Consider the following 72,089-nt stretch of genomic DNA (forward strand, 5'->3'; position numbering starts at 1 on the left):
AATATCAATAATACTAAATCCTAAGAGGAGTTCCCCACACAAGGTTAGGCAAGCCACTTACCTCGAACTAGCTCAAAATCAACCCGAAACCACGTTCTTGCCATGAGTACTCGACTCCAAATGACCCAAATCTATTCAATTTAATTGCATAATATAAATAACACTTCAAGTAACTTATTCTACAAATAAATTCTAAGCTAATACGCGAAATTAGGTGAAATAACCAAAACGCCCCTCGGGCTTACATCTCAGAATCGAGTAAAATTTAGGTTTTCAGAATCCTCATACTCTCACGAGTCTAACCATACCAAAAGTATCCAAATCCAATGTCAAATTCCCAATCAAAACTAGAAATTTAGGTCTAAGAACTTTCTCCAAATTTTTCCCAATTTCTCGCCCCAAATCCGAAATTAGATGATGAATTCATGTTTAGATTAATGGGTTATAAGCAAAAAGGAGTTAAGAATCATTACCCGCAAACTCCCTCCGAAAATCTTCCCAAAATTCGTCTCCCACCGAGCTCCCCAATTCAATTTTTGTGATATGAACTCAAAACCCTCGATTTTGAAATTTAAGTTCTGCCCAGACGCGTTCTTCTTCGTGAACGCGAGACTACTATCGCGAATGTGATGCACAAAAATCTTACTGGCTAGGGGACTAAGTGTCCCAAAACACTCCGAAACTCAAAACCAAACATCCTGGCAAAATCAAAATAGCAGAACCAAACACGGGGAAAGCAGTTAATAGGGATCGGGTCATAAATTCTTAAAACGACCGACTGGGTCGTTACATTGCCAACCAAGCATTTTCCGTGGCTTTAATTCTCACTTTTCACTCTTTCTATTTCGGTTTCTTGTTAGATGAAAAATCATTATATCGTTGCCAGAAAATATCGAACAAATGAACAGGCATGATCCTCTTTTTAACCATCTCATGTGCATCCCACGTGGTATACTATTAGATTATAAAAGTTCTGTTTGACACTCTATTAGTTGGGCCAAAACTGCCTCAATTTAGCAACAGACAAAGGATGACGATACATCCATAGCATAATACATAAAGGACAATGTTGACCAACCTTTAAAGAGAAGGGACAATTTTGGTTAAAAACTCAATAACAACCATGATCTAATCTAGGGGTGGCAAAAGTGGTGCAAATCCATTTGACCCGTCTAACTCGCCCAAATTTTTATTGGTTCGGTATGAGCTACTTTAATGATGGACTAAGTTTGGGAACAATCCAACTAAACCTATTTATTTTTTAGTATCCCAAATCGCCCATCAGTTGCGGAGGCAAGATTTTCGCAAAGGGGGTTCAAAAAAGAAAAAAAAAAGTTAAAAATAAATTAAAAGAGATTGTAGCTAGTGGGGATTGAACCAATGACCTCAAAAAGGTTTTGAACCCCGTTAATCACTAAGCTATGCTTTTGGACTATGTCAAGGAGATTCAAAACATAATATATAGGGGCAAAAAAAAAGATTTTACCTTATATACATAGTATAATTTTTCGGCGAAGGGGGTTCGGATGAACCCCTTCGGCCCCCTAAATCCGCCCTTGTCGCCCATGATTTCACCCTAAACTAACACATGAATAGTAATTGCCTTTTAAAGCTTATTGAAAAATATTTTCTTGGAAAATGAGTGATTCTATCACTTATATTCTCATGTTTGGTTGGTGAGTGAATTTTTTTTTAGGAAAATATTTTCGAGTATTTGGTTAGTGAGTCGAAAATATTTTTTAGGAAAATAATTTTATATGCTACTTTACTCGATCAACCTCCTCTATCCAAATCCCCATGTTTCATGTGCCCCCTGCCCCTCCCCCCTCCCCCTAAATACCTAACATTTTCGGGACTCTATTTTCTTCAAGAATTTAATAATTCTTTTAAAAATTTATACAAAATCAAAGGAACTAATGTGCTGCTTTACTTTTTACACAAGAACAAAGTTGAAATTTGAGCTTTATAATTGAAAAGAAAATACTTTTTTCTTATTGAAACAAAACAAAAATACTCTTTTTTAGTAACTAACATGATTTTATTAATCACCAATGAAGCAATTACAAATCCATAGCTAAGCCCATAGAGCTATCTATCTAAAAGGAAAACCTTTGGTCAGAACCAAAATCCTACCATCCTATCAGTTCACTCAAAATTTAAAACTATGTAAGAAGGACATGATTCCAGGTGACGCCCCAACACAACAAATATATGCTATCTCCTTTGCAATATTCTACCATTGTCTGCTCCTTTGCTCAAAACTCAATTCAGATGTGGTACACTGTCTCTGCATATATCGGCTTAAAAATCTGTGCTTGTTGAGATTTTTCTCTTGAGTACTTGATAATCCAGTGACTATATTGAGACTAGTTTAAGATTCCTGGACACTATATATGTAGCCATTGCATCAATTTGTTCCATATAGCTCTTGGATACTTCACATTGCACAACTAGATATTCCTTTGTTTCCTCCTGTAGTTGGCATAGTACATACTGTGTGTCCACATTTAGTCCCCACTTGCATATCTTTTCTACAACATAAAAAGAAAGTACTCATTTTATTGAAATGAAAGAAAATATTTTTTCTTCAACATAAAAAGAAAGCAATCTTTTTGTTGAAATAAAAGAGAATACTTTTTGTACAACATGAAAAGAAAGTACTCATTTTGTGGAAAAAGAAAAAGAAAAAACTTTTTCTACCTAATGAAAAGAAATTATTTATTTTGTTGAAATGAAAGAAAATACTTTTTCTACATTATAAAAAATATTTATTTTATTGAAATGAAAGAAAATAGTTTATATTTGGACGTATCCGAGCCGTTTTTAGGGTGGCCATAGCCTTTTATATTTGGGCACCGCCTAATGGTTTGGTGCCCCCGGGATTAGGTAGTCCGGGTCATTCAAATTTTCATCGAGCGACAGTCCCCGAGTAGGGATAGCCCGTGGGTTTGATAGTCCCCGAGTAGGGGTAGCCCGTGGGGTTTAGGATCCATGATTGAAAAAGCAAAACATGCAGTAACAAAGTGCAAGGGAAGTAGAAAATTCTTTCATTGCTTAGTATTGAAGGTACAAGATCGAAGGCGCATGAAAACTTGTGCCATGGCGAGAGTGGACTATGTGGGCACGGTTCATATGACCGTTCAACCCTTACAATGAATCCTAACCACCAAGCCTTAGCTTTTAGCACATACAATTTTCTTTTTCCTTGCTAAAGATCTTAACCCGGGGGTAATGGCCCCCGGTATTAGAGATCGAACTCGTGAGGGCTCGAATACTGTTGATCTGATGCAAACAACCATCAATTCCTGCTTAAATCCAGTCTTCAAATCTAAGGTAGCATGTTTTACTGTTGCCTCATTAAAAATCCTGCTGAAAACCCACTTCGGGACAAAATCGGTTCAAGGGAAAAAGAGTACACTACGTGCTTTTAGACCTAATAGCCACACGTCCTTGGCCGATTACCTGCATACGTTAGTCCAATATATAACATGATTAAAAAGTAATTAAGTTCATACCTTAGTAGTAGTACCACTTTAAGTCTGTCACTTTCTAGTTGTTCAGTAGTTGTACGTCGTTTCCCGCTTCGAGTTTATATGAGCCTTTGCCCGTTACTCCGACAATTCGATATGGCCCTTCCTAGTTCGGGCCCAGTTTTCCTTTGTTCGGGTTCCTAATGTGCAGTGTTACTTTCCTCAACACCAAGTCCCCGACGTGAAAGTGTTGGATGTTGGCTTTTCAGTTGTAATACCTTTCTATTCGCTGCTTCTAGCAGCTAACCGGACTAGGACGACCTCCTGCCTTTCATCCAATAGTTCTAGGCCTATGATCATGGCCTCGCCATTTGGCTCTTCAGTCACGTACTGGAACCTGAGGCTCGGTTCTCCCACCTCAACTAGTATTAAGGATTCGGCTCCGTAGACCAAGGAAAACAAGGTGGCCTTTGTGCTTGATTTCGAAGTCATACGGTAAACTATTTTGAAGTATAGTATTGTTCGTTGATTCTGCCTACCCGTTCCACTGGGGTGATAAGGTGTTGATAGTATCTTCTTGATCTTGTGATCTTTGAAAAACTTACTCACCTTGTTGTCGACGAATTGTTTCCTTTTATCACAAATGGTATCAGCTGGTATCTCAAATCAACATATTATGTGGTCCTAGATGAAGTCAATGACTTCTTTCTTTCGGATCTTTTCGAATTCTTGAGCCTCAACCCATTTGGAAAAATAATCGATCATGAATAGTACGAATTGAGCTTTACCGGGTGCCCAATACAAGGGACCGATGATGTCCATCCCTACTTCATAAATGGCAAGGGGACAAGCGAGTGAAGTATTTCTCCCGGTTGATGGATCATCGGGGTGTGTCTTTGGCTGTCACATTTTTGTATGAAGTCCTTCGCATCATTCTCCATTTTGGTCCAGTAATAACCGACCCTAATTAGTTTTCGAACCAAAGATTCTGGCTCCGAATGGTTCCCACAAGTGCCTTTGTGAACATCTCTCATGGCGTATTTGGTCTCTGCTGGTCCCAAGCATTTGTCTAGCGGGCCGTCGAAGGTCCTCCTGAACAATGCCCCTTCGACCAAGCTAAATCTGGTATCCTTGGTGCGCAGGGCTTTTGATTCTTTAGTATCTGAAGGCAATTTTCCTGTCTTCAAGTAGTCTATGTATTTGTTCCTCCAATCCCAAGTTAAACTCATTGAGTTTACTTCGGCGTGGCTTTTTTCTATCACCGAATTCATTAGCTGCACTACTGCTCCCAAATTGAATTCATCGGAATCGACCGACAACCCCAAGTTAGCCAGTGCATCGACCTCACTGTTCTGATCTCGGGGTACAAGCTGCAGGGTCCATTGCCTGAATTGATGTAGGGTTACCTTTAATTTGTCCAAGTACCTTCTCTTCCATTATTCTTTTTTGTCCCGTTAACTTGATTAACCACGAGGAAGGAGTCACACTTAGTTTCAATCACCTCGGCAACCAATTCTAAACCTTTAATCGTGCCCTCATACTCTACCTCATTGTTAGTCAATTTCACAGTTTTAATAGATTGCCTAATTACATTTTCTGTATGTAGTTTTAATACGATACCAATCCCGAACCCTTCGCATTCGAGGCATCATCCGTGAAATGGTCCAAATTCCTGAAGTGGTCATCGAGGTTAACAGTAATTCCCTTTCGACTTCGGGTATTAAGGTCGGCATAAAGTCGGTCATGAAGTGCCAAAATCTGAGATTTTATGGTAGTTCGAGGTCGATACTCAATATCATACCCGCTAATTTCCATGGCCCATTTGGACAACCGACCCGAGATCTCGGGCTTGTGCATGATGTTCCTTAGTGGGTTAGAGGTCACAACACATATGGGGCAGTATTGAAAGTACGACTTTAGCTTCCTGGAGGTGCTTAGCAAAGCGAGCACCAAATTTTCGAGGTGAGGATACCTTGATTAAGACTCCACTTACCGCCTAGACTAAGACTCCTCTTACCACCACCTCGAAAACCGCCAAGTAGAGGTACAATTGTTCATCTGCCTTCGTAGTGTGCATCAGGGGTGGACTTAATAGGTACCGTTTGAGTTCTTCCAAAGCTTTCTGGCATTCTAAGGTCCAGGAAAAGTTATTCTTCTTGTTCAACAGTGAGAAGAATTGATGGCTTTTGTCCGAGGACCTCGAGATGAACCGGCCCAGGGCGACCATGTGCCTGGTCAGACTTTGAACGACCTTGACGTTGTCTACCATGGGGATGTCCTCTATGGACTTGATTTTGTCGGGGTTGATCTCGATCCCTTGATTGGTTACCATGAACTCGAGGAAATTTCTCGATCCGACCCCTAATGCGCACTTCTCCGGGTTCATCTTCATATTGTATTTCTTCAGTATGTTGAAGGTCTCCTGCAAATGTTTCAAATGGTCCTCTACTCGCAGGGCCTTGACCAACATATCGTTAATATAAACTTCCATTTATTTTCCTATTTGTTCTTCGAACATCCGATTTACTAGGCGTTGATAGGTGGCACTGACGTTCTTTAATCCAAAGAGTATTACATTATAACAGTAGGCGCAAAATTTAGTGATGAAATAAGTCTTTTCTTAATCGTCTAGGTCCATCCGAATTTGGTTGTACCCGGAATAGGCATCGAGAAAGTCAAGTACCTCATGCCCGGCTGCCGTGTTGATCATCCGATCGATGTTAGACAAAGAAAACGAATCCTTAGGGCACGCTTTGTTTAAGTCTATGTACTCTACACACATTCTTAGCTTAATCCCTTTTTAGGCACTACCACTACCTCAGCTAACATGTCCGGGTATTTAACTTTCTGGATGGACCCTATTTTAAGGAGTTTGGATACCTCATCTTCTGCTTAACATGATGAAATTTCGGGTCCAAACTCAGCTTATGAGTGGTTACCTCCGGTGGGATCCCTGTCATGTCAAGATGGGACCAAGTGAAACAATATATGTTAGCTTTAAGAAAATTAATGATTTTTTTCTTGAGCTCAGGGGTTAACCCGTGCCCAGGTATACCTTTCGATCTGGTAGGTGTTCGATTAATATGAACTGCTCTAGTTCTTCGACTGTCGACTTGATGGCGTTGGTGTTATCAGGAGCTATGAACGATCTCGGAACTCTATAATCATCTTCCTCGTCTATTCCTCGTTCATCGGGTTCGGTCGAGACCAACATCAGTGATTGCTATTTAATTTCTTCCTTTCTGATATGCTCAGCGTTCCTTGATGTCGAAATCGGGGGCACGGGGATTACCTCATCGACTGCGAGCATCTCTTTTACGGCCGACTACTCTCCAATAAGGGTGTTCATCAAATCCAAAAACCCGAACCAAACCGAAAACCAAACCAAACCGACCAAAAAAACCGATACTTTTTGATTTGGTTTAGTTTTGGTTTTGAAATTTAAAAACTAATCAAATTTGGTTTGGTTTTGATTTTAATAAACAAAAACGAACCAAACCAAATATAGGAGTAGCTATTTTAAATTTATTATTACACCTATATATATATATATGTATACTTTTATACAAAATTTCAAAACTTTTATAGTAAATGTTAATCGTTTGCACTTTTAGTACAAGTCTTTACCTTTACATTCTAGTTTGATTGGTAGTTTTCTTTTGTTAAGTGCAAGAATCTATTTCATGTTAAAAATAATATATTTTTAATTGAGTCCTTAAATTATTCATCACTATTTGATTCAATTATCGTCAATATATCTTGGTAAATAATAGATTTCTCAAAGGGTAATTGATTTGTTAGTGTTACGTTGAAAATGTGGTCGCCGAAATATGTGTTTGGTAGTGTATGTCTTATATTTAAGAAAAAAACGACAAATAACCGAAAAAACCGAAAAACCGACATAAACCGAATCAAGGAAAAACCGGCTTAATTTGTTTGGTTTGGTTCTAATATTTGAAAAACCGACTTACTTGGTTTAGTTTCTTTTTAAGGAAAAACCGATCCAAACCGAACCATGAACACCCCTACTCCTAGTGTAGGGAATTTCAATGCCTGGTGCAAAGGTCGAGGGTACCACCCTCATGTTGTGAATCCACGACCTTCCGAATAGAGCGTTATACCTTATGTCCCCTTTGATCACATAGAACTTTGTCTCTTGGATCGTCCTGACGGTGTTCATCGGCAAGATATCTCCCCTTTAGTGGTTTCGCATGCCATGTTAAATTCGTTCAACACCCAAACTGCTGGCATTATTTGGTCCTGTAACCCCAATTACTCTACGACCCTTGATCTGATGATGTTGGCCGAGCTACCCGAATCAATCAACATACGTTTAACTAGAGATTTATTTATAAGTACAGTTATCACTAGCGCATCATTGTGAGGATGCACGATTCCCTCAGCATCCTTGTCACTGAACAAAATAGTTCCCTTTGGGACATAATTTTAGGTGCGTTTTTCCCTTGTGATAGACACTATAGTGCGATTTATCATTGGTCCTTGGGGGATATCAACCCCTCCGATGATTATGTGATGATGTGTTGAGGCTCCTCTTGTTTGATCTGTTTGTTGGCATCCCTGTTCCTGAAGTGGTTTTTGGCTCGATCACTCAAAAACTCTCGGAGGCGTCCGTTGTTGAATAACCAGGCAGCTTCTTCTCTTAGCTGTCACCAATCCTCGGTCCTGTGACCATGAGTACCATGATACTTACATAATAAGTTAGGATCTCTTTGGGTAGGGTCGGACTGTAATGGTTGCACTCACTTGGTCTCTTTAATGCGCCTAATAGCTAATACGATGCTGGGAGCATGAACGTTGAAGTTATACTCTAATAATCCTAGTGCTTCCCTCCCCCCGAGCAGCATGTCAAAACCATTTTTGCTCATCAGACCTTGGCTACTAGGACCTCGATCACCTCTTTTTTTGTTCCTTGTAGGGTGACGCTCGGACCCATTTTCCCTTTCGTCCGTACTGTATGGTTGGTACTAATCCTGGACTGGCCTTGGCTCATGATCAATGGCTCTCTTAGACCTGTCACCGACCCTGATGGGATAAATAGACCCAGAAGGAGCTTTGAGTTGGTCGTCCTCAACCCTGATCTTTCGACTAGTATCTGTTGTGGAAATCAGCCCAAGTCACCATCGGGCACTCTACCAAATTTTATTTTAGCTGCTGAGAAGACAAGGAGCTTCAGGGGTTAATCCCCTGAGTGAATGCCTGAATGGCCCAATCATCTGCAACCGGAGGCACATCTATCCATTCCATTTGGAACCTTGACATGAACTCCCTGAGCATCTCGTTGTCTCTTCATTTAACCTTGAAAAGGTCCGACTTTCTAGTCTCAATCTTGATGGCCCCGTCATGGGCCTTCATGAAAGCATGTGCAAGCATAGCAAATGAGTCAATGGAATTTAGGGGTAAGTTATGATACCATATCATTGCTCCTTTAGACAAAATCTCCCCAAACTTCTTCAGTAATACCGACTCGATTTTATCATCTTCCAAGTCGTTCCTTTGATTGCGAATGTATAGGAGATCACATGCTCGTTCGGATCCGTGGTTCTGTTATATTTGGGGATATCGGGAATATGAAACCTCTTTAAGATTGGCTTCGGTGTCGCACTTGGAGGAAAGGGTTTCTGGATAAATTTCTTGGAATTCGGCCCTTTTCAAATTTTGGGGTGCTCCCAGGATTTGATGGACCCTGGAATTGTATGTTTTCACCTTCTTGTCATTGGCCTCAATTTTCTTTTCTCCTGACTCTACCCGCTTTGTTAATGCTTCAAGCATTTTCATTATCTCGGGATTGACCTCGGTCTCGGCTTCACCCGATCTCTTGGTGATTTGTTCGTTTCTTTGGGTGCTTTCCCCAGATTATTCAGGCTCAATCTGCTGGGGGCATGGCTTTGATTGTGTAGCTGCACTATCGCCACCTGTTGAGCCTACAACATTTCAAGATTAACCTTAAGCTTACCCCATCACCTTCACCTTCGAGCGCTTCTCGAGCCGTTGGTCGGGGTCCCCCGTGAACGCTATTTTGGGATCAATTGGCAAATTAACGTCGATGGCCACCTGTGAATTAGCAGTGACCAGATCGGCAACTAGGACACCATTGGGATCAGTAGGAGGCACCTCGTTGCTAGACACCAAATTATTATTTTCATCATGATAGCCAGACTCACGTCAATGTTCTAGTGGGAAGACTGAGAAATTGACATTTTTAAGCTGACCTGAAATTAAGGCTTTAAAGAACAAGCGTAAAATAGGGGTCTTATGGAGATTTGTATCAAATCACCAGTATTATTTTTACCCCTATGGTGGGTGCCAAACTGTTTACCCTAAAATCGGATAACAATTAAATTTGTATGCAATTTTAAGGAAACATGGATTGATTCAACACAAATAATCAAGAATATTAGATAAACAAGTTAAAGACAAAATAAACGATCAAATCAGTTGTTATGTTATGGCCTAACCCGAGCCTAGGTTAAACAGTAATTTTGCCCTCGATTGGACCTTTGGTTCGAGCCTAGTTGTGAATGAAGAACATGATAATTAAATAAGAACTTTTGAAGTATCAAAAGCAGAAATGAATTTGTAGTGCTTTGATTCACATGTTACAATGTATGTTATAAAAGAAAAACTTCCCCTTTATATAGTAGGAGAGTTTCATCCTTAGTACAAGTCTAAAAAAAGTAAAAATCTTCCTTTTTCGTTAATTACTAATCTATAATCGACATCGAGCGAGATCTATGCCATGGTATCCGGTTAGGTACGAATATCACGGTCCTGTATCCGTTGTGTGTAACCGTTTACCATATTTTCTGAGGTTTTAGAACTCGTTCTAGGTCCGGGGAGCGTCGCTTTATTATCCCCGATGATGAAGACATCGTTCACCTTCCATGAGTCTCGATACGAAGGACTCCAAGCCTAGATTTCCATCTCGTGCGTCCATGCCCTTCTTCCGTTTTCTTCACCCGAAAATTGGGGTATACATTACCCCCGATTTTACCCGTATACACAATTGTTTGACCTATAATTAAATTTTAGGTTAAGCAAGTGTAAGAAAGAACAAATTTTTTTAAAAGCTAGTGATCTAAAATAAGTAATAGATATTTGTGTGGTATAAATAATTGTCTCATTAAAGATAAAGACAAATTTAAAATTAAATTATTTCTCAATATAAAAAATATAATTTTTGTATACAAGCTAAAAAGAATAGTACAACACATCATGAATTGGAATAAAAGTAGTATAATTATCATGTGTTTGGATCAGTACACGTAAATAAAGAGTAGTATCTTTAAAATGAAAAGAAAAACTGTACAAAAAAAGGATATGTGTTATGAAATAAAATCAATTTAGTAAAACATGAATAAGAAATAAAGACAATTTAGTAAAATATGAACAAAAAATAGAAATAGACAGAAATGAAGAGATTTTCTTCTTCAATTGTGTGTATTTTCTATCTATTACAAGGCTTTTATATAGGCATGAAAAGTGAAGAAAATATGTCATGGAATATGTCATTGAACATAGAAAATATGTCATTGAATATGTCATTAAGCATTTGACATGAAGATCATGGAGGAAGAGTAGACATCCACCATAATATGATATTTATCATAACACTCCCCTTTGGATGTCCATAAATAATGTGCCTCGTTAAAACCTTATTAGGAAAAAACCCTATGGGAAAAAAATCCTAATGAAGGAAATCAACCATATTAACTCTCCCTAATGAGAGCCTCAGTTCACATCCTTTAGCCTTCGCATCCCAATCTTGTACACCAATTTCTTGAAGGTTGACGTCAGTAGAGATTTGATGAACAAATCAACCATATTATCACTTGAACGAATCTGTTGCACATTGATATCACCATTCTTTTGAAGATCATGTGTGAAAAATAACTTTGGTGAAATGTGCTTTGTCTTATCTCCTTTTATGAATCATCCCTTCAATTGGGCTATGCATGCTGCATTGTGTTCATACAAAATTATGGGTAGTTTGTCACACTTCAAACCACATTTGTCTCAGATAAGATATATTATAAACCTCAACCAAATACATTCTCGACTTGCTTCATGAATAGCAATTATCTCAGCATGATTAGAAGAAGTAGCCACGATTGGTTGCTTAGTCGATCGCCATGATATGACAGTGCCTCCACATATAAACACATAGCATGTTTGAGATCAAGCCTTGTGTGTGTCAGATAAATACTCTATATCGGCAAAACCAACAAGATCGGGATTGCAATCATTGCCATAAAATAAGGCCACATCGGTAGTCTCTTTTAGATAACGCAATATATATTTGATTTCATTCCAATGTCTCCTTGTAGGAGCATAGCTATATCTTACTAAGACATTAACTGAAAAAGTTATGTCACGCCTTGTAGTGTTAGCAAGATACATTTGTACATCAATTGCACTAAGATGTGGTACTTCAGGACCAAGAAGTTCTTCAGTATTTTCATGAGATCTGAATAGATTTTTATTTATATCGAGTGATCTCACAACCATCAGGGTACTTAATGGATGTGCTTTATCCATTTAGAATCACTTTAAAATCTTTTCAGTGTATGCTGATTGATGGACAAAAAATTCATCTTTCATATACTCAATTTGTAGACCAAGACAAAATTTTATTTTTGTCTTTACAAGATCTTTCATTTCAAATTCTTTCTTTAAACAGTCTACTGCTTCAGGAAGCTCCCCGAGAGTTCTAATGATATTTGAATCATCAACATACACGGCGATTATAACAAATTCAAATCCAGATCCTTTTATAAAGAGACAAGGACAAATTGAATTATTCTTGTACCCTTCTTTCAATTAGTACTCTCTTGGGCGATTATACCACATGCGCCCTGATTGTTTCAATCCGTATAAGGATTATTGAAGCTTTATTTAATAAATTTCTTGGAAACCATAATATGCTTCAGAACAATTTAATCCTTCAATAATTTCCATTATACACATATCAAGTTTTTCATATATTGCCAGATTAAAACCTGAAATGCCAGGATATTTACAAATCTTCTTGTGACACAAGTCGTCTTTATTTCTATCGACTTGTCTTTCTTCGCACAAGAATACATTTATACCTCCACTGGCTTTATACTTTCAGGTGTTTGGACTATCCGTCCAATTTCACATTTTTCATGTGAAATCAATCTTGATTGCGTATTTTTTTTTATTTTGGCCAATCATTTATCTGTCCAAATTTCATGACAGATTTGAGCTCAAGATCCTCGTCGATATTAATAATATTGAGCGCTACATTATATTAAAAATATCGTCGATGATCACTTTACGTCGGTTCCATTATTACCTAATAAAGACATAACTTATTGAGATCTCTTTATCTCATTATTTTCAGGTACCTGAGCCTCTCCCATGAGGTCTTATGAAGTGTTATGTCGTGGTGCTCTTCTAGGGCACTTACCTCCTTATTATGACCATTTTAAATATTTGCCCCTCTCATCCTTCAAGGAGTTTTATCTTTGGAACCGATTGGTCTATTACGCTTCATGCGTGCCATAAACTCTGCCCCTCATGGACTTTATTCTATTTGGAGCATTAGCAGCTGAAATATGACATTTAGTTTTAGGTCAGCAAATGCGTCTGGCAATAATTTATAAATGAATTATCATTTGAACTTCAAGTTCATATTTTCTTGTACGAGGATCTATATGTATTCATAATAATTCATTTCACGTATCACTTTCTCAGCCGCCCATTTTCTCCCCCTAATGTTGGGATCACCAATACATTTCCCAAGCTTCTTTGGGAACTCATCTCTATGCATTTTGGTGGCATAATTAAATCATATAGCATATCCATATTTCTATATAGAAATTATTTGGTTCCTGACCCTGAACCGATTGTTATAGGGAGAAAATTTTTATAACTTGGCTAGATGCGTACAAGTGTTGTTATATATTAAATAATACATCTCATACCAAATTTCATTTTTGGGAGTTTTGTTCTCATAACCAATGATTTAGCTATAATTGGAGGCATACAATTTCTGCTAAACCAACTTGGATTTAAACCAGTATTATCAAGATAAATCATCATAATTTATATTCTGGAACTATGCTCTAATAATTTGAGCAAGCAATCTTGCAAAAGTCAAACTGCAAGTTGATAACAAATGCACATGTGACTATAGAATATATGCATTTATTAAAATGGTAAACAGTCCACATGGCAGGTGAATGAGCCCATATATTTGTCACCTTTTATTTGTTTCAGAAATCAAGGGATACAATCCCAACCTTAACTGGTATATCATGAGAATAAGCAGCACAAGAGAATTCTTGAAGAATCTTCTGTTCTTCAATATATGCCAATGTAATTCTCAATTAATTTTTTCGCATCATAATTGAACCGAGATGGTAACCGGTTATGCCAGCTATTATTTGGTTTAATAAACATGTAGTTTACTTGTGGCATATTATTCAAGCATCATGCTTATATTTGTGTAGTACAAATAGAAACAAAATCGGGTAACCTTTCATATTTACCCGGTATGATTATATAGAAGATATTCAATCTTCCTATTATTTAATGTCGCAATATGACAACCACTTTGACTTATACATTTGAAACTCAAAAAGTTTTGAGACTTTATAATATCAATATCATGAATAATTATATTCATCCGGATAGTAACAAATTAGTTTTTTCGGAGCTCTTAACAACTTTTGTACTACAAGATCTTTTAGCATACTATTCATATGGTAAATGTCTCCTTCACTGAGAAAATTATATCATAATAAATTGTCATGGTCAAAATTATCATAAGCAAAATCATTTCTTGCTTTAATTTTGCCTTTAATAATTTTTATAAGGCATGCCAAAATAGTTTGGTGTATCACATGTACGAGACCAATGACATATTCATGTAACCACACAATAATATTTATTCCCTTTATTCCACTCAAACCTCCCTCAAAAGTGAGTTGCGTGCTATTCATCCAATCATGCCTTGCATGTCTTTATTCATTACTTTTATCACATATGTTACAACCCATATCCACATGCGTTAGTTCATGCCATATATTAGTTAACATAAATCTAAGAAGGAATTATCTTTGAGATGATAAGAAGTCAATCCTATTGGTCTTAAGTGATACAAGAGTGTATAAGGGTGATTAACAAGTATTAGAAGTTAAATGAATCAAGGATATTATAACTCGTATTTTAAAGTAATCTAGCGGTGCTTAATACACTCAAGAGTTCATTTATTAAGGTATTTTAATCATATAATATCCGTATCATAAGTCTTGAAGTCAAACGAGTTATGAAACAAAAGTCGACAAAAGTTGTCGCAACTTAGGTTCATAATTTTACTTAAACATTAGGTCAAATGTTTCTAATCTTTTCTGCTAATTTACAAGGAATTACGGGGTGATATACCAACCAAATTTAAGATCTATGAGTCTAGTTTCCAAAGCATTAAACCGTTCATCGATACAATCTTGGAGTAGAGATATATTCGCGTTTTCGCGAGACTGCGCCAAGCACCTCTCTATGGGGCCCACTAAGGCGGTTTAAGATATTTGGACCTATATAGGATGCCTCCAACCCGTTTTAAGTCATTTCTTCTCACTATTTTCAGACCTTAGAACCCTAGGAACATCCTCTCAAGGTTCTCTCAAGATTCAAGACCCAAAAAAGGGGCAAACAACACAAATCAAGTGTCGGGAATTCCGTGGCGCTAGTAAGTCTCTTGTTCTTCTTGTTGTTGCTCATTTTTGTGTCGTTGCAGCTCGTGTGGGAGGTTGTTTTAAAGGGTTTATGTTCTGTAAATACTCCCTCATGTTCTTAATATCAATCCTAGGTGATTTCAAGCCTTCTAAAGTGATTCTAGTGCCGAAAAACACTAATTGATCGCTAGTTTCGCTTTTTTGTTGTTGTGGCAGCATTGGAGGGATATTTCATGGAAATTTAAGGTCAAATTGGAGTTGTTATTTATGTATAAAGGTAAGGAACCTCTTACTCTATATGTATTTAAGATTATTCAAGTTGCGGCTAAGCCATTGAAGCTAGAACTTGTGAAGATATATATCGAAAGGCTTGGTAGTAATGTTATTGTTTTGTGGACTGTTTTGCGTTGTTGTTGGGCTGCGTATTTTACTACTATCTTGTGGAGTTTTGGAGGAGGAAGGGTGTGGAGAAACACCATATATATGTAGGGTTATGGGCTGATAGTTATTCGTAACATTTCCAGGTTGTTTGACACGACTACGGTGGTCGTCGTATGTATGGAGTGATTAGGCTATGTGTGGACTATTTTGGGAGGCTCAATATGTTTATTATTGATGTTGTTTGGGCTGTTTGGTGACTGTTTTGAATGGTGTGAGGTCATATATATAGGGGAGGTGCTGTCCGTTTCATCGTAAAATAGGTTGTGGTCGATACATAATAGTTATGACGCTTAAATGATAACGATAGTATCGTTTCTCTTATTGTAGACTAAGGAGTTTTGACAATTGCATAGCTTGAGATTGGGGCAGTATATACAAGGTATGTGAGGCTATCCCTTTCCTTCTTTTGCACGACTCTGATTGTACATAATGTAATGAACGAGCTTCCAAGATACTCTACTCTTAGAAGCTAGCAGTACTTACATTGTTTTCCCTCTTATGGAACGATTGATGTTAATGTTGCTTCTCTTATTCTTATGTTATCAATGTTGTTCGTACTTCCTAAATCTTATAAGGTTCATAGTGAAGAGTTAGTCCTAATAACGCGTACAGAGGATACCGACCTTACGTCACTCCGAAAGGTTTAGAATGTGATTCCATGAGTCGAGCATGCATTATATATATGTATCTATTTTACTCTACCGAGCCACGCTATAGTTGGCCGGGTACGGCACCTATTGTGCAACCACTGATCAGTTGGGTTTTACCGAGCTCCACGTGGCCGGGTACGATTCTACCGAGCCTATTATGGCCGGGTACGATATGATGATGATGATGCCCACAGAGGCGAATGCTTTAAAGGTTTATGTATTTATACATATGTATCATGCATTTCATGTAAGTAGCCCTCAGAGGTACTAAGATGCTGATAGACAGGCAGGTGCAGCTCCCCCACCACAGTAGGCTATCCAGTTCAGCGGTGATTGGCGAGATCCCTTCTCCGGACTTGCCTTGGTCTTGGTATGCATTTTTGTTATAGATATTATGGGTATGTCGGGGCCCTGTTCCGGCTATGTTGCAGCACTTATGTTCCTTTAGAGGCTCATAGACAGGTGTCGACTCATGTATAGTTTGGTATGCCTTGTCGGCTAGTTTTTGTTGTATAGTCTTTCATAGTAGCGTGGTAGCTCATACCTTATATGTAGTTTCTTGATTGTCTGGTCATCCCCTGCTATGTATGTTCATGCCGTCATATTTTATTGCTGGTTGTCCATGATCCAGGTCTACCATTTATATTGATCTCGTCAGCCCTAAAAGATAATAATGAAGGTTAGATGAAATGTACGTTGGTGCTCGGCAAGTGTGGTCGGGTGCTAGTCATGGCCCTCCAGTTTGGGTCGTGACAAACTTGGTATCAGAGCAAGTCTGTCCTAGGGGTTGTCTATGAGCCGTGTCTAGTAGATTCTTGATTATGGATGTGTAGCGCGCCACATTTATAATCAGGAGGCTACATGACATCTAGGGTTGTTACCTTCTTCCTGAATCTAGATCGTGCGTAGAGTTGAGTCGTAAGTGTTCGTCTCTAATATTCACCTTGTTTTTTCAGTGATGCCTTCGACTAGGAAGCAAACGATTAGCAGACGGCTTGATACAACAGCGAGAGAGGGTACCAGTCAGGTGCCCCAAGTCAGAGCAGGACAAAGTGAGGCTCAGAGTGAGATGCCCTCTCATACCTCATCTACTGGACCCACAGACTTTTATTGACCAGGTTCATCGTACACTTCGGGTTATGCATGTTAGTGATACAGAGGCAGTAGAGTTGGCTTCTTATCGGCTACGGGATTTAGCGGTTCTCTGGTATGATAGTTGGGAGAGATCCAGGGGTCCGAACCCTCCTCCAGCTGTGTGGAAGGAATTTTCTGAGGCCTTTCTTCGTCACTACTTGCCAGTTGAGATACGACGAGCTAGAGCTGATAAGTTCTTGAACCTTAGACAAGGTAATATGAGTGTACGAGAGTACAGTATGCAGTTTGATTCTTTGGCAAGGTATGCTCCCCATATGGTGGCCGAGATGAGTGATAGGGTGCATATGTTCGTGAATGGGTTGGGACCACATCTGATAAATGAGTGTACGACAGCCTCCTTGGTGGAGGGCATGGATATTTCCCGTATTCAAGCTTATGCCCAGACCCTAGAGGATCGTAAGCGCCAGCAGAGGGCAGTTAGGGAGCAGGATAGGGGCCAGCATAAGAGGGCGAGATTTGCAGGGTATTCTGATGACTTCAGAGGCAGCATCAGGCCACAGTTTTCGAGGAGTTCGGCGCCACCTGTAGCTAGTGCTCCTCCACAGTTTCAGAGGCCTCGATATGATCGATCCTATTCTGGTCCAGGTCAGAGTTCGCGGGCATCTGGCTCGCAACATCACAGGGATACTAGTCAGATGAGACCCCCAACACCACATTGTGATCAGTGCGGCAAGGCCCACTTTGGACTGTGTCGTCGAGGTTCTGATGCATGCTATTCGTGCGGGCAGCCTGGCCATATGATGCGGGATTGTCCTAATAGAGGAGGTGATGGTATGGCTCAGCCGACTGGATCTGTGTCTGGTTCTTCCTCATCAGTTCGACCTCCAGCACGGGGTTTTCAGCAGTCGACAGGTCGTGGTAGGGGTAGAGGTGCAGTGCCGAGTTCGAGTGGTGCTCAAAATCGAACCTATGCTCTAGTAGGTCGACAGGATCTCGAGTCGTCTCCAGATGTTGTTACAGGTATTATATCTGTGTTTTCTTATGATGTATATGCGCTGATTGATCCGGGATCTACATTATCATATGTTACACCCTTTGTGGCTAATAAGTTTGGCATTGAACCTGAATTGATAAGTAAACCCCTTGCGGTATCTACTCCGATAAGGAGATTCTGTGATTGCTAGAAGGGTATATAGAGGTTGCACTGTGATGATTTGTAGTCGTCAAACCTCGGCAAATTTATTTGAGTTAGAAATGGTTGATTTTGATGTGATAATGGGAATGGACTGGTTGGCCTCATGCTATGCAAATGTTGACTGTCGTACGAAGATGGTTAGGTTCCAATTTCTGGGTGAACCCGTCATTGAATGGAAAGGGAACATTGCTACACCGAAAGGTAGGTTTATTTCCTATCTTAAGGCAAGGAAAATGATCTCAAAAGGTTACATTTATCATCTCGTTCGCGTTAGGGATGCGGAGGCGAAACCGCCTACTTTACAATCAATCCCTGTGGTCAACGAATTCCCAGATGTTTTCCCAGATGAACTCCCAGGCCTTCCTCCTGAAAGGGAGATTGAGTTTAGCATTGATGTGTTGCCTGACACTCAACCGATCTCTATTCCTCCATACAGAATGGCCCCGGCAGAGTTGCGAGAGTTGAAGGTGCAGTTGAAGGACTTGCTGGATAAGGGCTTTATTAGGCCTAGCACTTCACCTTGGGGTGCACCAGTCCTATTCGTGCGGAAGAAAGACGGGTCGTTACGGATGTGTATCGACTATCGACAGTTGAATAAGTCTACTATAAAGAACAAGTATCCACTTCCAAGAATTGATGACCTGTTTGACCAACTCCAGGGTGCCAAGTATTTCTCCAAGATTGATTTACGTTCAGGGTATCATCAGGTGAGGGTTAGGGAGAAGGATATTCCAAAGACGGCCTTCCGGACAAGATATGGGCACTTTGAGTTCTTGGTGATGTCGTTCGGGCTAACAAATGCCCCAGCAGCTTTTATGGATCTCATGAATACTATATTCAGGCCCTATCTTGATGTGTTCGTGATTGTATTCATTGATGACATTCTAGTGTATTCTCGTTCGGAGGCGGAACATGCGGGCCACTTGCGGATAGTATTACAGACGCTTCAGGATCGTAAGTTATATGCTAAGCTCTCCAAATGTGAATTCTGGCTGAACTCAGTAGCATTCCTTGGCCATGTGATATCTGATGAGGGTATTAGTGTCGACACTCAGAAGATCGATGCAGTAAAGAATTGGCCGAGACCTACAACACCATCAGAAGTCCGCAGCTTCCTAGGGCTAGCAGGATATTATAGGCGGTTTGTAGAAGGATTTTCCTCTATATCATCACCATTGACTAAGTTAACACAGAAAGCTACCAAATTCCAGTGGTCTGACACTTGTGAACGTAGTTTTCAGGAGCTGAAGAATCGATTGACATCCGCACCAGTGCTCACTCTTCCTGAAGGAACAGAAGGTTATGTGGTATATTGTGATGCCTCAGGTATAGGTTTGGGGTGCATATTGATGCAGCGTGGGAATGTGATTGCTTATGCATCAAGACAATTGAAGAAGCATGAAAAGAATTATCCAACCCATGATTTGGAATTGGCTGCAGTAATATATGCTTTGAAGATATGGCGGCACTACTTATACGGCGTCCATGTTGACATCTACACAGATCACAAGAGTTTACAATACATCTTCAAGCAGAAAGAGTTGAATTTGAGGCAGCGTAGGTGGCTTGAATTATTGAAAGACTACGACGTCGAGATATTGTATCATCCCGGTAAAGCCAATGTTGTGGCAGACGCTCTCAGCCGTAAATCAATGGGAAGCTTAGTACATATTGAGGCAGGTAGATGGGGGTTGATTAAAGAGCTTCATCAGCTAGCCAATATGAGAATCAGATTGTTAGACTCTGATGACGGAGGTGTTACTGTACAGAATACATCAGAATCATCTTTGGTAGCCGAGGTAAAAGCACGACAATATGAAGATCCTATCTTAGTACGATTAAGAGAAAGCATTCAACAGTGTAAAAGTATGGCTTTTGGGATCGGAAAAGATGGGGCACTGAGATACCAGAGCCGATTGTGTGTGCCTAATGTGGCAGGGTTGCGAGAGAAGATTATGAATGAGATTCATCAATCCCGATATTCCATCCATCCCGGCTCGACAAAGATGTATCATGATGTCAAGGAGCAGTATTGGTGGGATAATATGAAGAAGTCTATTGCAGAATTTGTAGCCCAGTGTCCCAATTGTCAACAAGTAAAGATAGAACATCAGAAACCCGGTGGATTGCTTCAAAATATAGAGATTCCGACCTGGAAGTGGGAGGTGATTAATATGGACTTCATTATTGGATTACCTCGCTCTTATCATAAGTTTGACTCCATCTGGGTGATAATTGATCGACTTACAAAATGTGCCCATTTTCTGCCAGTGAAGACAACTTACACGGCTGAAGATTATGCGAAGTTGTATATCAAGGAGATTGTTAGGCTTCATGGTGTGCCCGTATCTATTATATCAGACCGAGGAGCTCAATTTACGGCTAACTTTTGGAGGTCTTTCCAGAAGGGTTTAGGCACACAAGTAAATCTCAGCACTGCATTTCATCCGCAGACTGACGGACAGGCTGAACGTACCATTCAGACACTGGAAGATATGCTACGAGCATGTGTTCTAGATTTTAAGGGGAATTGGGATGATCATCTTCCACTCATAGAATTCGCCTATAACAATAGCTACCATTCCAGTATTAAAATGGCCCCATACGAGGCACTATACGGGAGGAGATGTAGATCACCAGTTGGATGGTTCGAAGTCGGTGAAACAGAATTATATGGGCCAGATTTGATTCACCAAGCTATTGAGAAGGTGAAAGTGATACAGGAGCGATTGAGGACGGCACAAAGCAGGCAAAAATCTTATTCTGATGTCCGACGTCGTGATCTAGAGTTTGAGGTTGGTGATTGGGTTTTCCTGAGGATCTCACCAATGAAGGGTATTATGCGTTTTGGGAAGAAAGGTAAGCTGAGTCCAAGGTATATCGGGCCGTATAAAATTCTTCGACGAATTGGACAGGTTGCTTATGAGTTAGAATTGCCATCCGAATTGGAATTTGTCCACCCGGTATTCCATGTATCTATGTTGAGAAAATGTATTGGAGACCCTTCTCGAGTCGTCCCTATCAAAGATGTACAAGTTACAGAGGACCTATCATATGAAGAAGTGCCAGTGGCGATATTAGATCGGCAAGTCCGCAAGCTGAGAACAAAAGATGTAGCTTCCGTCAAAGTATTGTGGAGGAACAAAAATATGGAAGAAATGACATGGGAAGCAGAAGAGGAGATGAAGTCTAAATACCCTTACTTATTCCAGAATGAAGATAACAAGGATGCTGGTGGAAGACAGGATACATTGGAAGGTGAAACGGCTCTATGAGGTAAGCAATAATTTGAGAATACTCCTCCTTAATACAAAATGGTGATATGTAGATAATGTAAATACGCATAATGCTTTGTGTAGCCTTGTGAAGCCATATGTTGGGCTTAATTACTTGCAAGTTTTGCTAGTGACCATTTTATAGGGGAAAATTGATCGAAAATTTCCATTGGAATCCACGATGATTTAAACTCCCCATAAACCCTTACATTCGAGGACGAATGTTCCTAAGGGGGGGAGGGTGTTACAACCCATATCCACATGTGTTAGTTCATGCCATATATTAGTTAACATAAATCCAAGAAGGAATTATCTTTGAGATGATAAGAAGTCAATCCTATTGGTCTTAAGTGATACAAGAGTGTATAAGGGTGATTAACAAGTATTAGAAGTTAAATGAATCAAGGATGTTGTAACTCGTATTTTCAAGTAATCTAGCGGTGCTTAATACACTCAAGAGTTCATTTATTAAGGTATTTTAATCATATAATATCCGTATCATAAGTCTTGAAGTCAAACGAGTTATGAAACAAAAGTCGACAAAAGTTGTCGCAACTTAGGTTCATAATTTTACTTAAACATTAGGTCAAATGTTTCTAATCTTTTCTCATAATTTACAAGGAATTACGGGGTGATATACCAACCAAATTAAATATCTATGAGTCTAGTTTCCAAAGCATTAAACCGTTCATCGATATGATCTCGGAGTAGAGAGATATTCGCGTTTTCGCGAGACTGCGCCAAGCACCTCTCCATGGGGCCCACTAAGGCGGTTTAAGATATTTGGACCTATATAGGATGCCTCCAACCCGTTTTAAGTCATTTCATCTCACTATTTTCAGACCTTAGAACCCTAGGAACATCCTCTCAAGGTTCTCTCAAGATTCAAGACCCAAAAAAAGGGCAAACAACACAAATCAAGTGTCGGGAATTCCGTGGCGCTAGTAAGTCTCTTGTTCTTCTTGTTGTTGCTCATTTTTGTGTTGTTCCAGCTCGTGTGGGAGGTTGTTTTAAAGGGTTTATGTTCTGTAAATACTCCCTCATGTTCTTAATATCAATCCTAGGTGATTTCAAGCCTTCTAAAGTGATTCTAGTGTCGAAAAACACTAATTGATCGCTAGTTTCGCTTTTTTGTTGTTGTGGCAGCATTGGAGGGATATTTCATGGAAATTTAAGGTCAAATTGGAGTTGTTCTTTCTGTATAAAGGTAAGTAACCTCTTACTCTATATGTATTTAAGATTATTCAAGTTGCGGCTAAGCCATTGAAGCTAGAACTTGTGAAATATATATCGAAAGGCTTGGTAGTAATGTTATTGTTTTGTGGACTGTTTTGCGTTGCTGTTGGGCTGCGTATTTTACTACTATTTTGTGGAGTTTTGGAGGAGGAATGGTGTGGAGAAACACCATATATATGTAGGGTTATGGGCTGATAGTTATTCGTAACATTTCCAGGTTGTTTGACACGACTACGGTGGTCGTCGTATGTATGGAGTGATTAGGTTGTGTGTGGACTATTTTGGGAGGCTCAATATGTTTATTATTGATGTTGTTTGGGCTATTTGGTGACTATTTTGAATGGTGTGAGGTCATATATATAGGGGAGGTGTTGTCCGTTTCATCGTAAAATAGGTTGTGGTCGATACATAATAGTTATGACGCTTAAATGATAACAATAGTATCGTTTCTCTTATTGTAAACTAAGAAGTTTTGACAATTGCATAGCTTGAGATTGGGGCAGTATATACAAGGTATGTGAGGCTATCCCTTTCCTTCTTTTTCAAGACTCCTATTGTACATAATGTAATGAACGAGCTTCCAAAATACTCTACTCTTAGAAGCTAGCAGTACTTACAATGTTTTCCCTCTTATGGAACGATTGATGTTAATGTTTCTTCTCTTATTCTTATGTTATCAATGCTGTTGGTACTTCCTGATTCTTATAAGGTTCATAGTGAAGAGTGAGTCATAATAACGTGTACAGAGGATACCGACCTTACGTCACTCTGAAAGGTTTATTATGTAATTCCATGAGTCGAGCATGCATTATATATATGTATCTATTTTACTCTACCGAGCCATGCTATAGTTGGCCGGGTACGACACCTATTGTACAACCACTGATCAATTGGGTTTTACCGAGCTCCACGTGGCCGGGTATGATTCTACCGAGCCTTATGATGGCCGGGTACGTTTTTTTACCGAGCCTATTATGGTCGGGTACGATATGATGATGATGATGCCCACAGAGGCGAATGTTTTAAGGGTTTATGTATTTATACATATGTATCATGCATTTCATGTAAGTAGCCCTCAGAGGTACTAAGATGTTACAGGTTGTATATTCTCTATCCTTGCTTACATTACTGATCGTATTTATGGTTCCCTGCCTTACATACTCAGTACTTTATTCGTACTGACGTCCTTTTATTTGTGGACGCTGCATGTCGTGCTGCAGGTCCTAATAGACAGGCAGGTGCAGCTCCCCCACCACAGTAGGCTGTCCAGTTCAGCGGTGATTGGCGAGATCCCTTCTCCGGACTTGCCTTGGTCTTGGTATGCATTTTTGTTATAGACATTATGGGTATGTCGGGGCCCTGTTCCGGCTATGTTGCAGCACTTATGTTCCTTTAGAGGCTCATAGACAGGTGTCGACTCATGTATAGTTTGGTATGCCTTGTCGGCTAGTTTTTGTTGTATAGTCTTTCATAGTAGTGTGGTAGCTCATACCTTATATGTAGTTTCTTGATTGTCTGGTCATCCCCTGCTATGTATGTTCATGCCGTCATATTTTATTGTTGGTTGTCCATGATCCAGATCTACCATTTATATTGATCTCGTCAGCCCTAAAAGATAATAATGAAGGTTAGATGAAATGTACGTTGGTGCTCGGCAAGTGTGGTCGGGTGCTAGTCATGGCCCTCCAGTTTGGGTCGTGACAAACTTGGTATCAGAGCAAGTCTGTCCTAGGGGTTGTCTATGAGCCGTGTCTAGTAGATTCTTGATTATGGATGTGTAGCGCGCCACATTTATAATCAGGAGGCTACATGACATCTAGGGTTGTTACCTTCTTCCTGAATCTAGATCGTGCGTAGAGTTGAGTCGTAAGTGTTCGTCTCTAATATTCACCTTGTTTTTTCAGTGATGCCTTCGACTAGGAAGCAAACAATTAGTAGACGGCTTGATACAACAGCGGGAGAGGGTACCAGTCAGGTGCCCCAAGTCAGAGCAGGACAAAGTGAGGCTCAGAGTGAGATGCCCTCTCATACCTCATCTACTCCATCTCCTCCAGAGGATATTAGAAGGCACCCAGCGCCTACAGTTCCTCTGTCTGGCACTCCAGACCAGGATATGCGGAGTGCTTTGCAGTTATTGACTAGCTTGGTAGCTGCTCAGGCTCAGAGGCAGAATACAGGTGCTGCTGAGAAACCAGTTAGTACAAGAGTTCGTGATTTTATTAATTTAGACCCTCCAGTGTTTACCGGATCAGACCCCAAGGAGGACCCACAGACTTTTATTGACCAGGTTCATCGTACACTTCGGGTTATGCATGTTAGTGATACAGAGGCAGTAGAGTTGGCTTCTTATCGGCTACGGGATTTAGCGGTTCTCTGGTATGATAGTTGGGAGAGATCCAGGGGTCCGAACCCTCCTCCAGCTGTGTGGAAGGAATTTTCTGAGGCCTTTCTTCGTCACTACTTGCCAGTTGAGATACGACGAGCTAGAGCTGATAAGTTCTTGAACCTTAGACAAGGTAATATGAGTGTGCGAGAGTACAGTATGCAGTTTGATTCTTTGGCAAGGTATGCTCCCCATATGGTGGCCGAGATGAGTGATAGGGTGCATATGTTCGTGAATGGGTTGGGACCACATCTGATAAATGAGTGTACGACAGCCTCCTTGGTGGAGGGCATGGATATTTCCCGTATTCAAGCTTATGCCCAGACCCTAGAGGATCGTAAGCGCCAGCAGAGGGCAGTTAGGGAGCAGGATAGGGGCCAGCATAAGAGGGCGAGATTTGCAGGGTATTCTGATGACTTCAGAGGCCGCATCAGGCCACAGTTTTCGAGGAGTTCGGCGCCACCTGTAGCTAGTGCTCCTCCACAGTTTCAGAGGCCTCGATATGATCGATCCTATTCTGGTCCAGGTCAGAGTTCGCGGGCATCTGGCTCGCAACATCACAGGGATACTAGTCAGATGAGACCCCCAACACCACATTGTGATCAGTGCGGCAAGGCCCACTTTGGACTGTGTCGTCGAGGTTCTGATGCATGCTATTCGTGCGGGCAGCCTGGCCATATGATGCGGGATTGTCCTAATAGAGGAGGTGATGGTATGGCTCAGCCGACTGGATCTGTGTCTGGTTCTTCCTCATCAGTTCGACCTCCAGCACGGGGTTTTCAGCAGTCGACAGGTCGTGGTAGGGGTAGAGGTGCAGTGCCGAGTTCGAGTGGTGCTCAAAATCGAACCTATGCTCTAGTAGGTCGACAGGATCTCGAGTCGTCTCCAGATGTTGTTACAGGTATTATATCTGTGTTTTCTTATGATGTATATGCGCTGATTGATCCGGGATCTACATTATCATATGTTACACCCTTTGTGGCTAATAAGTTTGGCATTGAACCTGAATTGATAAGTAAACCCCTTGCGGTATCTACTCCGATAGGAGATTCTGTGATTGCTAGAAGGGTATATAGAGGTTGCACTGTGATGATTTGTAGTCGTCAAACCTCGGCAAATTTATTTGAGTTAGAAATGGTTGATTTTGATGTGATAATGGGAATGGACTGGTTGGCCTCATGCTATGCAAATGTTGACTGTCGTACGAAGATGGTTAGGTTCCAATTTCCGGGTGAACCCGTCATTGAATGGAAAGGGAACATTGCTACACCGAAAGGTAGGTTTATTTCCTATCTTAAGGCAAGGAAAATGATCTCAAAAGGTTACATTTATCATCTCGTTCGCGTTAGGGATGCGGAGGCGAAACCGCCTACTTTACAATCAATCCCTGTGGTCAACGAATTCCCAGATGTTTTCCCAGATGAACTCCCAGGCCTTCCTCCTGAAAGGGAGATTGAGTTTAGCATTGATGTGTTGCCTGACACTCAACCGATCTCTATTCCTCCATACAGAATGGCCCCGGCAGAGTTGCGAGAGTTGAAGGTGCAGTTGAAGGACTTGCTGGATAAGGGCTTTATTAGGCCTAGCACTTCACCTTGGGGTGCACCAGTCCTATTCGTGCGGAAGAAAGACGGGTCGTTACGGATGTGTATCGACTATCGACAGTTGAATAAGTCTACTATAAAGAACAAGTATCCACTTCCAAGAATTGATGACCTGTTTGACCAACTCCAGGGTGCCAAGTATTTCTCCAAGATTGATTTACGTTCAGGGTATCATCAGGTAAGGGTTAGGGAGAAAGATATTCCACAGACGGCCTTCCGGACAAGATATGGGCACTTTGAGTTCTTGGTGATGTCGTTCGGGCTAACAAATGCCCCAGCAGCTTTTATGGATCTCATGAATACTATATTCAGGCCCTATCTTGATGTGTTCGTGATTGTATTCATTGATGACATTCTAGTGTATTCTCGTTCGGAGGCGGAACATGCGGGCCACTTGCGGATAGTATTACAGACGCTTCAGGATCGTAAGTTATATGCTAAGCTCTCCAAATGTGAATTCTGGCTGAACTCAGTAGCATTCCTTGGCCATGTGATATCTGATGAGGGTATTAGTGTCGACACTCAGAAGATCGATGCAGTAAAGAATTGGCCGAGACCTACAACACCATCAGAAGTCCGCAGCTTCCTAGGGCTAGCAGGATATTATAGGCGGTTTGTAGAAGGATTTTCCTCTATATCATCACCATTGACTAAGTTAACACAAAAAGCTACCAAATTCCAGTGGTCTGACACTTGTGAACGTAGTTTTCAGGAGTTGAAGAATCGATTGACATCTGCACCAGTGCTCACTCTTCCTGAAGGAACAGAAGGTTATGTGGTATATTGTGATGCCTCAGGTATAGGTTTGGGGTGCGTATTGATGCAGCGTGGGAATGTGATTGCTTATGCATCAAGACAATTGAAGAAGCATGAAAAGAATTATCCAACCCATGATTTGGAATTGGCTGCAGTAATATATGCTTTGAAGATATGGCGGCACTACTTATACGACGTCCATGTTGACATCTACACAGATCACAAGAGTTTACAATACATCTTCAAGCAGAAAGAGTTGAATTTGAGGCAGCGTAGGTGGCTTGAATTATTGAAAGACTACGACGTCGAGATATTGTATCATCCCGGTAAAGCCAATGTTGTGGCAGACGCTCTCAGCCGTAAATCAATGGGAAGCTTAGTACATATTGAGGCAGGTAGATGGGGGTTGATTAAAGAGCTTCATCAGCTAGCCAATATGAGAATCAGATTGTTAGACTCTGATGACGGAGGTGTTACTGTACAGAATACATCAGAATCATCTTTGGTAGCCGAGGTAAAAGCACGACAATATGAAGATCCTATCTTAGTACGATTAAGAGAAAGCATTCAACAGTGTAAAAGTATGGCTTTTGGGATCGGAAAAGATGGGGCACTGAGATACCAGAGCCGATTGTGTGTGCCTAATGTGGCAGGGTTGCGAGAGAAGATTATGAATGAGATTCATCAATCCCGATATTCCATCCATCCCGGCTCGACAAAGATGTATCATGATGTCAAGGAGCAGTATTGGTGGGATAATATGAAGAAGTCTATTGCAGAATTTGTAGCCCAGTGTCCCAATTGTCAACAAGTAAAGATAGAACATCAGAAACCCGGTGGATTGCTTCAAAATATAGAGATTCCGACCTGGAAGTGGGAGGTGATTAATATGGACTTCATTATTGGATTACCTTGCTCTTATCATAAGTTTGACTCCATCTGGGTGATAATTGATCGACTTACAAAATGTGCCCATTTTCTGCCAGTGAAGACAACTTACACGGCTGAAGATTATGCGAAGTTGTATATCAAGGAGATTGTTAGGCTTCATGGTGTGCCCGTATCTATTATATCAGACCGAGGAGCTCAATTTACGGCTAACTTTTGGAGGTCTTTCCAGAAGGGTTTAGGCACACAAGTAAATCTCAGCACTGCATTTCATCCGCAGACTGACGGACAGGCTGAACGTACCATTCAGACACTGGAAGATATGCTACGAGCATGTGTTCTAGATTTTAAGGGGAATTGGGATGATCATCTTCCACTCATAGAATTCGCCTATAACAATAGCTACCATTCCAGTATTAAAATGGCCCCATACGAGGCACTATACGGGAGGAGATGTAGATCACCAGTTGGATGGTTCGAAGTCGGTGAAACAGAATTATATGGGCCAGATTTGATTCACCAAGCTATTGAGAAGGTGAAAGTGATACAGGAGCGATTGAGGACGGCACAAAGCAGGCAAAAATCTTATTCTGATGTCCGACGTCGTGATCTAGAGTTTGAGGTTGGTGATTGGGTTTTCCTGAGGATCTCACCAATGAAGGGTATTATGCGTTTTGGGAAGAAAGGTAAGCTGAGTCCAAGGTATATCGGGCCGTATAAAATTCTTCGACGAATTGGACAGGTTGCTTATGAGTTAGAATTGCCATCCGAATTGGAATTTGTCCACCCGGTATTCCATGTATCTATGTTGAGAAAATGTATTGGAGACCCTTCTCGAGTCGTCCCTATCAAAGATGTACAAGTTACAGAGGACCTATCATATGAAGAAGTGCCAGTGGCGATATTAGATCGGCAAGTCCGCAAGCTGAGAACAAAAGATGTAGCTTCCGTCAAAGTATTGTGGAGGAACAAAAATATGGAAGAAATGACATGGGAAGCAGAAGAGGAGATGAAGTCTAAATACCCTTACTTATTCCAGAATGAAGATAACAAGGATGCTGGTGGAAGACAGGATACATTGGAAGGTGAAACGGCTCTATGAGGTAAGCAATAATTTGAGAATACTCCTCCTTAATACAAAATGGTGATATGTAGATAATGTAAATACGCATAATGCTTTGTGTAGCCTTGTGAAGCCATATGTTGGGCTTAATTACTTGCAAGTTTTGCTAGTGACCATTTTATAGGGGAAAATTGATCGGAAATTTCCATTGGAATCCACGATGATTTAAACTCCCCATAAACCCTTACATTCGAGGACGAATGTTCCTAAGGGGGGAGGGTGTTACAACCCATATCCACATGTGTTAGTTCATGCCATATATTAGTTAACATAAATCCAAGAAGGAATTATCTTTGAGATGATAAGAAGTCAATCCTATTGGTCTTAAGTGATACAAGAGTGTATAAGGGTGATTAACAAGTATTAGAAGTTAAATGAATCAAGGATGTTGTAACTCGTATTTTCAAGTAATCTAGCGGTTCTTAATACACTCAAGAGTTCATTTATTAAGGTATTTTAATCATATAATATCCGTATCATTAGTCTTGAAGTCGAACGAGTTATGAAACAAAAGTCGACAAAAGTTGTCGCAACTTAGGTTCATAATTTTACTTAAACATTAGGTCAAATGTTTCTAATCTTTTCTCCTAATTTAAAAGGAATTACGGGGTGATATACCAACAAAATTAAAGATCTATGATTCTATTTTCCAAAGCATTAAACCGTTCATCGATACGATCTCGGAGTAGAGAGATATTTGTGTTTTCGCGAGACTGCGCCAAGCACCTCTCTATGGGGCCCACTAAGGCGGTTTAAGATATTTGGACCTATATAGGATGCCTCCAACCCGTTTTAAGTCATTTCTTCTCACTATTTTCAGACCTTAGAACCCTAGGAACATCCTCTCAAGGTTCTCTCAAGATTCAAGACCCAAAAAAGGGGCAAACAACACAAATCAAGTGTCGGGAATTCCGTGGCGCTAGTAAGTCTCTTGTTCTTCTTGTTGTTGCTCATTTTTGTGTCGTTCCAGCTCGTGTGGGAGGTTGTTTTAAAGGGTTTATGTTCTGTAAATACTCCCTCATGTTCTTAATATCAATCCTAGGTGATTTCAAGCCTTCTAAAGTGATTCTAGTGCCGAAAAACACTAATTGATCGCTAGTTTCGCTTTTTTGTTGTTGTGGCAGCATTGGAGGGATATTTCATGGAAATTTAAGGTCAAATTGGAGTTGTTATTTCTGTATAAAGGTAAGGAACCTCTTACTCTATATGTATTTAAGATTATCCAAGTTGCGGCTAAGCCATTGAAGCTAGAACTTGTGAAATATATATCGAAAGGCTTGGTAGTAATGTTATTGTTTTGTGGACTGTTTTGCGTTGCTGTTGGGCTGCGTATTTTACTACTGTTTCTTGTGGAGTTTTGGAGGAGGAAGGGTGTGGAGAAACACCATATATATGTAGGGTTATGGGCTGATAGTTATTCGTAACATTTCCAGGTTGTTTGACACGACTACGGTGGTCGTCGTATGTATGGAGTGATTAGGCTATGTGTGGACTATTTTGGGAGGCTCAATATGTTTATTATTGATGTTGTTTGGGCTGTTTGGTGACTGTTTTGAATGGTGTGAGGTCATATATATAGGGGAGGTGCTGTCCGTTTCATCGTAAAATAGGTTGTGGTCGATACATAATAGTTATGACGCTTAAATGATAACGATAGTATCGTTTCTCTTATTGTAGACTAAGGAGTTTTGACAATTGCATAGCTTGAGATTGGGGCAGTATATACAAGGTATGTGAGGCTATCCCTTTCCTTCTTTTGCACGACTCCGATTGTACATAATGTAATGAACGAGCTTCCAAGATACTCTACTCTTAGAAGCTAGCAGTACTTACATTGTTTTCCCTCTTATGGAACGATTGATGTTAATGTTGCTTCTCTTATTCTTATGTTATCAATGTTGTTGGTACTTCCTGATTCTTATAAGGTTCATAGTGAAGAGTTAGTCCTAATAACGTGTACAGAGGATACCGACCTTACGTCACTCCGAAAGGTTTAGAATGTGATTCCATGAGTCGAGCATGCATTATATATATGTATCTATTTTACTCTACCGAGCCACGCTATAGTTGGCCGGGTACGGCACCTATTGTGCAACCACTGATCAGTTGGGTTTTACCGAGCTCCACGTGGCCAGGTACGATTCTACCGAGCCTTATGATGGCCGGGTACGTTTTTTTACCGAGCCTATTATGGTCGGGTACGATATGATGATGATGATGCCCACAGAGGCAAATGTTTTAAGGGTTTATGTATTTATACATATGTATCATGCATTTCATGTAAGTAGCCCTCAGAGGTACTAAGATGTTACAGGTTGTATATTCTCTATCCTTGCTTACATTACTGATCGTATTTATGGTTCCCTGCCTTACATACTCAGTACTTTATTCGTACTGACGTCCTTTTATTTGTGGACGCTGCATGTCGTGCTGTAGGTCCTGATAGACAGGCAGGTGCAGCTCCCCCACCACAGTAGGCTGTCTAGTTCAGCGGTGATTGACGAGATCCCTTCTCCGGACTTGCCTTGGTCTTGGTATGCATTTTTGTTATAGATATTATGGGTATGTCGGGGCCCTGTTCCGGCTAAGTTGCAGCACTTATGTTCCTTTAGAGGCTCATAGACAGGTGTCGACTCATGTATAGTTTGGTATGCCTTGTCGGCTAGTTTTTGTTGTATAGTCTTTCATAGTAGTGTGGTAGCTCATACCTTATATGTAGTTTCTTGATTGTCTGGTCATCCCCTGCTATGTATGTTCATGCCGTCATATTTTGTTGCTGGTTGTCCATGATCCAGGTCTACCATTTATATTGATCTCGTCAGCCCTAAAAGATAATAATGAAGGTTAGATGAAATGTACGTTGGTGCTCCGCAAGTGTGGTCGGGTGCTAGTCATGGCCCTCCAATTTGGGTCGTGACAACATATTACCACATTCACCTTTAGGAATGGGTCTGCATTCTCAATGCTTATCACAAGTCACATTCTCTTCAAGGAATGGATTATAATCAGTGATGTGCTTCATACCAATTTGATGGTAAACATTGCCTTCACATTTTGAAGGACTATTTTGAGAACCCTTGTTGTTCTCCTTTTATAATCATTGTGATGATTATTATTATTTGGAATGTTCACGTTCATTGTTCAACCACTTGTCTTCATTTAGACTTATTATGCATTGCTACAACATTCACTTCAAGAATGGAGCTATAAGTGGGACAATCTTCATGCCTTTTCATGAAAAATATAGTATTTTTCTTTAGTCATTATTATATCATCAATATGGTACATTGGGATTCAAACCCAATGTCTTACCAATATAAAGGCATGTTAAGCCATAATAAATTGGGACTCAAACCCAACTCTTATCATTATGGAGCATCAGGATTTGATCCCTATATCTTACCCTCAATCAATGGCATAATAGGCTAAACAACATTGAGATTCATTCTCAAGCCTTAATTTCAATCACATGCCAATAAAGTTGTACACAACTAATTTGCAACTTAATAAATCAAATTTGTTTTCTTAAATAAGTGTACAAATCTCAAATCAGCGTAAAGCTTTATCAATTATTTGTAGCATCTATATGAAATACAATCGTTTGTAGTCAGAATATTTCTTCTAAATTCTATTAGAATTTAAATGGATCATAAAATCATTGTCATAATATTTATTGAGCCTCTTTCAAAAATATTGTTGTTTTCGGGGTATACCCTACCTATTGAATTTGATTTAACGCCATGACTTTCCTTCATTCAATTCAACCAAGCAATTAGTGAATAAATTTATCAAAAGTACAACATATATGTAACAACACATATATAGTACAAATACATAAATTCAGCATTTATATTACCTGAAAAGTGACATTATAGGTAACAACTTACCAGTTGTAGCTTATGCATCATTTATATAAAATACTTGAAAATGGTAAGTCAGTAGCAAGCATCAAGTAGATCATGGATACTCGAAAATACCTTTTCTAGTAGTCATACTAATCATTGTTTGCTTTCAAATGATACGACCATAAATTATGAAGTATACTTTCTCAGTAGCTGATTTGTTTTTCAAATTTCAAAGAAGTAATTAATCAACCTAGATAAAGATGTGAAATATTTCTTGTTTTCTTCAAGATGATTTATGCTTCTAATCAGTATGACCCATTTTTTTTTTTTTTAACTATATGCAAGTGTAAAAACCCAAAATAGAAAAATATTCATCAAAGTAAAAGAAAATGTTAAAAGCGGCAAGACATATTGAAAATAGTTAACACACAAATATACATAAGACAACTTATATAACATATCCTTGGTTACCATGCATGCATCATATTAACAATTAACTGGTACTATGATTTTTACTTATAGAACTTCAAAAATGTCATTCCATTCATGTGATATAAAAAATGTAATATTAATATGTGCTTATACAATACAGGTGTAGTATGAAGTTGTGTGCATATGAGATATTAAAGAAATAACAAGTATAAGATAATTATACCTTCGTACGTTTCATTACTTACCATATGTAGTTTCTTTTTACATCTAACCATGAGATGATATGTATGGCTTCTAATTGCAATCTTTTCGGATGTAGGAAATTTTTTATAGATATATATACAATTGGTTAGAGACTCGTGCTGATAACGTGTTATGAAATAAAAACAATTTAGTAAAACATGAATAAGAAATAAAGACAGTTTAGTAAAACATGAACAAGAAATAGAGATAGAGAGAAAGGAAGAGATTTTCTTCTTCAATTGTGTGTATTTCCTATCTGTTACAAGACTTTTATATAGGCATGAAAAGTGAAGAAATATGTCATGGAATATGTCATTGAACATAGAAAATATGTCATTGAATATGTCATTAAGCATTTGACATGAAGATAATGGAGGAAGAGTAGACATCCACCATAATATGATATTTATCATAACAATACGTTAGATGTCTAGCTATGATAATAATATTAGAGAAAACTAACCTCTAATGAAAGTTGAAATTTTCTACAATTCCTCTAACCCATCCCCCCCCCCCCCCAACCCTCAGCCCTTCATTTCTCTTTCGTTCACTAATTCTTGTTTTTCTCTTTCCTCCACCAATTCTGACCCAAACAATCTCCATAACCAAAAACTTCCACATTTCATTCTTTCTTTTTCTTCTCCTCCTTTTCATAATGATGACTACTCTAAAATCTGATCAACTCAAACAGCTAAAAGACATATTCATGCGCTTCGACCTCGACGGCGACGGCAGCCTAACACAACTAGAACTCGCCGCCCTCCTCCGCTCTCTTGGTCTCAAACCCGGCGGCGATCAACTCCACGCATTACTCGCCAAAATAGACCACAATGGCAATGGATCCATCGAATTCGACGAACTCGTAAATGCCATAATGCCTGATATGAATGACGATATTTTAATGAATCAAGATCAGCTCATGGAGCTTTTTCGGTCGTTCGATCGCGACGGTAACGGATACATTACCGCCGCTGAACTCGCCGGACAAATGGCCAAAATGGGCCATCCTTTAACGTACCGAGAATTATCGAATCTCATGCAAGAAGCTGATACGAATGGAGATGGTGTAATAAGTTTCAATGAGTTTGCTAATATTCTTGGAAAATCTGCTACTGATTTTCTTGGCCTAACTGTCTCTTAACAACGGTATAATTAATTTTCGGTATGTTTTATAAGGTGGTCTTTCGTGTCATTTTCATCCAACATGGCATCATTAACGTTAAAAAAAATGAATCTTTTGTTAATAGATTATTGTCAGATTTGGATGACATTGACTCGATTTAATAGACCTTTGCTGTAACGTATTTTTATGTTTACGATTTTATAATTTTAGCTTATGTGTTTTTTAAGGTTAGATTGTAGGAGTCTGTATGTCCTCTTATATCCAAGTGAAATATACTGACAAGTTTAAGGGACTGTCGATATTTCCTGTATTGAGGTTACGCGAGCCTCTATGTATTTGAATTAAGGAGGAGAAGGACAATTGATGAAGTATGTAATGACTTTTTAACTCTTGTAGTAACTATTATATTGGTATGTCATGTCTTCGCATTGTTGTCATCTATGGAAGGGACTTCTTTAATTGGGAATTGAATGGTTAGTACTATATATGCATGGAAAGTACAAGACACTTATTTCTTGGTTCATTGACTATGGAATTAGGATTTTTTGTGTCAGTTTTGTACCGGGCGAGATATTTTGGATTCTCGATGATGCAAAAAGTAGCTTAAAACTTTAGATGTTAACGACATGAAGTTAAAAAGGTTCCTTTTTTGGTACTTGAAATATTTCGAACCATTGTTCGATTTCAAACATAATATTGTATTTCAACTTTGCTTCGAACGGAGGTATAGTTATATTATTATTCAATCCATAACATTGTAACCCCAGGGGTAGCTCGGCTGGTAAAGGTTTGAGGACAAAGTCCTTCAGGTCGCCAGTTCGAGCTCCAGCAGGGCCATTAGAGGCATTACAAATCGGCCGCGTCTCCAGGGCCCCGTAGAACTAATTGTGGTGCACCCGCCTTGAAACAGCGGGACCCGGTGGGTACAGCTAGTCGGGCTCGCAAAGAGACACCCGAAAACCATGACAAAAAAAATAAAAAAATCCATAACATTGTCCTCGGAAACTTGTTTTTCCTTGGGTGTGCATTGTGCAATTTTGGAAGAAGCCAGGCTATAACTTCACTTAGCTTTTATTAAAATCAGTCTTGAGTCGGAAGTATATGCAATTTGCAAATAAAAAGGTAGGAGTAAGATCTGCGTACACACCATCCTCCCAGACCGCACGGTGTGAGATATTATTAGGTATGTTGTTGTTTGTTGTTGCTAAGACAAAAATAAAAAATTTCGGATTTCTCTGCAATTTGGTTGAAATTTACTTGACATTTCATCTGCAGTCTGCAGTTTTACCTTTTCATTTCTTTTTCAAAAAGCTGATTGAAGCAAAACAACTTGCTGGAATTTTTGCAGCTTTGATTGCTATGAATGTATTGCTATGTTATTGTTTGTTGTTGCTAAGATCCATAACATTGTCCTCGGAAACTTGTTTTTCCTTGGGTGTGCTGTGTGCAATTTTGGAAGAAGTCGGCTATAACTTCACTTAGCTTTTATTAAAATCAGTCTTGAGTCGGAAGTATATGCAATTTGCAAATAAAAAGGTAGGAGTAAGATCTGCGTACACACCATCCTCCCAGACCGCACGGTGTGAGATATTATTAGGTATGTTGTTGTTTGTTGTTGCTAAGACAAAAATAAAAAATTTCGGATTTCTCTGCAATTTGGTTGAAATTTACTTGACATTTCATCTGCAGTCTGCAGTTTTACCTTTTCATTTCTTTTTCAAAAAGCTGATTGAAGCAAAACAACTTGCTGGAATTTTTGCAGCTTTGATTGCTATGAATGTACAACTCCCAGAGAATGCATATAGGCAAATTTCTTTATTGAAGTGTACAAATACATGATTCCAAATAGAAAATTTGATCATTCTGTACTGCTTGCTATAAAAATGTACACAAGATTATTTCTTAAAAGAGAATCCTAATCTGATCTTTCCTGTAAAAACTTACTTCATCTGCCACGTGTCTTCCAGTATTCAACAAAGATGATCTTATAATTCTACCAAGATATAAAAGAATTATATACACATGTAACCTGTGGGAGAAATTTACAAACTTCTGGAGCAAATTCCAGTTCAAAACTGTCTTTTGTAGGTCTAGACTCTTATCTTCCTGAGAGTACTCTAATCAGATGGTATCTGTGATTACTCTTTTTGTCTTTTAGACTTGAATTAGTACTTGCTATGGAACGAGCAGTGACGCCCACAGTTGTTAGTCTTATCGACCTCTGCCTCACATCATTGCAATATTCCGGGTCATTTGAGTTCCCCTCATACCTTATCCATTGAATCATCCCATGGTACATTGGAAAGAACCGAAACTGAATTGCATTGTATGCAAAGTAGGGGACTAAAGCTGAAATAACCACTAACACTGTGACTAACCAGTATAATGGGGAGGGAACAAGAGCTTCCGCAAAGACTTGGTACGCGTTGGTGGAAAATGTTGTAGGCATGGATCCATATATTAGAAGGAAAATATACCAGAGAGCAATTCCACCCCAGATGAGGATGTGTTGGATTAAGGTGAAATAACTAACAGCAAGTGCCATTTGACAGTTGACGACCCAAACCACACATGTGTACATTGTTGCTCCCACAATTGCATGGTCACTGGTTTTACCATCCTTATTGAAAGCTTGAGGATCTAGTACTCTTATGCAGATGAAGAAGATAATAACTGCACTGCAGATCCCATTTAACATCCATCCAATTATACGACGCCAACTGAAAAGGACATTCTGTATACCTTCTTGATAGAGTATAGGAAACTGCCATAAAATACCCGAAAATAATTAGGATCAACATGAAAGCAACCTAAAGTTGTTTTTCGTGCCGTCATTGACACAGCTATATTACAGCCATGTACAATAGCTACAAGAGTTAATGCTACGGTCAAACCTCTCTATAACAGCATCATTCGTTCCGGATGTTATTGGATGTTATAGCGAATTGTTGTTATAGAGAACATATATTATAACAAAACATGACATTTGGTTCCGAAAAAACTTGGTTTTTATAGTGAAGTGCTGTTATAGACAGGTCTGACTATACAAGAGTTAAATAAAGTATCAGCACAGCGTGAAGTCGGAATTACCTTAAGACAATATCGAGCAGATACATCTTGATCAAAAACTCCCAAAGCAATCACTGGTAGTGATGTGAAGAAGACGTTGTAACATGCCAGAAACCAATCATTATATGCAAGTTGCCCAGAAAATGATGCATACGACTCGTATAAGAAGAGTGTAAAACCAAATGCAACATTTTTGTAGAAGAAGTAGCATATCTGCAAAGAAAAGAAAAGCCAGTTACAGGACCACTCCATAAAGACTAGAAATAGTTTCTTTACGCTTGAAACAATTCCACAGAAGGAAACAAGTTAGTTTTCGAGCAATATATATAAGGAAGAAAAGAAGTAGCAAATAGATTACCATCGAAGAGATCCTTCTATAACACCAATGGCCATGTACTAAAAGCAAGCGCTCCAAAAATTGGAACTGAGCAATTGCAATATCACTTGACATAACAGCCTAACAAGTTTGAAAACGCCAGAAACAAGATTAAGAAACAAAATATTAGGACCGATGCAAGAAGTAGAAATGTGTGTCGCTGCAAAATGGAAAGAGAAATGTATAAGCTCTCACCTGCATTCCTTCAACACCACTGATTCCAATTCCAATATCAGCTTCTTGAAGCATTCCTACATCATTAGCTCCGTCTCCGATGGCCAAAGTTGTCTTTTTAGTCTCAAGTTTAACAAGTCTTGTTACCTGTATATTCCAAAGATAGGTATGATTAGGGAAGATCAAACTAAGGTCAGGGAAAATGAGACATTAAATTGCAGAAAAGATACAAGAGAGAAGGCCAAATGCCTCAAAATTTATACTAGCAATTTGTTTTGGTTGTGAAGACAAGTTGTACTCACCAATGCCTTCTGTTTAGGTGATGATCGACAGCATATAACAGCAGCACATCTAATTGCAAGATCTAAAAACAATCTTTTTGTGTCATCTTCTAGAGCATATGTAATAGATTTTCCATCAATGATCAAAGCAAATGCCTCTGTGCTTGAAGACGTAAGTAGAGCCTTCCCTTCTATAATTTGTCGCAGCACACTTTCCTTAGATGCCTATTAGAATTTGCGTAGCAAAAAGCATGTATTATTAGAGATGGCAAGGTAAGGTTTAAATCGGTTAACTTCTAGTAAGGAATGTGGCTAAAACCATTTGTTTTTACCCTGGAAAAATTACTCAATCTTTCTAATAAAGATATATATATATGGTGGCAGCGGAAGAATAGAATAGGTATTTACACTGGCAATAGCATCCTTTTCTCCTGCTTTCTCTATTGCTATAATATCAGGGCTTTCCAAGTTTACGATAATTTGCTTCATTCCTTGTCTAAGCAAACTACAGGCATAGCTGCAGAAGATATTATGGATAAAAAAAGATTAGACAAGCAATGCTTGAATCAATTAAGAAATTGAAAACTAATCATAACCAAATACTTTACCCAATATTAATGGCTGTTTCCATCTTATCCCCAGTCAAAACCCATATCTTGATACCTGCTTGAGCAAGTTTGTCGATGCATTCAGGAACCTACCAGTGAATGACAGGAAAAAAGTCAGTAACACGTCCAAATGGTGATAGTTGGGAAGCGAACTATGACTTAATAAAACTTACCCCTTGTTGTAGTTTGTCCTCAACAGCAGTGGCGCCTAAAAGAATCAACTCCTTTTCAATCTTTTCAGTTGCTTCATCGATCAACGCATCACGGTCTGTAGTGACTGAATTCTTGGCATCTGAAAATTGCTCATTGAATACTTGGTATTCTTCTTTACTAATTTCGCGATAGGCCAGTATTAAGGTCCTCAAGCCTGCATCAGCATACTCATGTACATGTTCCCTTGTTTCCTCTTCAAATTCCCTTCCACTTTTGGCGAGCCTTTCAAATATGACACTGCATAAAGACCATAACCAGAAAGAGAAGATTAGAAGGGAAACGTAAACAAAATCAGCAACTAATGTAAGAATTCAAGGAATTTATGGTGCTTATGAAGTTGCAATTGACCTTACCTATCAGCACCTTTGCAAAGTAACAATATCTTCCCCGCCTCATCCTTTACTATTACAGACATCCTTTTTCTTGTACTATTAAACTCCAAAACATTCAAAATTCTATATGACCTGCAAAGAAAGAAATCTACGATTACTCTTGATATCCAAAATCTTGTGCTGCTTATAGCAAAAATTCAATATCAGGACAGTTTTATTTGCATTAAGATCTCAAAACGGCTTCACTCTGTGATCATGCAAAGCTTTCATATAGGTAAAATATCATTTTAGTAGATCTCAAAACCACAAAGACATATTTGACGTTAACTAACCTCTCAACTTTCTTGCCAGATGCTAGATCCAACTCATGCACTGAAACACTTGTTTGTGTCCTTTTAAATAATTCAAAGCCAATTTCTCTAGCTGCAATTACAAATGCCGCCTCATCTGGAGATTCAGCTTCATATGAAATCTCCCTTGTACCTTCATCCACTTCTGGTATGACCGTATGACAGACTGCTAATAAACGGAAGAATTTCTGTATGACATCTAAATGAGGTTCATGCACCCAACTCCCATTCATTATTCGCTCGTCAACAAAATTGAAGCCTTTAATAGTAGACTTCCTTGTACTAACAGCAGAATCCTCAACCAACTTCTGATCATTTACCATCAATGGAGAACCATTTCTTTTAGCCAAAGCCCTCTCGACTTCTGTAATACCACGTCCATAAGCAGTTCCAGCCACTGAGCACTTGACAAACTCCATTGAATTACAAGTCAATGTGCCGGTTTTGTCTGAAAGTATTGTGTCAACCTGGCCAAGTTCCTCATTTAAATTTGAGGTGCGTGCATGTGCTGGTTTATCAGTTTCTTCATGATACATATGAATGTCCTGATTAATGAAGATAGTCTGAAGAACTTTAACAAGTTCTATGGACACATATAAAGATATCGGAATCAAGTAGCTATACAACATCACGGCTGTCAGAAAATGGTAAATGGCAGCAGCAGTAGCTCCATTGGGATCAAAATATATGTCAGATTCATCAGGTCGTAGATACCACCTTTTACGTCCACCATTTAAGTCCTCTTTAGTCAGAATTCCAAAGCAAACTGATCCGACAAAGGACATAGTGAACAAAACTCCAAATAAGAAGTAAACGATTTTATCCATTTTCCTCTCAACTCTGCTTCTTTTTGAAGGAGGATCTGTCGCATTCTGCATTACCTTTGTGTCATGACCAGTGAAGATAACAGCCCCATATATGTAATCTGTGTTCCGCAATTTAGAGCCTCTGAGTAGTAATTGCTGGGGAGAAAGAGGATAATGTTTTTCTTCATATTCCATAGTTCCAACAAAAGTATATAAATTAGCATTAGGATCTTCACACTTAACAAAAGCCTTAAAATCTTCGAAGTGGGAATCTTCGTGCAATGATGAAGTCCCCACCAATGCTTGTTTCAGCTTCAAATTAGTCTCCCCGTCAAGATTCATAGTTTCAACATAACAAACTGCATCTTCATAACTAGATGAAAGCAACAGTAAGTCTGCTGGAAAGAACTCATCCTTCTCCACCTTAACAATATCGCCAACTCTCAAATTTTTCCATTCTGTATGATCAAAAACTCTATTTTCTTGATGTACTTTAACCTTCCTATTATTTACCTCAACATCCTGAAAGGGAGAAAATGGAAAGGCAAATGATAATCATACAAACTACCCGTGTATCTATATACAAAAATGGAGACTCCAGATGTATATATATCATATTTGGCAGCACCAGATGAAATGCCAAAGCCTGAAACTAGACTTAATAATTATTCTAAGACATAACAGTGATATTGCAAAAACGTACTTTTGCAATATTTGAACTGCTAAACAATTACCTAATTAACTGTAAATACCCTAGAATGGACAGATTTATAAAGAGCAGAACTCAACAACAACAATCCACTATAATCACACAAGTGGAGTCTGGTGATGGTAGTGTACGAAGAACTTACCCCCACCCTCCGCTGTTTCTGAAGGACCCTCGCTCATGAAGACGAAACGAAACAATAGAACAGTAGCAAAAACAAAGGCCAGAAAGATAGTACCAGGACTAAAAAAATAAATGGAAAGAGCAATAGCTGAAGAGCAGAACACTCTAAATACCTGTTGCTTTCGGCGTCCATCTTCGACGCCTTCTTTAACCATGGTGGCTCCAATGACAATAACAAGAGGAATAACAACAGCACTGGCAGCAGAATAAGGAGTCAATGGTGTGAAGGACAATATGGCAATGACAAGAAAATAAAAGTTGGCCACCCTCCTAAACTGCTCAAACAAGGACTTTGGCAAGAATGTTGCAGCTGTATACTTCGTAGTTCTTACATAATTTCCTGCATAATCTCTAATTCCAGCCTCAAAACTATTTGGTTCATTGCAATACACCACTCTTGAATATCCTGGCCCTCCAATCTGTGAATGATCATCACCTAAAAAAGATGCTTCCCCACATTTAAATGTGTAAATCTTGCTAAACTGTATCCTTTTCCTTCTACCTGTCTTCATTTTTATCCTTGTCTTTGTCTATCACCCAAATTCCAATTAGAATAAAGTACCAAATTAAGGTGGAAAAAAAAGAAGAAATTATTTAGTTTTTCCAGCAAGGCAAGGGAGTTTTTCAAGAAGAACCCTTTTTCAATTGCCCAGAAACAGAACTCCTCCTGGAAAATCAAAACTTTCTCACACCCACCAAAGAATAAAATGAATAATATATCCAAAGAACAGAACCCCAGATAAATGCTTCCAAAAAAATAACTTTAAAACCCAACCACTATAACTTTCACAAACAATGGGAAGAGAAAAATTAATCCTACCCTCAAAAAGCTTTAATCTTTATAATGACCAAGAAACACAAACATACACTTCTGAATTCAAAAGGTGAAATGAAGAAAGAAAAGGAGAGTGTTGACTTTAAAATTATGGTACAAAGTGAAGAAAGACAACGTGAGAAGAAATGTTAGCTTATAATTTGGTCTTAAAGACTTTGAACAATGACTTGGATCTTCTCTCTCTCTCTAATGGAGTAAGTTGACTTTACTTAAATTTTGATTAACTTTAAAATCCCAAATTAATTATTCCTTAAAAGAATACAAATTGACATCACATAATGTCCTATAAAAACTTGCAAATTGCTCTCCTCATATATAGTTGCAAATCCATAGAAGAAAAAGATACAATAAGAAGATTGATGGAAAAAGAAGCTTTTCGCGGGAAAATTTCTAAAGAATATAACGGGTGGATTCTTCCATTTATGGGTGTTGCTCTACTCTCTGTACTTGTCAGGAAGTTTCATAGAAAGTAAAGACAAAAAAATGTAGTGTATATTTTATTTAAATCTTTATATAATTAAACACCGCCAAATATTATGGTCGGTCGATAAGTACTCCTGCAATATTAATCAAAGACCTCGAGTTCGAGTCCCGAAACCGAAATCTAATATCGGGTGAGAAACAAAGTAACACTTGCAGCTGTAAGTTTTACAGAGGTGAAGACAATGTTAGAATATGATTAATGTTAATCTGTATATGAAGACATAAGTATAGTTTAATTAATCTAATTTGTACGTAAGCATATATCATTGTATAGTAGTAGTATTATTAGAAAAGAAATTCCATATAGGTGATGACAAAAATATAATATAATATAATTTGTATTAGGTAACACGTCGCACTTGTAACAGTATACTTAAGCTTCACGAAGGTGAAGACAAAATAATTACATACTCCATCCGTCTCAAATTATTTATCGTGTTTCTCTTTCACACGCTCCTTAAGAAACATTAATTAGGAGGAGTTTTAGACTATTTTACCCTTATTTATATCTTAAAATATGATCTTTTTTCATTGAATTTTTACTCTATTTATGTGTTATCTCCATTTTCAAGAATAATTATTGTTAGCAGTAAAATAGAAAAAATATAATTAATTTTATCTTGTACTTCTAAAATGACAAATAATTTGAGATAACTATTTTTAGAAATCACGACAGATAATTTGATACGTATGGAATACTATCTTAGGCCAGATAATTGTAGCAGTATATATTAATACTGCAGATTTATTTAAATTTAAAATATAAAATCATAGAGGTGAAGACAAAACTACAACATATATAATTTCTCTTACTTTCAATACAAAAACAGATTATTGCAACAGTATATTTAAAAACAGAATCTTCATGGATGCAAGTGAAGACAAAATGTAGTAAAATAATTAAAATATAAATTACCCAAAAAAATAATTAAAATATATGCTAGCGCGCAGTACATAAATACGGATCTTTATAGCAACATAATGTAGAAATTAAATTTCATAAAGGTGACGGTGATAAAACAGGGTACTATAATTTATTTTAATCTGTATATAAACATATATATATATATATATACATATATATATATATACCTAAAAAGGAAGTTTCGCATAGGTGAATAAAAAAATACAGTACAGTTTATATGTACAAACACAGATCAAGAATAAGGCAAAAAAGTTGCTTATAATTTATGTTAACCTCTATAAAAACAACCATGAATCTTGGTCTGAGATAAGCACAATAAGTCACTATTGTAGAATCTCAATACCAAAAACATATACTAGTATATTTTACATTTGTCCGCATACAAACATACGGCTTGAAAGAAGACACAGAGGTGAAGACAACAAAGGAGAAGTATAATTTAAGTCATAAATATATATATATATGTTCTATTTATTTTAAATTTTTTTAACTTAAATTTGGGTAATCAAAATTTATTTTGACACGGCGGATTTTTGTATTTTTAATATATTTATAGAGTAGTAAAGTGCGGGGCAAATGACATTTTACAGTCCTCTCCGAAAATTTAACATTTCAACCATTTGTATTTTTAGAGCAATTGACATAAATTAAATTTAATTATAGATTTATAACTTTACTCTTATAGTTGTGAGTAATGTTCAATTACTTTGAAATTAATAAACATAAATAATAATATAACATATTAAAATCTCTGTTTTAAAAGGAAAAATTGGGATTCGTCTGGGGCTCGCTCCAGGGCGGAGCACTCGTAAAACGCCCCTGGGCTTATGTGCGGGGCTTCGTTCCGTGAGACTTACGCCTCGGCCGTTGGGGCTTACGCCTCGGACACACCCAACGCTCACTGTACTGGGCTCGTCTAATAGAGTTTTATGCAATTGTACGTAACTAACCTTGTAAATCCTCAAATTTTTTTAATAAATCGTTGACTATTCGAAATTACTTTTTTTTAATCATAAATCGTTAAGTTGAGAGTATTTTATATCATAATTAAAATAAAAATTATTACACGTTATCCACTAGGACTGCTATGATAGTAAATTTTAAATAAATCTTTTATTTAAAAAGTATTTATTTATTAACTTTTATTCTTTATTACTCCTATATAATAGTCCATAATTGTTTTATAATTATTTTTCTAAATATTTTCATTTACAAGATACAATACTTATTAATTTAATAGCTTAGTATTAGTTAGTAACTATTAAAAAATAATTAGTTATCATGTTATTGTATGATGAATTATGTATCACTTTATTAAGTTGTTAAAATTTAAGAAATAAATGATGCTAGAGAATCATATTTAAATTATAAATTATGTTTTTATATAAATTATCTTTTAAATAAAAAACATATTAAATAAAAGGAGTATTTTTTTAAAAAACAAAATCAAATTATAATATCAAAATTCTTTCAAGATTCAATACTCCTTAAGAGATACGTATAAGATTTCATATCGAATACATTATTTTTTATGTTTGAGTTGTAACGACGTTGCAGCTAATTTGCATATTATGATATATGTCATACTTTTCGTATTATTCATAGTTGAATTATTGTGAGTTTAATGTAATATTTATATTTATTTTTTAGTTTATACTACCTTAAAATCCTTAAAATTTATAAAATTTGAAGATCCGTGGGACTTACGCATCATATCTTAGGGCTTACGCCTTGCCTCGTCAGAGGTAAAATGTCTCGCCTCACACCCCACCTTTTAAAATATTGATTAAAATAGAGCAGTTCCACATGGGCCAAGATATAAATACAATATAATTTATCTTAGTCCATACCTATACATTATATATTTGTATCTATATATGTAAAAAAATAAAAAAATAATCGTATTAAAGGCTAAAAGATGCGCAAACATGGCGACGAGGGCGCGACGTGTTAATGAAGAGTCAAAACTCCTTTACCACTATTCACTACTATATTAGCATTACATTAAATTCCACGTACCTCACATGCATGATTAAATATTGTTTTACGTGTCTTTTTCCGTTTAGTTGTTCGGATATACGTTTGTATGCAAGAGAAAATTAAAAATATATATATCTTTTTAATTTAAGAGTACACATCGCATTTATGTTAATTGTGTAAATATTAGTACAACATCATGGCTTCATCAAATTACTGAATACCATTCCTTTAAGTCTCAATTTATGTGATGATAATGCTTTATTATGCATTGAGTTTAATAATAAAAGAAAGTCTTTTAAATTTATGACCTAAAATAAATAATACATATGTATGGCTATAAGCTAAGTCATCTTATTAATAGTAAAAAAAAAGTTTAAAGTTTAATATTTACTAAATATAAGGAGATGTTATTTTTCTTTTGAGACCGTCCAAAAAAAAAGTATCACATAAATTGAACAGATAAAGTATTACTACTGCTTGCATTTTTTTTTTTACTACATATGTCCTATTTTATGTGTTATAGCTCGAATTTGAGAGCCAAGATTCTTAATTTTGATTGTGATTCAAATATAAAAGCTTTAAAAATTTTAAAATAAAATTTACTTGTTTAGTAAAATTATGTAAAAAGTATTATAAGTTACAATGATTATAAATATTTAAAAGTCGGAGAAAAATATGTTTGACTCTTAGAGGCTGAACACCGGCATATAAATTAAGACGAAGGAGTAATTAGTTACATATATGTCACGAAGAGTATTTTGTAGACTAAAATCTACTTGACCCAAGTCAGTCATTTACTTAGAACGTCACTTGTTTTCCTGCCATATTCCTTAATCATCTTTCCCAAAAGTTTCCTTTATAATTTATTCCTTTTTAGTTTCTTGTGCTTCCCGCACCCTCCCTTGATTGGTCATAAAAACTGAATCTTAATTTTGCAAGTAACAACTCATAGCAATATATACTGTTCTGTCTACAATAATTGACCAATTTATCTTGGACATATCCATTAAGAAAATATTAAATTTTAGAAAAAAATAGTTTGTGTAACTAAACTACCCTTAATTAAATATTGCAGCATAATTTAATGTGAGGAGTAAAAGACTTTTTAGGAATACGTACATAAGGGTAATTTTGGACAAACAAATTATATTTTTTCTTGATTATATAATAGACACTTATTTTGGACCAAAATAAAAAAGCAAATTGATGGACCGGATGGAGTAATGATCAAGTGGATTTTAATTACCAACTGATTCTACAATGGTGAAAGTTTATGGCATGATTAGAAATTTAATTACATCTCTCTAATAATGGTGAAGATTTACGCTATATATCTTTCACTTAGTTGTATGACTGATCACTAGACTTACATTTAATTTCTATTCACAACGGCGTTATTGAATTAGAACCGATCGAACAGTCAAAGTTAGTATTGATTTATTTTATTTGTCATGTAAAATGTATTGCAATTAATTAATCTCGAGCCTGCTCCAAATAATTAGGATACAGGCATGATTAACGTTTCATCGTGGAAAGCAATATGAATATCTAAACTTGAATTTTCAACCAAGTGATGCTAATTCTATGTTTCCCGTTTGTGTGTGAATATATATAATATGAATACTTTATAGGTGTACTGAATTAATTGTGAAGTATGAATGCTTTAAAATATATGCGCCAACATTGGCGAGGAGGGTGCGACGTTAGTCAAAACTCCATTATTAATTAATACTTACTCCGTTAGCATCAAACTCCACGTGGTTCACATTTTTGATTAAATACTATTTTACGTGTGTTTTTTCCATTTAGTCGTTCGCCCGATACGCGTTTGTTTGGACAAGTGAAAATTAAAACTTATATTTTTCTTAATTTATATTAAGCGTACACATAGACAGGGTAAATATATCCGCGAGAATAAATTACGTTAACAGTATAAATTTAAATTTAAATTTTTATTACTCCCTATGTTTATTTTATATGTGTTATGATAAAAATCAAAATATGGTGGATGTCTACTCTTCCTCCATGATCTTTCTCTCAAATGGTTAATGACATATTCCATGACATATTTTCTATGTTCAATGACATATTCCATGACATATTTTCTTTATTTTTCATGCTTATATAAAAGCCTTGTAATAGATAGGAAAATACACACAATTTAAGAAGAAAATCTCTTCCTTTCTCTCTATCTCTATTTCTTGTTCATGTTTTACTAAATTGTCTTTATTTCTTGTTCATGTTTTAATAAATTGCTTTTATTTCATAACACGTTATCAGCACGAGTCTCTAACCAATTGTATATATATATATCTATAAAAAATTTCCTACATCCAGAAAGATTACAATTAGAAGCCATACATATCATCACATGATTAAATGTAAAGAGAAACTACATATGGTAAGTAATGAAATGTAAGAAGGTATGATTATCTTATACTTGTCATTCCTTTAAAATCTCATATGCATACAACTTTGTACTATACCTGTATTGCATAAGCACATATTAATATTACATCTTTTATATCACATGAATGGAATAAAATTTTCGAAGTTCTATATGTTAAAATCATAGTAGCAGTTAATTGTTGATATGATGCATGTCATGGTAACCAAGGATATTTTATATAAATTGTCTTATGCATATTTATGTGTTAACTATCTTCAATCTGTCCTGCCGCTTTTAACATTTTCTTTTACTTGGATGAATATTTTTTTTCTTTTGGATTTTTACACTTGCATATAGTACAAAAAAAGGAATAAAAAATAAAATAAAATTGGTCATACTGAGTAAAAGCATAAATCATCTTGAAGAAAACAAGAAATACTTCACATCTTTATCTAGGTTGATTAATTACTTCTTTGAAGTTTGGGAAACAAACCAGCTATTGAGAAAATATACTTCATAATTTATGGTCGTATCATTTGAAAGCAAACAATGATTAGTATGACTACTAGAAGAGGTATTTTTGAGTATCCATAACCTACTTGATGTCTGCTACTAACTTACCATTTTTAAATATTTTATATGAATGATGCACAAGCTACAATTGGTAAGTTGTTACCTATAATGTCACTTTTCAGGTAATATAAATGTTGAATTTATGTATTAATACTATATATGTGTTGTTACCTATATGGTGTACTTTTGATAAATTTATTCACTAATTGCTTGGTTGAATTGAGTGAAGGAAAGTCATGGCGTTAAATCAAATCCAATAGGTAGGGTATACCCCGAAAACAACAATATTTTTGAGAGAGACTCAATAAATATTATGACAATGATTTTATGATCCTTTTAAACTCTAATAGAATTTAGAAAAAATATTCTGACTACAAACGATTGTATTTCATATAGATGCTACAAATAATTAATAAAGCTTTACGCTGATTTGAGATTTGTACACTTATTTAAGAAAGCAAATTTGATTTGCTAAGTTGCAAATTAGTTGTGTATAACTTTTTTGGCATGTGATTGAAATTAAAGCTTGCGAATAAATCTCAATATTGTTTAGCCTATTATGTCATTAATTGAGGAATAGACATCGGGATCAAGTCCTTATGCTCCATAATGATAAGAGTTGGGTTTGTGTCCCAATTTATTATGGCCTACCATGCCTTTATATTGGTAAGACATTGGGTTTGAGTCCCAATGTACCATATTGATGATATAATGATGACTAAAGAAAAATAATATATTTTTCATGAAAAGGCAGGAAAATTGTCTCACTTGATTTGCTTCATTCTTGAAGTGAATGTGATAACAATGCATAATAAGTTTCAATGAAGACAAGTGGTTGAACAATGAACGTGGGCGTTCCAAATATCAAAATAATAATAATCATCACTATGATTATAAAAGGAGAACAATAAGGGTTCTCAAAATAGTCCTTCAAAATGTGAAGGCAATGCTTACCATCAAATTGGTATGAAAATAATAAAGCACGTCGCTGATTATTCCATTCCTTGAAGAGAATGTGACTTATGATAAGCATTGAGAATGCAAACCCATTCCTAAAGTTGAATGTGGCAATATGTGATAAAAGCAATGAATAAAGACATGCAATTCATGATTATATGAATACCACACAACTCACCTCTAAGGGAGGTTTGAGTAAAATAAAGAGAATAAATATTATTGTGTGGTTACATGAATATGTCATTGGTCGCGTACATGTGATATGCCAAATATTATTTTGTCATGCCTTATAAAAGTTATTAAAGGCAAAATTAAAGCAAGAAATGATTTTGCTTATGATGATTTTGACCATGACAATTTATTATGATATAATTTTCTCCGTGAAGGAGACATTTAGCATAGGAATGGTATGATAAAAGATCTTGTAGTACAAAAGTTGTTAAGAACTCCGGAAAAACTAATTTGTTACTACCCGGATGAATAAACTTATTCATGACATTGATATTGTAAAGTCTCAAAAGAAACTTTTTGAGTTTCAAATATATAAGTCAAAGTGATTGGCATATTGAGACTATAAATGAAAGGATGATTGAATATCTTCATATTTCTATAATCATACCGGGTAAATATGAAAGGTTACCCGATCTTCTTTCTATTTGTACTACACAAATATAAGCATGATGCTGGAATCATATGCCACAAGTAAACTAGAGATTTACTAAAATAAATATTAATTGGCATGACCGGTTGACCATATCGGTTCAATTATGATGCGAAAAATTAATTAAGAATTACATTGACACATATTGAAGAATAGAAGATTCTTCAAGAATTCCCTTGTGCTGCTTATTCTCATGATATACCAGTTAAAGGTTGGGATTGAATCCTTTGATTTCTGGAAGGAATAAAAGGTGATATATATATGTGATTTTAATAGATGCATCTATTTTATGGTCACATGTGCATTTGTTATCAACTTGCAGTTTGGTTTTTGCAAGATTGCTTGCTCAAATTATTAGAGCACAATTCCAGAATATAAATTATGATGATTTATCTTAATAATACTGGTTTAAATCCAAGTTGGTTTAGCAGAAATTGTATGCCTCCAATTATAGCTAAATCATTGGTTATGAGAACAAAACTCCCAAAAACGAAATTTGGTATGAGATTTATTATTTAATATACAGCAGCACTTGTACGCATCTAGCCAAGTTATAAAAATTTCTCCCTATCACAATCGGTTCAGGGTCAGGAACCAAATAATTTCTATATAGAAATATGGATGTGCTATATGATTTAATTATGCCACCAAAATGCACAAAGATGAGTTCCCAAAGATGGTTGGGAAATGTGTTGGTGATCCCAACATTAGGGGGAGAAAATGGGCAGCTGAGAAAGTGATACGTGAAATGAATTATTATGAATACATATAGATCCTCGTACAAGAAAATATAAACTTGAAGTTCAAGTGATAATTCATTTACAAATTATTGCCAGACGCATTTGCTGACCCAAAGCTAAATGTCATATTTCAGCTGCTAATGCTCCAAATAGAATAAAGTCCATGAGGGACAGAGTCTATGGCACGCATGAAGTGTAACAGACCAATCGGTTCCAAAGATAAAACTCCTTGAAGAAGGAGAGGGGCAAATATTCAAAATGGTCATAATAAGGAGGCAAGTGCCCTAGAAGAGCACCACGACATAACACTTCATAAGACCTCATGGGAGAGGCTCAGGTACCTGAAAATAATGAAATAAAGAGATCTCAATAAGTTATGTCTTTATTGGGTAATAATGGAACCGACATAAAATGATTGTCGACGATATTGTTAATATAATGTAGCGCTCAATATGATTAATATTGACGAGGATCTTGAGATCAAATCTGTCATGAAATTTGGACGGATAAAAGATTGGCCAAATAAAAAATACGCAATGAAATTGACTTCACTTGAAAAATGTGAAGTTGGACGGATAGTCCAACACCTGAAAGTATAAAGTCAATTGAGGTATAAATGTGTTCTTGTGCGAAAGGTTCAAGTCGATAGACATAAAGACGACTTGTGGCACAAGAAAATTAGTAAATATCCTCACATTGATTATATGGAGACATGTTCTCTTATAGTGGATATAGTCACTTCAGGTTTTAATCTGGCAATATATGAAAAACTTGATATGCGTATAGTGGATATCATTGAAAGATTTAAATTGTCTTGGAGCATATTAAGGTTTCCAAGAAATTTATTAAATAAAGCTTCAAAAATCCTTATACGGATTGAAACAATCAGGGCCCCTGTGGTATAATCGCCCGAGAGAATACTTGTTGAAAGAAGAGTATAAGAATAATTCAATTTGTCCTTGTGTCCTATAAAAGGATATGAATTTGAATTTGTTATAATCGCCATGTATGTTGATGATTCAAATATCATTAGAACTCCCGGAGAGCTTCCTAAAGCAGAAGACTGTTTAAAGAAAGAATTTAAAATGAAAGATCTTGGAAAGACAAAATTTTGTCTTGGTCTACAAATTGAATATATGAAAGATGGAATTTTTGTCCTTCAATCAGCATATACTAAAAAGATTTTAAAGAGCTTCTATGAGGATAAAGCACATCCATTAAGTACCCCGATGGTTGTGAGATTACTCGATATAAATAAAGATCCACTCTGACCTCATGAAAATAATGAAGAGCTTCTTGGTCCTAAAGTACCATATCTTAATGCAATTGGTGCGCTAATATATCTTGCTAACACTACAAGGCATGACATAACTTTTTCAGTTAATGTCTTAGCAAGATATAGCTCCGCTCAAGGAGAAATTGGAATGAAATCAAGCACATATTGCGTTATCTAAGAGGGATTACCGGTGTGGGCTTATTTTATGGCAATGATTGCAATACCGATCTTATTGGTTATGTCGATGTGGGGTATTTATCTGACACACACAAGGCTTGATCTCAAACATGTTATGTGTTTACATGTGTGGCACTGTCATATCTTGGCGATCGACTAAGCAATCAATCGTGGCTACTTCTTTTAATCATGCTGAGATAATTGCTATTCATGAAGCAAGTCGAGAATGTGTATGGTTGAGGTCTACTATACATCTTATTCGAGACAAATGTGGTTTGAAGTGTGATAAACTACCCAAAGTTTTGTATGAAGAAAATACAACATGCATAGCCCAATTAAAGGGAGGATTCATAAAGGAGTTAGGACAAAGCACATTTCACCTAAATTATTGTTCACACATGATCTTCAAAAGAATGGTGATATTAATGTGCAACGGATCCGTTCAAGTGATAATATGGCTGATTTGTTCACCAAATATCTACCGGCGTCAACCTTCAAGAAACTAGTGTACAAGATTGGGATACGAAGGCTCAACGATGTGAACTGATGATCTCATCAGGGGGAGTTAATACGCGTTGTACTCTTTTCCCTTACAAGGTTTTGTCCCATTGGGTTTTCCTTGCAAGGTTTTTTAACGAAGTAACCAAAAGGCATATTTCTAAATATGTGTACTCTTTTTCCTTCATTAGGATTTTTTCCCATAGGGTTTTTTCCTAATAAGGTTTTAACGAGGCACATTATTTATCGACATCCAAGGGGAGTGTTATGATAAAAATCAAAATATGGTGGATGTCTACTCTTCCTCCATGATCTTTCTCTCAAATGGTTAATGACATATTCAATGATATATTTTCTATGTTCAATGACATATTCCATGACATATTTTCTTCACTTTTCATGCCTATATAAAAGCCTTGTAATAGATAGGAAAATACACACAATTTAAGAAGAAAATCTCTTCCTTTCTCTCTATCTCTATTTCTTGTTCATGTTTTACTAAATTGTCTTTATTTCTTGTTCATGTTTTACTAAATTGTCTTTATTTCTTGTTCATGTTTTACTAAATTGCTTTTATTTCATAACAATATGACATATTTTTCTTTTTAGTCAGATTTTTTTTTGAAAACTATTTATAGTATCTTTATTTAATTTTAACCATGACCCATAGGGATCAACTTGATATAAACTTTCATTCTTTTATATATATTAGGAGAGTGCATATTATTTAGGAAAAATATATAAGTTGCATTCAATAGTTGTCCGAAAAAGTGATTACACGCTTAACCTGACCTATTAACCTTATATTCTTAATTTTAGTGAAACTAATATGTCACGACCCGGAATTTTCACCGTCGAGATCGTGATGGCGCCTAATATTTCACTTGCTAGGCAAGACAACGTTAGAACAATTTATCCATTTTCAATAATTTAAATTAAATAATGAGAAAGAGCTAAAATAACTGCAATAATCCAAAGTAAAGTGCGGAAGCTACAACAACAAAAATATATACAACCCTGGAACCGATGTCACAAGTGCACGAGCTACTTGAATAGTACAAATAATGATCTGAATCAAACATAAAGCTGTCTGAAAGACAGTACACATCTAAATGATAAGAAATGGGACTCTGGGAGCTGCGGACGCTAAGCAGTTGTACCTCGAGTCTCCGCAAAGCTGATCAATCCAAGCACGCTAATATCCGCCGCTGGGACCAACTCCAATATCTGCACAAGAAGTGCAGAGTGTAGTATGAGTACAACCGACCCCATGTACTCTGTAACTGCCGAACCTAACCTCAAAGAAATAGTGACGAGGCTAAGGCGGGTCACCTACACTATAACCTGTATGCAGTATATAATAAAGACATGAAAAGAAAAATAGGGAACGAAATAAGGCAATTAACTATAGAAAATAGCTAAATCCTCAAAGAAAACCAGTGTCAATCAGAATTATCAATCCTTAAAGTTCCGTAAGTAAATACCAAAAACCAACACAGCTCCAGGAAATAGAAACATAAAGCTTATTGCGGCGCGCAATCTGATCCCACCGTACAAACACAGAATCCTCCCTTATTTTACCGTAACAACATCATATATATATATATATATATATATATATATATATATATATATATATATATATATATATAGTGTGTGTGTGTGTGTGTGTGTGTGGAGCGCAACACTATTCCACCATATAACAATATCAGTATCATAATTCACCCTTATTTCAATGTATCAATCCACTCTTATTTCACCTGTTGCGGCATGCAACCTGATCCCACTGTATCAGCACAAATTCACCCTTATTCCACTATATCAATCTACCCTTATTTTACATGTTACGGTGTGCAACCGATCCCACTGTATCAGTACAAATTCACTCGTATTCCACCATATCAATCCACCCTTATTTCACATGTTGCGGCGTGCAACTCGATCCCACTATATCAGTACCAAATGCTCAATGACCACGGTCAAATCAACAATTCAAATAACAAGAACTGCTACGTTTAATGAATACAAAGCTGAACAGGAAAGGAAACCTTGTACAACATGGGAATTCACATAAGTAATACTATACAGTAAGACAAGTCCAGTAAATAACAATTAAAAGGCGTAAGTAAGTCAATTAAGGCAAGTAGCAGCAAATCATAAAAATATGAAAAGATCTAACATTGTTAACAGGAGTAAACAATGATTAATAGGTAGCAGATAAGCATGGAAGGAATGTAGAGCATATAACATTTAAGACAGGGAAGGTTATAATTAAGGAAATGTGAAAAATCAAGGAAAACAAGTAATTTGGCGGCATATAAGGACTCATCACCTCGCATATACGCCGCAACACATGAAATTCATATAGCACATAGTCCGAGAGTTCCTAATTCCCTCAAATCAAGGTCAAACTCAACACTTACCTCACTCTGCAATCAACTCAGAGCTCTATCGGGTCTTTTCCCTAGAATCCGCCTCCAAATCACTCGTATCTAACCACAATTGGCTCAATAATATCAAATATTGCTAAAAGAATCAATTACAATGCATAAATTTAGAATTTGCAAACTTTCTCCCAAAAATCCAAAAATCGACCCATGGCTCGCTTGGTCGAAACCCGAAATTTGGACCAAAACCCAATTACCCATTCATTCCCGAGCCTGATTATATAATTTATTTCGAAATATGACCTCAATTTGAGGTCTAAATTTCAATTTTATGAAAATTCCTAATTCTACCCAAACCCCCAATTTCTACCATAAAAAATCCTAGATTTTAGATGGAAGTCTTATGAAATGTAATGGGTAATTAAAAAAAAGTAGGTTAGAATCACTTACAATAAAAATTGGGGAAGAAAAACTCTTGGGAAAATCGCCTCTAGGGTTCTCTAGTTTTGAAATTTTGAAAGAATGAGTAAAATACTATTTCTTGTCTGTTTTTAATCATTAGGCGTCAGGTGTTCTTCACAATAGCATGAAACCTGATGCGTTCGCGAAGAGCAATGTCACGCTACAAACCTAGGGAGGCATGGTTGGCACCCGGTGTCGTACTGGCCTAAGCAAACCACTCTGTAACTCTTTTTTTTTTCTTTGTAACTATTATGGGCCAACATGGCCACAACTCGTAATATATAACTATAAGTGGGAAAATATTGTATCAATGAATCATTGCTCTTAAAACACGACTACATATGGGCCGTTAAGGCCTTTGACATACTGTACAAAATGAACCTCTGCCTACAAAGTCTCTAAGATTATTCGACATCAAATGGGATAGGGTACTGGCCTACCGAATTTGGTGGAGTCTTACCGATCCTTCGATGAATACTGATCTCATCTACTATGAGGGCTTGTCAAACTAATTATCTATACCTGCAGGCATGAATTCAGCGTCTCCAACAAAAGGACATCAGTACGAATAATGTACCGAATATATAAGGTGAAGTTGAAACATAACTATAAGTCAATATTAATTAAAGAGATATAAGAATCAACTTAAATCTCTGAAGTGTCACCGTATATGCATACATATTATATATATATATATATATATATCTTTATCCATATCTTATGATGTATGGATGCCCAACTGATCAGTGGTAACTTCCCGACCGGCCGTAACACGGTGGTAAATGCATGGTTACCCGACCGACCACAGCTCGATGGTAAATGTATAACTGCCCAACAGGCCGTAGCTCAGTAGTAAATGTATGACTATCTGACCGGCCGTAGCTTGGTGGTAAATGAATATGTATGACTTCCTAAACGATGGTAAATAATGATACATAACTGCACAACCAGTGGTAACTGCCCGAACGGCCGTAGCACGATGGTAAATGCATGAAGATGCATGTATCACTATATTATAAACATTAACATCTCTATCATAAACCTTAATATGGACTTAGGGACATATTTAGACATGCTTGATATAATTTTACAGGAATGAATAACGTAGACATCCTTAACTACTAAGAGTAGAAACACTTATAGAACAACATTACATTTATGTTTCATTACTTGAATCATGCCAAAACAAGGAAGGATTAGCCTTAACATACCTGAGCCAATTTTCTTGACAATCCCTCTAACATACGTCAATTGCAATAAAACATGTAACGGCGGATCAGAGCAGGAAAAACTCTGTATCATATTCTTGAGCAAGATTGCACCGTACTCCCTTAAAATTGCAATATCTCACGTTGCTAAGATGCTAAGAGGTCTTGCTTGAATTTTGTTTTAAAAAAATCACATTACTTAAGATACTAAGATGCAAATTATTGTTTGAGTTAGGCTGAAGCCTTCCTTTCTCGTATATCTCTTAAAGTGAATTAGAGATGTTTTAAAGCTTGCTAGGTGTAGGCCCCACATACTAGATGACAAAGTCACATATGTGCCACCTATATATGGACGTAATGAGTCAAAATCTTTGGCTCTCTTGGCTGCCACATTAAGGCATTTTAGGCTTTATCCAAGAACCTAATTAATCATCCACTAATTATTAATTAACTATATAAAATTATATTTTTTAAACTTTTTTACAAAAATGTTCCACTCAAAATACCATATCAAATGTATATAACGGTATCAAGGTTGTTAAACTTATAGGGTTTTACAATAATATAGTCACCAATCCTCTATAATCTCATAAATGGTCTTAATCCCTTCAAGCTCATATGGATTACTACGACACATCCTAATATTAAAGTACGGGATGTTACATCCTTCCTTACCCCACTTTAAAACATTCGTCCTCGAATGTTAATTCTTAGAGATTTACAAAAAATTTCACTTAGGTCTTCTCTATAAACTAAACTGAAACCTAAACTATATCTGAAGTCTCGGCTATTTACAACCTTTTGCACTTGAGTATCTCGTATCTTCTTCACCTTTACCTTACTTACTTTTTAATCTCGCATCGTATCTTCTGTTTCTTTCATAACATCCCTTCCACATAGGTGGAAATTACACCTTAAAGCTCTACTGTGATACCTGCACCTCTAGTGCATATAAAATTTGGCAAATGCTTCATACTGACTTCTTACGACTCAGCTCTATGACACGATGTGGAAACAAAAGAAGCGTAATATTTCCTAAATTCCCTATAGCTTCTTAGTTATAAGTGTGGCGCACATACACATCCATAAGTGAAACTCTACTAGGCACGACTTTGTAGACTTCCTAGGACATAACCCGCTCTGATACCACTTTGTCACGCTCCAAACCTGAGGAGGCGTGGCTGGCACCTGGTGGCGTACTAGCCCGAGCGAACTACTATGTAACTCTTTTTTTCTTTGTAACTATTATGGGCCAACATGACTACAACTCGTAATATATAACAATAAATGGGCAAACATTGTATCAATGAACCATCATTCTTAAAACATGAATACATATGGACCGTCAAGGCCTCTGACATACTATACAAAATGAACCTGTGTCTACAAAGCCTCTAAGATTATTTGACATCAAATAGGATATCGTACCGGCATTCCCATAAGTCTGTAGCAAATCTCTGACACGATGACTTATAGACTCGGCTGCACTCCAAATGAGGTGGAGTCTTACTGATCCTTCGCTAAATGCTGACCTCGTCTACTATGAGGGCTTGTCAAACTCATTATCTATAACTGCAGGCATGAATGCAGCGTCCCCAAGAAAAGGACGTCAGTATGAATAATGTACCGAGTATGTAAGGCGGAACTTAAACCTAACCATAAGTCAAAATTAATTAAAAAGATATAAGAATTAACATGAATATCTGAAGTACCACTATATATGCATGCTTATATATATATATATATATATATATATATATATATATATATATATATATATATATATATATATATATATATATATATATATATATATATATAAGACTATTATCCATATCTTATGATGCATGACTGCCCAACTGATCAGTGGTAACTACCCGACCGGCCATAGCGCGGTGGTAAATCCATTGTTGTGCGATCGACTGTAGCTCGATGGTAAATGCGTAACTGCCCAACCAGCTGTAGCTCGATGGTAAATGCATGACTGCCCGACTGGCTGTAGCTCGGTGGTAAATGAACATGCATGACTGCCCAACCGGTTTACGTTTCATTACTTGAATCATGCCAAAATAAGGAAGGATTAGCCTTAATATACCTGAGCCGATTTTCTTAACAATCCCTCTAACATATGTCAATTGCGACAAAACATGTAACGACAGATCGGAGTAGGAAAAAATTTGTATGATATTCTTGAGCAAGATTGCACCGTACTCCCTTAAAATTACAACATCTCACGTTGCTAAGATGCTAAAAGGTCTTGCTTGAATTTTGTTTTAAAAAAATCACGTTACTTATGATACTAAGATGCAAATTATTGTTTGAGTTGGCTGAAGCCTTCCTTTCTTGTATATCTCTTAAAGTGAATTAGAGATGTTTTAAATCTTGGTGGGTGTGCGTCCCACATACTAGATGACTAAGCCACATATGTGCCACAAATATATGGACTTAACGTGTCAAAATCTTTGGCTCTCTTGGCTGCCACATTAAGGCCTTTTAGGCTTTATCCAAGATCCTAATTAATTATCTACTAATTATTAATTAACTATATAGAATTATATTTTTCAAACTTTTTTACAAAAATGTTTCACTTAAAATACCATATCAAATGTATATAACGGTATCAAGGTTGTTAAACTTACGGGGTCTTACAATAACATAGTCACCAATCCTCTATAATCTCATGAATGGTCTTAATCCCTTCAAGCTCATATGTATTACTACGACTCATCCTGAGATTAAAGTACGGGATGTAACATCCTTCCTTCCCCCCTTTAAAACATTCATCCTCAAATGTTAAGTCTTAGAGATTTACAAAACATTTCACTAGGGACTTCTTTGTAAACTAAACTAAAACCCAAACTATATCAGAAGACTTGACTATTTACAACCTTTTGCACTTGAGTATCTTGTATCTTCTCCTCCTTTACCTTACTTACTTTTAAATCTCGCATCATATCTTCTGTTTCTTTCATAACCTCCCTTTCACATAGGTAGAAATTACACCTTAAAACTCTATTGTGATACCTGCACCTCTGGTACATACAAAATTTGGCGAAAGCTTCATACTTACTTCTTACGACTCAGCTCTATGGCACGATCTGGAAACAAAATAAGCATAATATTTCGTAAATTCCCTATAGCCTCTCAGTTATAAGTGCGGCGCACATACACACCTATAACTGAAACTCTACTAGGAACAACTTTGTAGACTTCCTAGGACACGACCTGCTCTAATACCACTTTATCACGCTCCAAAATTTGACTTTGTAGACTTCCTAGGATTTAAGTTTGAACACACAAGAGTTTGAAAACAATTAAAAGGTGAATTTTGAAAATGAGTTATAGTTCTACAAATACTTGAGAATATAAAAGGAGGGGGGTCCTAGGTTTATTTATAATATGGATCACATCAATGTAACACCCGGTATGACACTCCTCAAAAGAGGGGATACACGTGGTATTAGCACACCGGTTATCATATCCATATCTACCCTTCCCACCCCGTTAAGGTAATAAAGCGCGGATTGGTCTCGACCTCTATTTCATGCTATTACCCGTCCCATTCCTATCAGTCCCGGAGGAATTTAGGACTACTATTCCTATAAGAGGGAGGATTTTAGGCTGACTCTTGAGTTTTTAAAGGTAAAAGACTAAGGCGACATTCAAAACACATAGGACTGCCTATTATGGGAAATATATAAACACATAAGAGGCTCATATATACCTCCTCAATTAAAACATATAAATAGCATGACTTAAACACATTTAGGGTCTGAATTTAAAGTACTAAGACAGGGGAGTTTTAGTTGTTGAAGCAGACCAATTTATTACATAACTCAGATAAGAAGTCCGAATCAGGCCTGCCTGCTGGTTGTAGCAGTATCTAATTAAACAAAGACGGATTCAGTTTTATCAAGCAATTACCTAAGGCTTGCCTAAGTATGTATTGGTGATGTCCTATAAGCATGATGTTTATTACTGATTAGGAATACAGTAAAGCAATTAATTTTAAACATGCTATTTGGATCCAATAGGCATGATATCTAAACTGTATTAACAAAAAGAGTAGGTTGTTTAAACTGATTCAGAACAATACGAGTCAAACTGATTTTAATTTATAGACATGATGTCTGATTATAGCCATTTAGATCCTATAGACATGCTCTCTATTATTGCTGATTTTAATTCCTATAGATATGGTATCTACATATTAAAAGCTGATTTTGGTCCTATAGGCATGGTATCTAATTGAGCATGCGGAATTTATTAAACAGATCCTATAGGCATGTTATCTAAGTGTGGAAGTTAAACATGCAGAATTTATTAAACAGATCCTATAGGCATGTTATCTAAGTGTAGAATTAAAGCATGCAGAATTTAAAAAAGATCATATAGGCATGGTATCTACACTCCTAATAGCTAAAACATGCATAATTACCCCATCCCTTTTCACTAGCCAACCCCAATATTTGTTACAAATCATTACAACCCAAAAATGAATGAATTACACCAGAAAAACAAAATAAGAAGTTACAACCATAGGAAGCATGATTCTGACTTCCTCTTTGAGTTATGGAATAAACAACCTCAAATGTCATTTGTTCAAAGCCTTTCTCAGACCTGAGTGTGTCAAAGTTCCCTAAGGATCTCAAGGGACCCCGGGCAGTGCTTACACCCAAGTTTGCACAACCAGATAGGAATGAGTGTAGTGTGGAATGGCCAAACCATATGTGTCCAATTTCAAAGGGAGCTCAAGGGTCCCAAGGCAAGGCTAACACAAGAGGGGCAGAACCTAGGTTCTAAGAGTATAGTGGAAGTGCAAAAATAGAGATTTATTTAAAACTAGGTTGAGGATAGTAAGGGTAAAGGTAATTTGAAAATAGTAGTAGTAAAACTTAAACTACACAAAATCAGTAGTTGCACAAAGGGGTCAAGGGTTTTGGGAATATATTGCATGAAGCATATGACCCCAGAAAGTGTCAGGTTTGGTCATGCACAGCAATAGATGATGTTGGCATGCCCACAAACCAGTCAGTAACACAAACACAAAGAGGGTATGTGGGTTTTGGGATTCATACACATAGGAGAGCATAATTTAAAAGGGAAAGGGAACACATTTCAACATGCTAGTAATGTAACTTGATTACAGAAACATAAGCAGAAGTAGACAAACATGAGAGAAAATGGAACAATTATAGAAAACATGTTGTTGTTGATGCTTGAAAATTAACTAGGATATACCACTAAGAAGCAAAGTGCAGAAAGGAAAGGTAAGCAAATTTCCACAGCCTAGCCTTGGCTTTCAGCCGGCTAGACAAAGCAGTAACACAAGTAGTAGTAGAGAAAAGAGAGAGTTTTGAGTGAAGTGTGTGTTATGAACTCAGATGGTTCGTGTCTTTGAAAGAGGAGAGGGTGGGTATTTATAGTTTTGAAAACAGGTGAAGAATAAGGTAATAAGTAAAGTCTTAACACAAACATAGAAAAAATCACAAGTCAGAATCAATTACCCCAAGTGATTCCCTTTAATTAAAGAATCACTGTTTAACGGGTAGCAACATGTCTAATTAAGGAAAGAAAATTAGTTTGAGGGCAGATTGATTATTGTCATAAAAGGGGCAGTAAAAGCATGAAGTAACCAATCAAGTCTAAGTACAAAGATATGCTTATTTTGGAAAAGATTCAGCAAGGTAAAACATCATAGTAAAGGGAAAGGAATCTATTAATTTTAAACAGGTGAGTGAAACTAGGGGTCACAAAAGAAAAGCTTTTGCAATCAGTCACCAAATCAAGATCAATCAAGGAAGAAATACGATTCTGTACTTCAGTATAAATAGAGTGAACAAAAGCATCAGACATGCGAGGCCAAGCACATTGGCAAAAGAAACAACATACAATAGTAGCAAAAATAAGCTAGGATTCAGTAGTAAGAAACATATTCGAAGCACAGTAGTCAAGTAATCACATAGAATCAACAGTGACGAAAATGCAGCAACAAGTAAAGAGAATCAGAAACCAAATAAATGTCTCTCAATATCAAGTGAGGAAAACCTTTTAAGAAATTAGGGTTTCACCAATAGTTGAGTTAAAAAGATAGTGAAACTCAGAATAAGATAAGTCACATAAAAGAAAAGAGAGTCTGAAATAAGGAACCTTTAATCGAGTCAAGTATACATTCAAACAAGCAGTCTCAAACCAAAAGACCTAGGATTTTCCACAATAATCGAGTTTAAAAGATGGTAAAACTCAGAATCAAATAAGTCAAGCAAGAATGAAGAACTTAATCAAACAAGTACCCATTTAAACATGCAGTTTCAGAACTCGGATGAGACAAAAAGGGAACTAGGGTTTTAACATGCTGACTCAAGTAGAAAGAAAGCATAACAAGTAGTTTGAACATAGTAAAATCATAAAACAACATCAAGAATCAGAGAAGAGATTTTTAAAAGAAAGGTTAAGAAAAACCCTAATCGGACAAAATGAAGAGTCATTTTGAAAGAAAAGTTGAAGAACCTTCGAGAAAACACTTAAGAAACTCATAGCAAATACAGATCTAAAGTAGATATGAAAGAAAGCTTAAAGATCTTAAAGATTAGGTTTCAGAAAACTCAAAAAAGATGAGAAGGACTTTGAAAGTTTCCGATCTAACCAGGAAAGTCAAGGATCTGCCTTGAAAGGCCATAAATGGCCGGATAAAGGTCATGGATGGCCGGAGAATGGCCATGAACTGAAGTCGAGCAAGGACTGGACCTGATCCCTTCGAGTCCTGGCCATGAAACCACAGAAACAAACACCCAGGAGCCATATGAGGCTGATACATGTCTCGAATGACCATGGGAGGCCATGGATTAGGCAACGTTTAGGGTGGATTATTGTGGGATTAGATGACGGCGACTAGGGTTCATGAGGGTTTTAGAGAGAATTGAGAGGGAAAAGGAATTCAAGGATGGCGTTTGGTTAAGAATGAGGTAGGGTAAGGGGTCGTTTGGGTTTAATTATGGAAGGGCGGATAGTGGCCGTTGATCTAAATGATCAACGACTAGGATTAAAGGGGTTAGGTGGGGAATCCGGGTTGGGTCGTTTAAATTGGGTTAGGGGTCGGGTTTGAGTTGCAATTGGGCTGGGAAGTTGGGTCTAATTTGGGGCTCAATTTAGGCTGAAATTGAAAGCTAATCTGGCTAGATTTTAAATAGCCATTTTCCCTATTCATTTTATAAAAAATAGTAAATTAATTTTTGAAAACAAATTAAAAGCACTAAAAATATTTATAACATATAATTAACAATTTAAAAAAAATACTTGATTTTATGAATATAAATGCGATTAAATCTTAAAAGAGGCTAATATTGTAATTAAGTGCAATTTAGCTTAACAAATACTAAATAAATTTTTAAAAACATGAAAAAATTACCATAGCTATATTTTAGCATAAATATAAAATTCCAACACATGAATTACCAAAATAATGACGTTGAAAATAATTATTGGAATTTTTATGGATAAAAAGGGGAAATAAATTGATTTAAAAACCTTTGAAAATTATGAAGAAATAATAAAACATTTGGACATGCTTATATATGCATATATATGCTATTTTGAAGGTATTTTACATATTGAAAAATATATAGGGAAAAATTGGGTATCAATAGTTGCCCCTGTTTACCCGGGAAGGATGAAAGAGTTGTCGGGTAAAGATATAATGGTCAATTTTGACCAAGCGAAATGGTTTGAAGAAGATAGGCCGCACCCTGGCTTTTGAGCTGCCTACATATCCTTGGTTTTACAGGAATCATGCCGTATGTAGTTCAAGATCTGTCGGCGGAGTAGGCCGACAGAGACTTTCAAGAACGGGCGCAATATCTAGGGTCAGGTGAGTGAAAGGTTACGGGAATGGTCAGGTTTTATGTGGCTGCGGGAACTGGAGAGGGATCGCTCCTGCCGGGACGGCCATTGCTCGCCGGTTTACCTGCAATTAGAAACAATATAAGCGTATATCGCGCGTAAATTTAAACATGATGTAAATTCCCGTCGGACCATGAATGTTGTCTTCGGACGGTTAAAATGGCGTCTTTAGACCATGACGTACTGGGCCCACGTACAATAAAGGATTCGTAGGACATGAAATGATGCTCTCGGGCTATGAGGATAGTGCCTCCGAACTATGATGCCTTTGAATAATGATATGCAAAAGATTAAAAGGGGTCCTCAAGCGATGACATGGTGTTCTCGGGCAATGTAGATGATGCCTCCGAACGATGATGCCTTCGGATAATTTGGTGATCTTTCATCCCATGAGATGCAATATGAGGCGATCTTTCAGCCATGCAAATGTAGTATGTGGCGATCTTTCAGCCCATGCGATGTAGTATGTGGCGATCTTTCAGCCATGCAGATGCAATATGTGGCGATCTTTCAGCCCATGAGATGCAGTAGCATGATGCGGACAAGACAGAGCTTAGTCTTGCGAATTGAGGGGCAAAGCTTAGCCCATAAGAGAAACAAAATAATTGATGCTTGAGATAGTGATTCGTTTTGAAAAAGAAGTGGGAGGCAGATAGACTTATGTAAAGATGTGAATGCAGATAGAGGTAGAGCTTAACCTCGGAAGGCATAACAGTAGCCTTATGCAATGCAAATGGAGACAACATTTTAGTCTCGGAAGGCAGAATGATAGCCTTATGCAGGAATGCAGATGGAGGTAGAGCTTAACCTCAGAAGGCAGAATGGTAGCCTTATGCAAATTGGAAGGCGGAATAGTAGCCTTATGCAATGCAAATGCAGGTGGAGGTAGAGCTTAACCTCGGAAGGCAGAATGGTAGCCTTATGCAAGTTGGAAGGCATAACAATAGCCTTATGCAATGCATAAAATGTAGATGGAGACAATGTTTTAGTCTCTGAAGGCAGAATGGTAGCATTTATGCAATGCAAAGGCAGATGGAGACAACATTTAGTCTCGGAAGGCAGAATGGTAGCCTTATGCAATGCAAATGCAGATGGAGGTAGAGCTTAACCTTGGAAGGAAGAATGGTAGCCTTATGCAATGCGAAATGTAGATGGAGGTAGAGCTTAACCTCGGAAGGCAGAATGGTAGCCTTATACAATGCAAAAAATGCAGATGGAGACATCGTTTAGTCTTGGAAGGCAGAATGGTAGCCTTATGCAATGCAAATGCGGATGGAGGTAAATCTTAACCTTGGAGGGCAAAATGGTAGCATTATGCAATGCAAAATGCAGATGGAGACAACATTTAGTCTCGGAAGGCAGAATGGTAGCTTTATGCAAGAAATAAAATGGCAAATGGTAGTAGAGCTTTCTTAGGTGATAGCAGATTGCAACATTGTGATTGCTGGGGACATTGTGACATACAGAATATCACTGGTGTGTGTGGATAGCAAGTGCTGGTAAGTGCAACGATTCTGAGAGTTGTATTCCCGAATAATGTTTGTCCCATGGGTGTATAGTATGTTTGATGATTTCGTAGTTCAAGTGCCTGCATCCAAAGAAAAATCGTGAATTTTGTAAAGGGAGAGGTTAGTTCGTATCCCCGTTGGCTTTGCTTGATCTACTTGGTTTTGATCTGATGATATTCTATGTATCATTGGGGTGGCATTGCTAAACAAAGCAATTTCAGTAATATGCATGATTTTGTAAAAATACGACATAAATTAAAAACAACTTTTAGATGAACTGACGACTGTGACGTGTTTTGGGACGTTGCAATCTCTCTTGCTACAGAATTTTGAGGGTCCTCCTCAAAATTTTGCCCTAGTTTGATGGGTTGACGCTTCTGACTGTTGCTCGTGCGATGATTGGGTGAAATCACTTTAGAATTTTGAGGGTCCTCCTCAAAATTCTGCCCTAGTTTCCAATTGCGGGGGGAGGTGAAATTTTTATTGAATTGTGACCGAACCCATAGGGCTGCCTACGTATCCCCTCTTAAACGGGAATCAGGTCAGGTGTAGTTCAATTTACATCATATAAAGAAAGCATAAAGATTACACATAGTAACGCTTGACTGCATCTGAGTTAATTGGCTTTGCCCAGACTTCTCCATCCATCTCTGCAAGTATGAGGGCTCCTCCTGTCAGAACCCGATGAACCATGTATGGACCCTGCTAGTTGGGAGAGAATTTCCCCTTGGCTTCATCTTGATGCGGAAAATTTTCTTTAACACCAACTGTCGCGGTGTGAACTATCTTGGCTTGACTTTTTTATTGAAGGCTCTAGACGTTCTGTTCAGATAGAGTTGACCATGGCAAACTGCATTCATTCTCTTTCCGTCTATAAGGGCTAGTTGTTCATAACGACTTTTTACCCACTATGCGTCGTCGAGCTCAGCTTCTTGTATGATCCTTAGGGAAGAAATTTCTATCTCAGTAGGCATGACAGCCTCTGTACCATAAACCAGCATATATGGGGTTGCCCTAATTGATGTGCGGACTGTGGTGCGATACCCCAATAGAGCAAATGATAACTTCTCGTTCCACTATTTATGCATTTCTATCATTTTCCTTAATATCTTCTTGATATTCTTGTTGGTGGCTTCTACAACTCCATTTATTTGAGGCATGTAGGTTGTGGAATTCCTGTGTCTGATCTTGAAAGTTTCACACATAACTTTCATCAAGTCACTATTGAGGTTGGAGCCATTATCAGTAATGATCGACTCTGGAATCTCGAATCGACAAACAATGCGGTCGCGGACAAAATCTGCCACGACTTTCTTAGTTACTTCTCTATAAGATGCTGCTTCGACCCATTTGGTGAAATAGTCGACTGCTACTAGGATAAACATGTGCCCGTTTGAAGCGGCAAGCTCGATTGGTCCGATAACATCCATTCCCCAGGCAGCGAACGGCCATGGCGAGTGTTGCATTGAGCTCATTTGGAGGTACCTTTATCATGTCTGCATGTATCTGACAACGGTGGCATTTCCAAAAATACTGGATGCAGTCCATCTCCATAGTCATCCAAAAGTAACCGGCTCGGAGTATCTTCTTTGTTAAGACAAAACTGTTCATATTTGGACCGCAGGTCCCAGCATGAATTTCCTCTAGTAGCCTGGATACTTCCTTTGCATCGACACACCTTAATAGTCCCAAATTAGGAGTCCTCCTATACAGGATTCCTCTTCTATGAAAGAAGTTGTTGGACAATATCCGAAGTGTGCGTTTTTGAGTAGGATTTGCAAGCTATGGGTACTCTCCTTTTTCCGAATATTCCTTGATATCATGAAACCAAGGCTTTCCGTCTGCTTCTTCTTCAACATGGGCACAGTAAGATGGCTGATCATGGATCTTTACTGGAATTGGATCAATGAAATTTTTGTCTGGATGTTGTATCATAGATGACAGGGTAACCAATGCATCGACGAACTCATTCTGGACTTTGGGAATATGTTGGAACTCCGTCTTCGTGAACCTTTTCCTCAGTTCTTGTACGTGATGCAGATACGAGAGTATCTTGGAGTTCTTGGTTGTCTATTCTTCATGCACCTGATGTATGAGTAGGTCTGAATCTCCAATCACTAGCAATTCCTGAATGTTCATGTCAATGGCCATCTTGGCCCTAAGATGTAGGCTTCGTACTCGGCCATATTGTTGGTGCACGGGAACTTGAGTTTGGTAGACACCAGATAATGCTAACTAGTTTCTGATACTAGGACTGCTCATAGGCCAACTCCTTTGAAATTTGCTGCTCTATCGAAAAACATTCTCCAACCGTCATAGGATTCTTCAATGTATTCTCCCATGAATGATACCTCTTCATCAGGAAAATATATTTTTAGGGGTTCGTATTCTCCATCCACAGGATTCTCAGCAAGGTGGTCTGCCAGTGCTTGTCCCTTGACCGCTTTCTGAGTTACGTAAACAATGTCGAACTCACTCAACAGGATTTGCCACTTGGCTAGCTTGCCAGTGGGCATGGGCTTCTGAAAGATGTACTTCAAAGGATCCATCCTTGATATGAGATATGTAGTATAAGCACAGAAATAATGCCTCAGTTTCTGAGCTACCCAAGTTAAAACACAACAGGTGCACTCTAATAGAGAATACCAGGCCTCGTACGGGGTGAAATTCTTACTGAGATAATAGATGGCCTGCTCCTTCCTCCCCGTTTCATCATGCTGAACCAGAATGCAACCAAAATCTCCATCCAATACTGCAAGGTAGAGTAATAAGGGCCTACCTGGCTCAGGCGGGACCAAGACCGGTGGTGTTGACAGGTACTCCTTGATACTGTCGAAGGCCCTTTGGCAGTCATCAGTCCATTTGGTAGTGGCGTCCATCTTCAACATCTTAAAGATTGGCTCACAGATAACTATAGATTGTGCTATGAACCGGCTGATATAGTTAAGTCTTCCCAAGAAACTCATCACATCCTTCTTGTTCTTTGGCGGTGGAAATTCTTGAATAGCTTTGACTTTTGATGGATCCAGTTCTATTCCTAGGCGACTCACAATAAACGCAAGCAATTTTCTAGCAAGAACCCCAAATGCGTACTTCGCGGGATTCAGTTTCAGGTTGTACCTTTGCAATCTATTGAAGAACTTCCTCAAATGTTTCATGTGATCAGTAGCCTTCTTGGATTTGATGATGACATCATCTACATATACCTCAATCTCCTTGTGTATTATATCATGGAAAATGGTAGTCATGTCCCTCATGTAGGTGGACCCTGCATTCTTCCGACCGAATGACATCATCTTGTAATAGTACATTCCCCACGACGTAATGAAAGCCATTTTTTCAGTATCATCTTCATCCATCAAGATCTGATGATAACCCGCAAAACAATCTACAAATAACTGTAGCTCATGCTTGGTGCAATTGTCAATTAGGATGTGTATGTTCGGCAAAGGAAAGTCGTCTTTCGGACTAGCCCAGTTGAGATTCTGGTAGTCGACGCAGACTCTGACCTTCCCATCCTTCATTGGCACTGGCACAATGTTGGCTAACCATGTCGGGTATTCTGCTACCCTAAGAACCTTTGCTTTGACCTGCTTGGTGACTTCTTCCTTGATTTTCAGACTCATATCAGTCTTGAACCTTCTGAGCTTTTGCTTTACCAGCGGACATGTCGGATCAGTTGGCAGCTTGTGAGCCACAATAGATATACTCAGACCAGTCATGTCATCATACGAATTATGAACGCTGATTCGTGTATCCCTTCTTTTCTAATGGCAATAAGAAATTCCGTGTATCCCTTCTTTTCTAATGGCGATAAGTGAAAGCTGATTCGTGTTTCCTTGACGTTTTCCGCATCTCCCAAGTTAACAATTTTTGTCTCGTCCAGGTTGGACTTAGGTCTGTTCTCAAAGTTCTCAACTTCTTTGACAATCTAATCTGGTATGTCATCTTCCTCTGAATCAATGTCTATTTGTTGCGTTGTCTCATTGCATGTCACAGTCATTGGTTCATCAAGATAAGTAATAGTAATGCCCATGCTTGTCGAGCTCTGGTTGTCCTGATGGTCCAGTTATTGAGGCGTGCCCCTTTGCTCACAGCCTGTATGGAAGGGCCTTCCTCCCCCTCCTCCTCGAAAACAACACAACAGTTCATATCATTGTCTTCTAGGAACAAATTCTTCACCGCTGCAAGTGCTTCTTGTTCGTCCTACCCATAAACGATGTCAGCCTGTTGGAAAGTTTGCTCCAAACGTGGTATTGGCTACTCAAGTGGATCGTAAGGACTGCGCCATAGTTGTTGAATTTTTCCCAGGTGTAATCATACCCTAGACCGAAAGTAGTGCCATGTTTCTTGAGTATTATGGGCTTAGAGATTCCCTGGAGGTTCTTGCCGAGTCCTTTGTCGGGTTCATACCCGCTCCAATTCAGTATGCTCTCGATTTTGTTATCCCTCCACTTGTCTTTACCGATAGTATTGACACGCTCAATGTGTTGGTAAGTCTCTCCACCCAGCTTCCTTCTTCCCTCGATTGCCGAAATGGTCTGGCGACTATAT

The 72,089-nt window shown here is 37.6% G+C and overlaps 2 protein-coding genes across 2 annotated transcripts; one reads left to right on the top strand and one right to left on the bottom strand.

Moving 5' to 3' along the window:
- The first annotated feature begins 34,892 nt into the window (after nt 1–34,892).
- LOC104240480 (probable calcium-binding protein CML16) lies at nt 34,893–35,945 on the top strand. The gene has a single exon (XM_009795325.2). It carries the CDS (start codon nt 35,012–35,014, stop codon nt 35,495–35,497), a length of 486 nt encoding a protein of 161 aa, XP_009793627.1. The 5' UTR covers nt 34,893–35,011; the 3' UTR covers nt 35,498–35,945.
- A 1,330-nt stretch (nt 35,946–37,275) lies between these two features.
- On the bottom strand, nt 37,276–43,808 carry LOC104240479 (putative phospholipid-transporting ATPase 9). Its single transcript, XM_009795324.2, has 11 exons — nt 42,691–43,808; nt 40,865–42,210; nt 40,554–40,664; nt 40,161–40,437; nt 39,988–40,076; nt 39,788–39,896; nt 39,401–39,604; nt 39,120–39,245; nt 38,907–39,005; nt 38,570–38,761; nt 37,276–38,243 (listed from the first exon to the last, which is right to left on the bottom strand). Exons 1-11 carry the CDS (start codon nt 43,087–43,089, stop codon nt 37,578–37,580), a joined length of 3,618 nt encoding a protein of 1,205 aa, XP_009793626.1. The 5' UTR covers nt 43,090–43,808; the 3' UTR covers nt 37,276–37,577.
- Between the last annotated feature and the right edge of the window lie 28,281 nt (nt 43,809–72,089).

This window comes from Nicotiana sylvestris, chromosome 4 (genome assembly GCF_000393655.2).
Source record: "Nicotiana sylvestris chromosome 4, ASM39365v2, whole genome shotgun sequence".
Classification (NCBI taxonomy): Eukaryota; Viridiplantae; Streptophyta; class Magnoliopsida; order Solanales; family Solanaceae; genus Nicotiana; species Nicotiana sylvestris.

What these genes read in the sequence shown, in the direction of transcription:
- LOC104240479 (XM_009795324.2), bottom strand. Translation starts at nt 43,089, where the DNA reads ATGAAGACAGGTAGAAGGAAAAGGATACAGTTTAGCAAGATTTACACA. An exon ending in GAAACAGCCATTAATATTGG is followed by an intron (nt 39,897 to 39,987) that starts GTAAAGTATTTG and finishes TATCTTCTGCAG; the next exon opens with CTATGCCTGTAGTTTGCTTA. An exon ending in CACCTAAACAGAAGGCATTG is followed by an intron (nt 39,246 to 39,400) that starts GTGAGTACAACT and finishes TGGAATATACAG; the next exon opens with GTAACAAGACTTGTTAAACT.
- LOC104240480 (XM_009795325.2), top strand. Translation starts at nt 35,012, where the DNA reads ATGATGACTACTCTAAAATCTGATCAACTCAAACAGCTAAAAGACATA.